The sequence below is a fragment of the Lontra canadensis genome, unplaced genomic scaffold (assembly GCF_010015895.1).
Source record: "Lontra canadensis isolate GAN:19392208 unplaced genomic scaffold, GSC_riverotter_1.0 scaffold66, whole genome shotgun sequence".
In the NCBI taxonomy this organism is placed as follows: Eukaryota; Metazoa; Chordata; class Mammalia; order Carnivora; family Mustelidae; genus Lontra; species Lontra canadensis.
In genome coordinates, this window is record NW_022631060.1 from 2,311,596 (window position 1) to 2,372,543 (window position 60,948).

A 60,948-nucleotide genomic window follows, 5' to 3' on the forward strand; every position below is an offset into this window, starting at 1 on the left:
GAACAGCTTCAAGGACAATTCTGAATGCATTTTGTCATTTAATTGTTTTAATTGAGGTACACCATACAGACAGTAAAACACACATATCTTAAGCATACGATCTGAAGATTATTACACATGCACACACACACACACACACACACACACCCCTATGCAAGTACCACCCAGATGAGGAACATTTCTAATACCCTGGAATTTCCCTAGGTCCCTTAGTGGGCCGTCCCCTAGCCCCAGGTAATCAGTCTTCTGACTTGTATCCCTGTCCTCATGCTGGCTGTTCTTGGATTCCATCTAAGCGGACTCTCACAGCATGTAGTATTTTATGCCTACCTGCTTTCGATCATCGTTGTGTCGGTGAAATTCCTCCAAGTGGCTATTCCTCTCACTGTTGAATAGTATCCCATTGGGGGACTATATCACAATCTGTTTATGCTTTCTACAATTGACCGATGTCTGTTGTATTTCCCATTTGGGGCTATTACGAGTACAGCTACCCTGCCTGTACTTGTATGTGTTTGTTTTTTCAGATTCTATTTGTGTGTGTGTGTGTGTGTGTGTGTGTGTGTGCACTTACGCATGAGGACGAGAGAGAGCCAGAGAGAGAGAGGCATGCAAGCAAGTGGAGGGGGAGGCGCAGAGGGAGAAGCAGATGCCCCACTGAGTAGGGAGCCCGATGCAGGTCTCGATCCCAGGACCTTGAGGCAAAGGCAGACACTTAACAGACAGAGCCACCCACGCGCCCCTTGTAGGTATTTTTGGATGGGCCACGTGTTCGTTTCTCTGGTGGATCTCCCTACAAATTCCACCAATTCCATTGCTCCCCCGTGGCAGTTCCTTAAGGAAATGTTCAGAAGGATTTGCGGGGATCTGCGCTGGCCGTGGATGCTGAGGCCTCCGAAGGAGCTGTGGAAGGGTGAGATCTGTGCTCAACACAGTCATCCCCCTCTCGAAGGGGCAGCAGCCAGAGGCTGACCTGAAGAGCTCCAGGACGGCACAGAGGTTATCTTGCCCCGACCCTGCCTCCAGGAGCGAGAGTGAGTGGCCCATTCCAAGGCCAGTGGTTCTCTGACTTCCCTGGCTGTTTATCTGTTATGCCCCGTGACTCGACCCCACGGCTCAGTGAGTGATTTCAGGAATGAGCCCTGATCAGCAGGAAGCCTGGGGACAAATCAGCAGCCCCAGCCCCAGCGGACCAGAACTCCTGAGGCGTTCACCCCGTGGTACCACCACGGCCGGCGAATCAGAGTCTGCAAACAAGGGAGGCAGTAATCTCCCCAGAAAGCAGATGGAGATAGCCTTCCACACCCCGCACCTCCCAGCCTGCCAGGCTCAGTCTGGTACACCTGAGGCCTCTAGCTGTAGCCCTCGTGAGCAATGTGCATAAGCAGACACATCATGATGTCATTGAAGTTGGCCTGGAAACAGATTTCAGGGACCATTCTGCTTACTGTCCTCGGATTGAGAGCAACTCGTGCAGCCCCTGGGCCCACAGCACAGCCCCCTGGGGTTCATACAAAGGAGGCAGGAGGACGGGGGAGACAGGAGTCACCATCGGCCAGACCCTGGAGCCTATGCCCCGGCCTGACCAGCGACTGCCCTCGGGAACCACAGTTCATTCAGGGCTAAGATGGGCTGACAGTTCCCATTCCTGTGTATGCCCAGAGTTATTTTGAGACTTACCTAATCATTGCTGTTTACTGGAAAGAGTAGATACAGCTCTATAATATATAAAATATGATATCAGCGATTGTTTACGGTCAGAGTGAGGGAATGATCATTGACCTGGAGTCCACCCGGGGCCTCAACGTCACCACCTCCCCACCCCTGACCTCCCCAACCCACACCATGGCCCTTGCCTTCCCAGGCTGAGAGCCTGTGGCTGTGGCATCTGCTTTAGCCCTTTGGAGGAGGGAACAGTCCTGAGAGCAGGTGTGCTCAGAGTTGTGGCGAGCCAGACAGGAAAGCATGTCCCCTTCAGGGCCTTGAGTCAGAAGGTTACTAAATCCACAATTATTATTATCTTTGTTTGTAGATGAAGAAACCGATGGTTAGAGGTCAAGCAATGAAATCAGGATTGCATGGTCTTGAGCAGAATGGAAGCCAGGGTCCTGCTCCCAAGTTCCGCCTCTTTCCACAGTCTCTCCTGAGCAGCATCGATCCCGATCCCAATCCTGATCCCGATCCTGATGCGGGCTGACCTGGGCAGGGGGTCACATGATGCCCTGAGAGCAGGTCTGAGATTCCTGAGCTGATGTGCACTGGAAGAGCTTCTCAGCCGGGTTCCCTGGTCTGGCTTGTGCCACCTCCCCAGCCTTCTGCTGACCTGTACCAGTCTCCCAAGCCAGCCAGCCTTCTCCACCTTCTAGGCCCTTTCCAAAGGCTGACGCCTCCAAGAAGCCTTCTCTGATTGCCCCGGCAATTTGAATCACCCCTTTTCTGATCTCTTGGAGTTTTTGTCTTGTGTTGTGTTTAAAGAAAGAACAAAGGTCAGAGGTTATTGAACTCATTCACGAGGGAACCAGCAAGACACTCAAGATGACTCCCAGGAGAATTTAAAGAACAAATTTCTATAGGCATTGTTAGAATAAGTTTGGTGGGGGTGTTGGTATTGCCTTCCAGGGCAAAAATCCTTAATCTTTGGAATGATCTTTTCTACCTGAAATCATATGCACTCTGTCCGACAAGAGGCAACACATTAACATGGCACTTCATAGACCTAGAGCCATCTAGCCGTCCTCAACAGAAAGTCAGATACTGGTGTGGACTCCTAGATCAGGAGTCAGCAACCAAGAGCCTGTGGCCCAAACCTGCCCCTCCACTTGTTTTTATAAGTCAGGCTGTAACGGAACCCAGCCACATTCCTCTGTGTGTGTGTTACCCATCGGGACCTCTGCACCAAATTGGCAGAAGTTAGCGCTTTCATGGTTGTGACAGAGATCACATGACCTGCAAAGCAGAGACCATTTACCACCTGGCCCTTTACAGGAAGAGTTCACTGACCCCTAATCTCTCAGTGGATTTCTTTTATTCCTTTTCAGATTTTTTTCATGGTGGTAAAACACATTACATTTAATGTCGTGACCTTTTTTTTTTTTTTTTTTTTGAAGAGACAGACTGAGAGAGAGCATGAGAGGGAAGGTCAGAGGGGGATGTGGGACTTGATCCCAACCCTCTGGGATCATGACCTGAGCTGAAGACAGTTGCTTAACCAACTGAGCCACCCAGGTGTCCCAATGTCGTGACCATTTTTAATTGTACAGTTCCATGGTATTAAATACGTATTGTTGTGTGCGACCATCGCACCGTTCGTCACCAGAACATTTTCATCTTTCCAAACTGAAGCTCTGTTTCCATGAAACAGGGCCACGGCCCCCCAGGCCCCTCCTCCCCAGCCCCTGGCAGCCAACTTCCTACTCTCTGTCTCTATGAACCCGACTAGTCTACTAGCCTCACGAAAGTGGAACTGCATAATATTTACCTTCTTGTGACTAGCGCTTTTTTAAAAAAAAGATGAGAGAGGGGGCACCTGGGTGGCTCAATGGGTTAAGCCTCTGCCTTCGGCTCGGGTCATGATCTCAGGGTTCTGGGATCGAGCCTCACATATGGCTCTCTGCTCAGTGGGGAGCCTGCTTCCTCCTCTCTCTCTCTGCCTGCCTCTCTGCCTACTTGTGATCTCTGTCTGTCAAATAAATAAATAAAATCTTTAAAAAAAAATGAGAGAGAATGGGTGGGGGCGGGGCAGAGGGAGAAGCAGACTCCCCGCTGAGCAGAGAGCCCGATGCGGGATTCAATCCAGGACCCTGAGATCATGACCTGAGCTGAAGGCAGACACTTAACCGATTGAGCCACCCAGGCGCCCCTATGACAAGCTTGTTTCACTTAGCATAATGTCTTCAAGGTTCATCTACAATGCAGTGTGGGTTAGGCTTTCCTCCCTTGGTCAGGCTGAATAATATTCCACCGTGTGAACAGACTACGTCTTGCTTATCTGTTCCTCTGTCAGTGCACGCGTGGGTTCCTTCCATGTCTTAGCCACTGTGAATAAGGCTGCTGTGAACAGGCTATACAGTGTATCTCTGAGACCCCGCTTTCGGATACTAAGCCAAAAGTAGACCTGCTGGATTCTATAGGGTATTCTATCTTTAGCTTTTTGAGAAACTGCTGTATTATCTTCCACAGTAATGATACCTTTTCCTGTTCCCACAAAAAAAGTGTTTTGATTTCTCCACATCCTTGACAACACTTGTGATTTTCTGTTTTTGTTTTTGTTTTTTTGTTTTTGGATAACAGCAGTCCTCTGAGTCTCTTCGGTGTCTGTGCCTACCCCTGGCTTCTCCGACCCCTGATACCCTGTCCTGTGAGTCACTCATGTCCTCAGGGCGAGATGGTCACATCCTCTGGGCAGAGACAATCATTCTGTAATCCCTACAGTGACCAGCACACTTTTCGTCTGGAATGATCCCTGGTGGCAGGGAGCTTTCACTCTACGGGAGGAAATAAATTCCTCCTCAGAAAACCGACCCCAAGGGTGTCTCCTCTGACTCCCGTCTCACCCTCCCCTGCGAGCCGGCCTCCCACTGTGCCCCTGCGGCTCGGGGGCACTCTCTCGCTGGGCCAGCATCAACAGCATTTTATCTTCTCCACCAGAGTGTGGGTCCTGAGGAGCACAGTTACCTCTTCCTCATTGTTGCTGACACCCCAGTGCACCTGCCAGCAGATAGGAGGAGAGGAAATGGGGGGGCAGAGAATGAACACAAAGGAAATATTGTGTCCAAGGACCGTTCCAGATGTTCTGCTTCCCCTCTGGCTGCATAATGTCTCAGGATATAGCCTCACAGAGCCCAGCCCTAGTGCCCATAGCAATGGGATGACTTTGACTCCTCTCTCCTTGTGTCCCCTCTCCTTGTTCTCTTGGATGACGCTGTGGCCCTCCAGATGCTCCTCTGCACCCCTAGAGGTTCTGGACAAGTGTTGTGGTTACCTCAGTTGCTCCTGCTGTCACTCAGCCCTTGGAAAGGGGCCATTCAGCAGATCTGGGAGGTGAGGAGAAGAGACCTGCCAGTGGAACTCTGAGGAGTGAGCTCATCCCGGGATGAGTCCCCCCACTCAAGAGGCTTTTCCACCCAGCATGGCCTCCTCCTTCCCCTTGGGGGCAGGAGAGGTCAGGACCCACAGTGTGAATGACCGTGCTGTGCCACCGGACATAGAGGAAAACAGACAAAATGAAGCAGTCTGCCCCAGAAGGGTCCCAGGCTTCAGGAACAGGGGCGCAGAGGGGACTGGGGCCATGGGTCTCCAATAAAGACAGGTTGGAGGAACCGAGTAAATGGCAGTCATGGCTGAACCATGAGAGGGAAGCTGAGGGAGAACGGCCGACTTCAGCAGATTCCCAAAATTGCCTGGGCATCGGAACCATCTGGAAGCCATGTTTCTTCCCCTACCATGGTGGTTCTGCCCTGGAAAAGGCAGAAGCAAGAATGCCCAGGCGTGGGCACACCATTCCTTCTGGGTGTGGGTTGCTGACATGCTTCCCAGGTCTATGAGCCTGGCAGAGGCCCCAGTTCTGACTTTTCCTGAAACACTGAGCTGTGGGATTCTCAAGGTAAGGAGGATCTTAGGGACCTCATTGCTTAGCTAGCATCTGGAGTTCTCAGAAGGAAAGGCTTTCTTAAGGTCGCATAGCAAATTAATGTCAGAGCTTGGTTGCAGGAAACCACCCCCACACCGAACCGAAGTCTGGCTGAGGATCAGCACAAGTTAGGGCTTGAGGAGACGGGAAAATTCTTCCCTGGAGGGCCCACAGCAGGGGGTAGATGGGCCCAATATACCAAGGGTCTGTACCCTTTCACCCAATGAAACCATGGCCTCTCATCTCTGATCCCTTTCACACCATAAGGTAGATTTAGGGAACATTTAGATAGGCAAACAGTGGAGGCAGGTGGCACTCTTCCCAGACTGGCATTCTCTGGGCCATAAGGGCAGGGAGGAAGGCCCAGCTGTAGGTTTTGCTCGGAGGGATCCGGGCTAAGCCTGGGATATTTCAGGTCAAAGACTGTGTTTGCTTTATGGGCACCAATTTGCTGCCCTCTGTACTGCCTTCTGGAACCCCAGGGACCTTGGGAAAACCTCTTTCTTGCAGTCTTGCCATAGGAGCTGCATGGAATGGTTCAGGTCTCTGCAACAGCCCCTGGGGTCTTTCAGCAGAATCAAGCCCACTGGCCTTGTCAAGACCCTTGGTGGACATGTTGGTGGCAGAAGCATGTCAGCTGGGGGCTGGAGGCAGGCCCAGCCACTGCCTGGCTGATGACTCCGAAAGAGTAGTTCTGGAAGCATCTGTGCACCAGGGACTTTGACATCATCTTTCCAAAGATAGCCTTGGTCATCTAGGCAACTCCCAGAACTGAAGACGGTCACTCCTGCCTGTCCACCCCCAACTTAGCATTAATGGAAAACACTCTTTGAAAGAGAAGGGGTCTTCCCTTTAGGGGGTCACCAGGTGGCATTGGAGAACAGGCAATAGGAGAAAGATCTTGGAACCAGGGAGTCTGGAGACCTGGGACCCAAGCCAGATCACCTTGAAACAAGTCAGTCTTGGGCTCATGTTGTAGAATGAGGAGGAAGCCCACTGGCCTGGCTAACCATGGATGCTTGTGAAGTCCGTGGAAATGCGTTACAAGGAGAAGCACCCTCCACATGACAGGGAACACCTCTGCCCTCATCTCTGGCTTGTTTCCAGTCACGGTCTACCCACCCCTGCCCTGGCACCACTGCCAGGCTTCCTGTTGACCTTTGATGTGCAACATCAGACAACACTGTGAAAATAAGAAAAGGGAACAGGGCTCTCAAATCTAATACATCAAGTCTGAGCTCATGCTTTCCTCCCGTTTCTGCTGCTTCTTGAGTCTTCTCCACCCAAGGAACAGAATCTCCCATCAAGGAAGCCACAGGAACCAGCAACCTGAACATCCATTCTAGTAGATTCCAAGACCATGGCTCACTTTTCCCTCCACAGGGCCTGCTGGAAGTGAGCCAAGCAAAGAGGCATGATTTTCAGAGCATCACCCCCCCACCACCACCACCAGGGAAAGGAACCCCAGTAACTGGGACGTCAGTGCTCTTTAGGGAAGGATGGAGCTCAGAAAGGAAGTGGGTAGAATCACCCAATGGGGGGGGTGTCTGGGGGTGGGGGACAGAGGCTTGTTTGGGGAAAGGAGAGGAAGAAGGGGAGGGGGTGGAGGTCCCAGGTGACAAACTCTGAGTTCTAAGCAATAAGGAACAAAAGAGCAAGGAGAGCAGATGGGAGGGTTAGCCCCCTTACCCGACGTGAACCCTACAGCCCCTTTATCCGATGTGAACCTTAACAGTGAAGGCCTGCTTAAACCTTCAGGATTTGGTTTGGGGAGGACAAGAGGGCCAATATCTGCAACTGGTAGAGAAATGGCCAACACACCCTTCCCAGGGTACTGATCACCCCAGGGGCAAGAGCCCCACTGTTCCACAGACTTTGTTTCCCAGCAGGATACACCTTGCCTGGTCCTCACCTGCCTTGCCAGTGCTGTCTGGAGTGGGCTGTGCCCCCCATGTGGGCTGGCTCGTCCAGCTGGTGCTTTTCTCCAGATCACCCTGCTCCCTGCTGCTCCCATGGAGGCCCTTGCATCAGGTCTCATTCACAGGAACGCTACTAACTACTGGAAAGTGTAGGAATTCGGGTTATTCAGTCCTTTTACAAGGTTGTGCCATCGTCCCCTCTCTCCATTTCCAAAATATTTTCGTCTTCCCAAAAGGAAACCCTGTACCCAAATAAGCAGTCACCATCCTCATCCCTGCCCCCTTTTAGCCCCTGGCAACCAGGAGTTTGCTTTCTGCCTCTATGAATTTTCCTTTCTGGCTGAATAATATCCCATTGTGGGGACCTACTGTGTTCTGTCATCCGTTCCTGGACATTTGGGCTGCTTCAACCTCTCACTGCTGTGAGCATTCCCGTGTGAGTATTTGCTTGAATGCCTATTTTCCGTCCATTTGGGTGGCTATCTAGGAGTGAATGGCTGGGTCATGTGGTCATCCTATGGCTAATTTTCTGAGGAATCATTAGTTTGTGTTTGATGTCTTCCTTACCCTTAGATGTCCATACCTGACTGTCCAACATGGTAGCTGCTGTACCTGTGCGGTTGTTTCCATTTAAATCAGTTAAAATTAAATAAAGTTCAAGATTTAGATCTTTGGGCAAATGAGATTGTGTTTGCTGGGAGCGCCGGCGCCATTGCTGGGTTCCAGGTTCAGGTCTCTAATGTGTATGTGATAACTGGAATTATAGCAGCACAGCACCAAGAGCAAGAGGTCAAGGGAATCACAGGGATTATGGCCTTAGGACTGATGAGCTGCTGAACTCACACTAGTAATAACTATAGCTGGACTTCTCGGTCAGGGTAGAGATGGCAGAGGAGTAGCAGACTGAGGTGACATCAGGTCCCAGGAGTTCAGCTAGATAGTTATCAAACCATTCCGAACACCTACAAACCCAACAGGAGACTGAAGAGAAGAAGAGCAGCAATTATAGAAACAGAAAATTGACCACTTTCTGAAAGGTAGGACGTGTGGAGAAGTGAATCTGAAGCAATAGGAAGATGGACCTCGGTGGGAGGGGCTGGATCCCAGCAAGCAGTGGAGTGGCAGAGCACAAAATCCAAACTTTTAGAAGTCTGCTCCATGGGGAGACATCGCTCCAGAGGCTAAGCAGGGATGGAGCCCTCGCAGGGACAGTGTGGTCCCAGGTCCCACGGGGTCACAGAAGGATTGGGGGTGTCTGAGTGTAGCAGAGCTCCCGGGGTATCAGAGTGGGGAAGCCAGCTACAGAGACAGAGCCGAGGAGTGAGCTCTCAGCTTGGGGTTACCTTAAACTGTGATCTATAGCACAGTCGGACCACTGCTTTATAAGCAGGGACCCCACAAGTGGCACATCTGGGGAGACTCACCTTCCTTCTCTGGAGGCAGGAATCTGCTGGGTTTGGAGACTCCAAACCGGGCTGTGTGCCAGAAACAGAGACACTCGGTCACAAGCCAGGTGAACTCGGAGTGCATCCGGAGACCAGGGAGAAGGGAGTGATTGAGAGCTTTTCTCCAAGGGTACACTGAGGAGTGGGGCCCTGAGCTCTCGGCTCCTCTGGGCCTGAGATTGGGAGGCTGCCATTTTCATTCCCGTCCTCCAGAGCTCCATGAACAGCATTCAGGGAACAAAAACTTCCCAGAGCGAACTCGAGCAGATTACTCAGCCTGGCCCCTGGCAAGGGTGGTTCAATTCTGCCTCAGGCAAGGACATTTGAGAATCAGGGCTACAGGCCCCTCCCCCAGAAGATCAGCAAGAAATCCAGCCCAAATCAAGTTCACTGATCAAAGAGAACTGTGGAATTCCAGAGGAGGGGAAAGCAAAGCATGGAATTCATGGCTTTCTGCCATGATTCTTTAGTCTTACAAAGTTAATTAAATTTTTTAATTTTATTTTTTTCTTATTCTAATTTTTTAAACATTTCCTCTTTCCTCTTTTAACATTTTTTAACTAGTTTATCTTAACAATACCTTTCTAAAAAAAATCTTTTTAAACCTTCATTATTATAGTCATATTTTATCCTTCATTGTATTTAACCTTATTTTTTGCATACATATAAGGTTTTTTTTTTCTTTCTTTCTTAAAAATCTGGGAATACAATTTCTTTCAATAGATCAAAATATACCCTAAATCTAGCACAGGGCTTTGTTCTAGTCTCCAGCCTGAGCACATTCTCTCCCCCTTTGTTTTTTCTTATTTTTTTTCCCAACCAATTTATCTTGTCAATTTGTTTTTTAGAATTATTTTTAATTTTAATCTTTACAGGCATATTTCATCCCTTCATCATGTTTACCCTTATTTTTGCATACACATAAGTTTTTCATTCTTTAAAACTTTGGGAGGTAGTTTCTTCTAAGAGACCAAAATACACCCAAAATCAAGTGGGTGCCTCTAATCTATTCACCAGTCTCATATATATATATATATATATATATATATATATTTTTTTTTTTTTTTTTTTTTTTTAATTAAAAAATTTTTTTCTCTTCTGATTTGGTTAGCCTACATTTTTCTGGGCTCTTTGCTACCCTTTTAGTATTTTATTTTCTTGTTCATATATTCTCATCTGGATAAAATGACAAGGTGGAAAAACTCACCACAAAGAACAGGAGGCAGTACCAAAGGCCAGGGACCTAATCAATACAGACATTGGTAATACGTGAGATCTAGAGTTCAGAATGATGATTCTTAAGGTGCTAGCTGGGCTCGAAAAAGGCATGGAAGTTATTTGAGAAACCCTCCCTAGAGAAATAAAAGTCCCTTCTGGAGAAATAAAAGAACTAAAATCTAACCAAGCTGAAATTTTAAAAAGCTATTAATGAGGTGCAATAAAAAATGGAGGCTCTTACTGCTAGGATAAATGAGACAAAAGAGAGAATTAGTGATATAGAAGATCAAATGATGGAAAATAAAGAAGCTGAACAAAAGAGAGACAAACAACTACTGGGCCATGAGGGGAGAATTTGAAAGATAAGTGATACCATAAGATGAAACAATATTAGAATAATTGGGATTCCAGAAGAAGAAGAAAGAGAGAGGGAGGCAGAAGGTATATTGGAGCAAATTATAGTAGAGAATTTCTCTAATATGGCAAAGGGAACAAGCATCGAAATCCAGAAGGCACAGAGAACCCCCCCTCAAAATCAATAAAAATAGGTCCACACCCCATCATCTAATAATAAAACTTCCAAATTTTAGTGACAAAGAGAAAATCCTGAAAGCTGCTCAGGACAAGAAGTCTGTAACATACGATGGTAAAAACACTAGATTGGCAACAGAGTTATCTGCAGAGACCTAGCAGGCCAAAAAGAACTGGCATGATATATTCAGAGCACTAAACAAGAAAAATATGCAGCCAAGGATACTACATCCAGCTAGGCTATCATTGAAAACAGAAGGAGAAATAAAAAGCTTCCAGGACAAACAAAAACTAAAAAAATTTGTAAACAGCAAACCAGCCAGCCCTACAGAAAATATTGAAAGGGGTCCTCTAAGCAAAGAGAGAGACTAAAAGTAGGAGACCAGAAAGGAACAGAGACAATATACAGTAACAGTCACCTTACTGGCAATACAATGGCACCAAATTCATATCTCTCAATATTTACCCTGAATGTAAAGGGGCTAAATGCCCCAATTAAAAGACACAGGGTATCAGAATGGATAAAAAACCAAAACCTACCAATATGCTGTCTACAAGCATTTTAGACCCAAAGACACCTCCAGATTTAAAGTGAGGGGGTGGAAAACAATTTACCATGATAATGGACATCAAAAGAAAGCTGGGGTGGCAATCCTATATCAGATAAATTAGATTTTAAGCCAAAGAGTATAATAAAAGGTGAGAAGGACACTATATCATACTCAAAGGGTCTGTCCAAGAAGTAGATCTAGCAATTTTAAATATCTATGCCCCAACATGGGAGCAGTCAACTACATAAACCAATTAATAACAAAATCAAAGAAACACATCAACAATAATACAATAATAGTAGGGGACTTTAACACCCCCCTCACTGAAAAGGACGGATCATCCAAGCAAAAGATCAACAAGGAAATATAGGCCTTAAATGACACACTGGACCAGATGGACATCACAGATATATACAGAACATTCCATCCCAAAGCAACAAAATACACATCCTTCTCTAGTGCACATGGAACATTCTTCAGAATAGATCACATCCTGGGTCATAAATCAGGTCTCAACTGGTATCAAAAGATTGGGATCATTCCCTGCATATTTTCAGACCTCAATGCTCTGAAGCTAGAACTCAATCACGAGGAAAGTTGGAAAGAACCCACATACATGGAGACTAAAGAGCATCCTACTAAAGAATGAATGAGTCAACAGGAAATTAAAGAAAAATTGAAAAAATTCATGGAAACAAATGATAATGAAAACACAATTGTTCAAAATCTGTGGGACACAGCAAAGACAGTCCTGAGAGGGAAGTATATAGTGATACAAGCCTTTCTCAAGAAACAAGAAAGGTCTCAAATACACAACCTAACTCTACACCTAAAAGAGTTGGAGAAAGAACAGCAAAGAAAGCCTAAACCCAGCAGGAGAAGAGAAATAATAAAGATCAGAGCAAAAATAAATGAAATAGAAACCAAAAAAAATAGTAGAACAAATCAACAAAACTAGGAGCTGGTTCTCTGAAAGACTTAATAAGATTGATAAACTCCTGGCCAGACTTATCAAAGAGAAAAGAGAAAGGACCCAAATAAAGAAAATCATGAATGAAAGAGGAGAGATCACAACCAACACCAAAGAAATACAAACAATCATAAGAACATATTATGAGCAAAAATACACCAGTAATTTGACAATCTGGAAGAAATGGATGTATTCTTAGAGATCTATAAACTACCACAACTGAATCAGGAAGAAATAGAAAGCCTGAATAGACCCATAACCAGTAGGGAGATTGAAGCAGTCATCAAAAATCTCCCAGCAAACAAGGTCCCAGGGCCAGACGGCTTCCCAGGGGAATTCTACCAATCATGTAAAGAAGAGTTAATACCTGGTCTCCTGAAACTGTTCCAAAAAATAGAAATGGAAGGAAAACTTCCAAACTCATTTTATGAGGCCAGCATTACCTTGATTGGAACACCAAAGGCCCCATCAAAAAAGAGAATTACAGACAAATATCCTTGATGAACACAGATGTGAAAATTCTCACCAAAATACTAACCAATAGGATCCAACAGTACACTAAAAGCATTATTCACCATGACCAAGTGGGATTTATTCCTGGGCTGCAAGGCTGGTTCAACATCCACAAATCAATGTTATACAATACATTAATAAAAGAAAGAACAAGAACAATCTGATACTCTCAATAGGTGCTTAAAAAGCATTTGACAAAGTACAGCATCCTTTCCTGACCAAAACTCTTTAATATAGGGTACATACCTCACTATCATCAAAGCCATCAATGAAAAATCCACTGCAAATATCATTCTCAATGGAGAAAAACTGAGAGCTTTTCCACTAAGGTCAGGAACACGGCAAGGATGTCCATTATCACCACTGCTATTCAACATAGTACTAGAAGTCCTAGCCTCAGCAATCAGACAACAAAAAGAAATTAAAGGCATCCAAATCAGCCAAGAAGAAGTCAAGCTATCACTCTTTGCAGATGATATGATACTATATGTGGAAAATCCAAAAGACTCCACTCCAAATCTGCTAGAAGTTGTACAGGAATTCAGTAAAGTGTCAGGATATAAAATCAATGCACAGAAATCACTTGCATTTCTTTACACCAACAACAAGACAGAAGAAAGAGAAATTAAGGAGTCAATCCCTTTACAGTTGCACCCAAAACCATGATACCTAGGAATAAGCCTAACCAAAGAGGCAAAGAATCTATACTCAGAAAACTATAAAGTACTCATGAAAGAAATTGAGGAAGACACAAAGAAATGGAAAAATGTTCCATGCTCATGGATTGGAAGAACAAATATTGTGAAAATGTGTATGCTACCTAAAGCAATATACATGTTTAATGCAATCCCTATCAAAGTATCATCCATTTTTTCAAAGAAATGGAACAAATAATCCTAAAATTTATATGGAACCAGAAAAGACCTCGAATAGCCAGAGGAATGTTGAAAAAGAAAGCCAAAGTTGGAGACATCAGAATTCCAGACTTCCAGCTCTATTACAAAGCTGTCATCATCAAGACAGTATGGTACTGGCACAAAAACAGACACATAGATCAATGGAAAAGAATAGTGAAACCCAGAAATAGACCCTCAACTCTATGGTCAACTAATCTTCGACAAAGCAGCAAAGAATGTCCAATGGAATAAAGACAGTCTCTTCAACAGATGTTGTTAGGAAAATTGGACAGCCACGTGCTGAAAAATGAAACTGGACCATTTCCTTACACCACACACGAAAATAGACTCAAAATGGATGAAGGAGCTCAATGTAAGAAAGGAATCCATTAAAATCGTTGAGGAGAACTCAGGCAGTAACCTCTTCGACCTCAGCTGCAGCAACTTCTCCCTGGAAACATTGCCAAAGGCAAGGGAAGCAACGGTAAAAATGAACTACTGGGACTTCATCAAGATCAAAAGTTTTTGCACAGCAAAGGAAATAGTCAACAAAACCAAAAGACAACTGACAGAATGGGAGAAGATATTTGCAAATGACATATCAGATAAAGGGCTAGTATCCAAAATCTATAAAGAGATTATCAAACTCAACACCCAAAGAACAAATAATCTAATCAAGAAATGGGCAGAGGACATGAACAGACATTTCAGCAAAAAAGACATCCAGATGGACAACAGACACATGAAAAAGTGCTCCACATCACTTGGCTTCAGGGAAATACAAATCAAAACCACAATGAGATATCACCTCACACCAGTCAGAATGGCTAAAATTAACAAGTCAGGAAACAACAGATGTTGGCGAGGATGTGGAGAAAGGGGAACCCTTCTACACTGTTGGTGGGAATACAAGCTGGTGCAGCCACTCTAGAAAACAGCATGGAGGTTCCTCAAAAAGTTGAAAATAGAGCTTCCCTATGACCCAGCAATCACAGTACTGGGTATTTACCCTAAAGATACAAATGTAGTGACCCAAAGGGCCACGTGCACCCAATTGTTTATAGCAGCAAATGTCCACAATAGCCAAACTATGGAAAGAACCTAGATGTCCATCAACAGATGAATGGATAAAGAAGAGGTGGTATATATATACAATGGAATACTATGCAGCCATCAAAAGAAATGAAATCTCGCCATTTGCAATGACGTGGATGGAACTAGAGGGTATTATGCTGAGTGAAATAAGTCAATCAGAGAAAGAGAATTATAATATGATCTCCCTGATATGAGGAATATGAGAGGCAAAGTGGGGGGTTTGGGTGGTAAGGAAGGAAAAAATGAAACAAGATGGGATTGGGAAGGAGACAAACCATAAGAGACTTAATCTTACAAAATCTTACAAAACTTAATCTTACAAAACAGAAGGTTGCCCTGGGTGTGGAGAGGGTGGTGGGGTTATGGACATTGGGGAGGGTATGTGCTGTGGTGAGTGCTCTGAAATGTGTAGGCCTGACGACTCACAGATCTGTACCCCTGGGGCAAATGATACATAATATGTTAAAAAAAGTTTTGTTTTTTTTTTTTAAAGAATTTAGATCTTTGCTCACCCTGGGCTGGTTTCAAGAGCTCAGTAGCCTCCATGTGATCAGCAGCGACTAAAGTTCCGTTATTCCAAAAAGTGCCATGGGACATTGCTGCTGTACACGTAAGATCCCCCTGCGGGAAGGAACAAATCCATCTGGTTTACCGCAACGTACCCAAGGCCTAGGGAAGTGCCCAGCTGGTAGGTTCGTTATCTGAGGGACAGAAGGAGGGAAGGAGGGAGAGAGGTTTGTTGTCAGAGTCTTTTTTTTTTAACCAAAGAGGAACATGTTTATTTTTATTTAAATAAAATATATCATAAACATATCATAAACATAAACATATCATAAAATAAACATAAAACATATTTATTTTATGTTTAAGAATTAAATTCTTAAAAATACTTTTTTGACAAGAGTCATTTCTTTATTTCGTCTTGTCAGGAAAGCCATAAGGGAGGCAGGAAAAGAAGGACTTTTCTGTTTGTGCAGCTGAACAGGCTTGGGGAGTGAAACGACATGTCGAGTGTCATGAAACTGGGACAGATCACAGCCCTGCCTCCTCCCCTCCCTCCACTTGTCAGACCTTTAGTGATTCCGAGGCATCTGGACAGATGTGGGCAGTGGTGGGCAGCCCCGGGGGCTGGAAAACCCCAAAAGGCCACTGGCTCTAGAGGAATGAGGGCATTTTTGATCTGAAAAGGACTTCGAGCAGGACCTTATCCAACCTTTGTGTTTTATAGATGAAGAGAGAGGCCAGAAGAAGTTATGTGTCTGCGGGATTAAGAGGCAAAAAGGCTAGGTTGGGACCAACCCTTAGAGGGCTTGGAGGGCAGGGTCATGGCTTTGAGAGAGTCACTGAACGGCTGAGACCAGAGCTGCGGCGTTCTGAGACCCATCTGATCTGGTGCCATCTGCAGGCTGGACCAGACAGACGGAGGCTGAGGGAGAGACCAGTAGGAAATCCACTGTAGCCGGCGACAGAATGGGGGTGGCAGGGATGGGACTCAGGGAAATCTTAATGGATGAGTAAAAGAATATTGGAGCAGGGCTGGGGGGGTAAAGGGTACAATGGGACCTTGAGTCAGGAAGTAGGGGAACACAGGTCAGAAAAGAATCCAGGAAAGGAGCTGGCGTGTCCAGGAAGGTTAAGCTGAGTCTTAGACACAATGGTTGATCTGCTTGTAGGATATCCGAGCTGGAGTGGGTTTGGTAATAGAGTTCTCACCCTCTTTGTTTCATGGAGGCCCAGAAAGGGGACAGGGGGCAGGCTTAGAGGCACACGGTGTGTGGAAAACGAGGCTGGAGCTGCCATTTGGTCCAGTGAGGTTTTCATTCCATGCGCCTGAAGCCACACTCAGCAAGGAATTCCTGAAGCCCCCTTGGGCCCGAGTCTCTGCTGGGAGTTGAGCGTACAGCAGCAGGCAAATGGCCCCGGGCCCTGCCCTCAGGAAGTTTCCAGTCCAGTGGGAAGGAAGACGCTAAACCAGTCAACACAGTGTGACAAGGGCTCCGAAGGAAGGAAAACTGAGTGCTGGAGAATAGGGCGGGAGGGAGTGGTCACGGCAAACTTCTCTGAGCTATGACCTTTGACTCCGATGAAGGCAGGGGGAGAGGAGAAACATTTTTTTCCCCTAAATATTTAATTTATTTATTTGACAGAGAGATCACAAGCAGGCAGAGACGCAGGCAAGGAGGCGGGGAAGCAGGCTCCTGGCTGAGCAGAGAGCCCCATGTGGGATTCAACCCCAGGACCCTGGGATCATGACCTGAGCCTAAGGCAGAGGCTTAACCCACTGAGCCACCCAGATGCCCCAGGAGGAACATTTTTAGGCAAAGCCAGAAGTTTGGGCCAAGGCCATGACATGGGAAAGAACTTGACTTTTCAAAACCAGAAAGCTATCATGGAGCGAGACATTTGGGCCATTCTAAGTCCCAAGGAAAATGTTTTAAACAGGCGAGTGCTAGGACCCGAAGAATATTTTAGGATTGCTCTGGCTGACTGTGTCGGGACAGTCAGGAGGTTCTGTGCCACGAGGGAGAGGAAGTCTGGAAATAGCGCTGTGCAGAGGAGCTCCTTGTGTGGTGGGACACGGGGTGAGGAGGGAAGAGATCCCCCATTTAGTTGATGGCGTGCGTGCCTTTCCAGAAACTGGTACGGGAGCAGGCACTTGGCTCGTGAGAGCTAACCAGTCTGTACCACGCCTCTGAAGCTGGCAGCTTCTCAAGACGGCCGAGGGGTGACATGTGGACAGATCAGGGCTTTGGAGGAGAGCAGCCTGATGCTGAAGAATGGTGGGCATTAGAAGGACCCCAGGCGCCCGTGAGGTCCCCGTCTGCAGGGTGCTCAGGAGTTTGGGGTTTGTACCTGGGTATAAGCGGATTTCACTGTCCCATTGAATTTTTCTATAGAACCGCAGGATGTTGGGCCCAAACCCTTTCTTCGTTATTGTACCCTCAGGAGCTCGTTTAGATACCGCCCTTCCCCCAGTCCTAATCCCACTTAAAAGCTGAATGCTGCAGATAGCTGATTACCTACTGTCTCTGTATTTGTGTTTATATATAGAAAGAGTAAGATTCTGGGGGCGTCTGGGTGGCTCAGTCAGTTAAGCCTCTGCCGTGGGCTCAGGTCATGATCTCAGGGTCCTGGGGTCGAGTCCCTCATCGGGTTCCCTGCTCAGCAGGGAGCCTGCTTCCCCCCTCTCTCTGCCTGCCTCTCTGCCTACTTGTGATCTCTCTCTCTCTCTCTCTGCCAAATAAAAAAATAAATAAATAAAATCTTTTAAAAAATTTAAAAAAAAAAGATTCTCTTTCCCTCTGTCCCTCCCCCACCATTAAAAAAAAAAAAAGAGCAAGATTCTTTTTGTCCCTCCCCCAAGAAGCAATTTTTGCCCCCTTGGCTGTGCTCCTGCCCCACTGAGTATGTATGCTGGAAATCAGAGTCTCCCCAGTCCTTACAGGGCCCACAGAGGGTATCTCCTGTGACTTAACCAACATGTCCACTTTTTTCTTTTTTAAGATTTTATTTACTTATTTGAGAGAGAGAGAGTGAGCGAGCGAGCGAGAGAGAGAGCGCACGAGCAAGGGCAAAGGGAGAGGAAGAAGCGGACTCCTTTGCGGAGCAGGGAGCCTGACTCGGTGCTCGAACCCAGGACCCTGGGACTATGGCCTGGGCTGAAGGCAGATGCTTTACGGACCGAGTCACCCAGGCGCCCCATCCACACGTCCACTTTTGCTTCCTGGAAGAACGAGCTTTGCTGAGATCACCTCAGCTCAGCCAGTGCTTCGGGAAACCCTGTGCTTCCCAAGGTCACAACCTTCCCAGACTCTCAGAGTAGCAGAAGCCTTGAGAGCTAAACCCACAGGGTTCCATAAACCTCACCATCGTCGGAAACCCCGGTGGTGTCTCAGGAAGGCGGTTCAAGCCCTTCTCCTCTCTGTATCTTGCTGGGTTTCTGGGCCCCGAGGCCCACATGCCCTTAGTTTCAGACAGAGCTCCTAAAAACCATCCTTTAACCGCGCTAAGCAAGATGCCACTCTCTCCAGCCCTCTGTCTGCCCCAGGACTCCCAAAGAGTGTTCCTTCAAGAGCCCTTTGCCCAGCTACCAACACCGCTGAATCCAGCTCAGGCTCTGCAGGTCTCCCCACATGGGCGGAGAGTTTACAAGATGCCCCCCCGCAAACAAGGGTCACCTTATGTCCCTGACAGCACCCCATTTTACAGATAAGAAACCGGGAGCCAGAGAGGGTTGGGCTAGAAGGAAGTTCACAGAGCGAGGCTCTGAGGCCTGTTTTCTTCTTCCTGCACCAGAAGGGGCCTCAGCCGCTGTGCGGACGCATTGAGGCACAGGGCCTGTGCCCCTGGTTCCTCGGGCACCACGGATCCCCTCTAAGGGCCGTCCCCACGTCAGCACCTGTCCTCAAATCATTACCTGGTGGAGCTGAAGTCAATACGGGAAGTGAAAGCAAGCTTTTGGAAATGTTTATAGGAACTCCGTGGAGAAGTTTTATGCCTACTAAGTCTGATAATAAAAAAGTCCGGCCTTAGAGAGTGGTTTTTTTGTTTGTTTGTTTTTTTAAGTGCTTTTTTTCTAATGATTCACTTTTACCATATTTTACTGAAGTGTCCGTCTGCGATGGATGGGAATTTTTTTTTTTTTTTTTTTTAAAGCTGGTCCTTGGGCACCTGGGTGGTTCAGTTGGTTAAGCAATTATCTTCAGCTCTGGTCATGCTCCTGGAGTCCCGGGATTGAGTCCCTCATCGGGCTCCCGACTCCACGGGGAGTCTGCTTCTCCCTCGGACCTTCTCCACTCTCATGCTCTCTCTTACTCTCTCTCTCTCTCAAATAAAAAAAAAAGATATATATATATATATATATATATATATATATATATATATGGTCCTTCACCACCAATCACTTGAGAAGCGCAGGGTAGAGGCTAAGTGCCTCCCACCTCCCACACAAGGCATGGAAGGTCTTCGACCTCAGGATTAAAGAAAGAAGACTAATATGGGGCTGTTTGTCTGGACTCACTGGTGGACGGAGCCCAAAGGTCTCTCTTTTTAGCCCTGAGCAGACGTACCTCAAAGTCAGTGAAACCTAGCTTCCGGGAGCTCCTGGTCACCCCGAACAGCCCCCCCCCCGGGGAGTGCCCCCTTACAGCGACAGTGGGCGCTTCCATGTGCCTTTCACTGGGGGCTCATCCACTCCGATATTTGATAGAGCAGATGGCAGTCTTATTTCATTGACTCATCCCTCCTCCCCCATCCAGCAGACGGGGAATCCAAGAGCCAGAAGGAGGAGAATTTGTTTATTTTCCTGTCTCCAGTGCCTGGGAGGTGGCGCCTGTCACAGAGTAAGCCGCAGGGCTTGATCAGAGAGCTCCTGAGTGGCGAGCCTGCCCTCCCTGCCTTCAAAGTATAACAAACCCGCTCCCCCAAATCTTTCACCCTGTTTCTCCTGTGGCCAGCGCCCACATGACCAAGACCCTGGAGGGAAGGGAGGTCTGAGGAACGTAGTGCAGCTTGGCTCAGGGGACACACGATGAAGTCATCACCACCACTCTAAATACTGAATAAATGAATGAAGTGACTTGCCCACGGGCACACGGCAAGCACCGGAGAGGCGAAGCTGGGATGGGAGGGGTGGTCTTCTGGCCCAAAGGCATGGCCCTATGCTTCCTTGAGGAGGGGACCTGGCCACTGAGCTCCGTGATGGGGCCACCAGGCATGACACCGCATTGCTCTGACATCCTTCCCTGAAGCTCCCCCTGGAGCCGGCCCAAAGGTGTCGTGAGCACGTGCAATGTGTGCCCCACGCCTGGGCTTCCGCTCAGAGCCAGAGTCTGCCCCCCCTCCCCACCCCTGGAGTCAACAGGTCTCAGATGTATGACGGACGATGCTGGTTGTGGGAGCACAGAGCAGGGATCTTCCCACTTGGCCACAGTGACAGCGACTCAAAAGCCGGATCCTGAGGTCCAGCAGGAGCTGCAGGCAGGCCAGGTCGGGGAGGGTGAGCCCACGAGAGGGAGGCGGGAGCTGGATCTCAGAGGGCCCAACGTGCCATCTGTGGAACTCTGGCAGAGAGACCCAGCTGGCTAGCTTCAGATGATACCTGCTGGAGGGCAGAGGAAACACTCTGCAGATACACTCGGAGGTGTCGCTCAGCTGCAGATACACTCGGAGGTGGCACTCAGGTGGCAGTGTGGGATCTCTTAGAGGAGGAGAGGGTGTAGGCTTGAATTTGAGTTGCCTGAAGCAATGCTGGTTTGGAGAGTTTGTCTTTGGAATTAGACCTGAAAGTCAAATCCCAATTATGCCAGTTTCTTAGCTTCACTGGGCTTTGATTTCCTCAACCATATAATGGGGATGGTATGATCACACCCATTTGTCTGTGCGTTTCCTGCTTTAAATCATCCGATGTTAGTGCACCAACCAGGTGTGTGCAGTGAGCCAGAGGCTGGGGCTGGGGACCGGGGAGTCAGCTAAGGCCCCCCCCAAGTCCTCACGCCAAGTGGGGTGATGCCTCCAACCCTGGGTCGTGGCAAGGTGAGGGGACAGAGCCCAGATGCAGCAAAGGGTGAGGGCAGGAGGAACACTTCAGAGCTCCAGGACTCCGTAAGCATCACGTTCAAATGCATGTGTACGATCTGTGGTGGTGAATCGGGTCCCGCCATGTTTTTTGTCTTGGTTGTTGCTGTTAATGAGATCATACATGAAAGGCACTGATGGCTGAGTCAGAAAACCTGAATTTCTAGTCCTCCATTGGCTACTAATCTGCTCCGTGCCCTTGGTCACGCCCCTCGTCCTTTCTGGGCCTTGGCCATTTTTTTTTTTTTTTTTGCTTTTTATTTATTTATTTAGTTTTTATAATTTTATTTTTTTTTCCAGCATAACAGTATTCCTTGTTTTTGCAACACACCCAGTGTTCCATGCAATCTGTGCCCTCTCCAATACCCACCACCTGGTTCCCCCAACCTTCCATGCACGGGACTGGAAGAGATTATGCTGAGTGAAATAAGTCAAGCAGAGAGAGTCAATTATCATATGGTTTCACTTCTTTGTGGAGCCTAACAAATAGCATGGAGGACAAGGGGAGTTAGAGAAGAGAAGGGAGTTGAGGGAAATTGGAAGGGGAAGTGAACCATGAGAGACTATGGACTCTGAAAAACAATCTGAGGGGTTTGAAGCAGCGGGGCCTTTCCCATTTTGTTGGTATAATGAGGTCCTTCCAGCTCTAAAGACCATGATATGATGGAACGAGCAAATGTACTTGAACTTACGAACTTGAAAGCAGAACCTAAGGTCTCAAACGCTGTTCTTCCACCTGGCAGGGGACCACTCAGCCCTCAGACACTGCTGGCTGGCTCCTCTGAGCCTGGCAGGAGTGGGCTCTCAATGAGTAGCTGTTGCATAGATGAATCAATGGTTTTAGGTTTCATTGTTTTGGATGATTGTTTTGGATGCTCCTCTCATCAAGGCAGTGTAATTTGGTGCAAAGAGCAAGAGCCATGGAATCAGACAAATCCCCTCTCTGCTTAGAAGCTGTGGGATCTTGGGCAAGTTCCTTAAGCCCTCTGAGCCTTTGTGTCTTTGGGGTTCTTGCAGGATTGTTATGAGGATTAAAACAGGTAATGGGTTCAAGAGATTTAACACAGGGCTTAGCGCATAGTAAATGCTCAAGAAACATCAATTATCAGCACTGGTAGCCAGAGAAACAGGTATTGACTGCCGCTTCTGATTGAATAACAACAGCAATAAGAAAATCCCTGGGGCACCTGGTGGCTCAGTTAAGCATCTGCCTGCGGTTCAAGTTGTGATCCCGGGGTCCCGGGATCGAGTCCTGCATCAGGATCCCTGCTCCACGGGAAATGTGTTTCTCCCTCTCCCTTTGTGTGCTCTCTGTCAAATAAATAATATAATCTTTTTTTTTTTAAGGATAAGTCCCTTATGTTGGGTATATTACTTCATAAACTATCAAGTGTTTTTAGTTTTTATTGTATTTATATGATTTTTATTTTTATAATCTTGTGAGGTAGGTATTACCTCTATTTGACAGATGGGGAGACTGAGGCTCAGAGAAAGAGTGACTTGGTCAAGGAAGGTCACACAGCCAGTAAGGGCCAGAGCTTGGACTAGAATCCAGGCTTCCCTTTTTTAAAAATATATATACATATTTATTTATTTATTTATTTATTTATTTTTATGAAGTCATCTCTATCCCCAGTGTGGGGCTTAAACTCATGATCTCGAGATCAAAAGTCGCATGCTCCACTGACTGAGCCAGCCAGGTACCCTGAATCCAGACCTTCTAATACCTGTATTCTCTGGGGTCTGGCTTGTGGTCCATCAGGCCACTGATGAGAGACACATTGTAAAAGTGCACACGATGATCTTGTCTCCTGTGAGAATCAGAGATTAGACACACCCTACCCAGCCCAGGTTCCCCAAATATGTATTCCACAGCGGGCATCGCCTGTTCATTCTCCCCCTGCTTTCCCGCTCCGTAAAGTAAGCCTTCTTTTTATACGTATCGTTGGGTTCGTTCTTCTGCGGTCTCAAGGAGGTATCTCTTATTTTGATATTCCAGGACTTACTGAACAAGTCTGACTCCTCCCAATTTATCCTTCCTTATTCCTTCTTTCAATCTGCAGACCAGTGAGGAGTGTCCTTTTGCACGAACAACATCCATCTTCCTCGTCATCAGCTGGTTTCGAGATCAGAAATACATGGGACATTCAATCTACAATGACTTTGCACAAAAATAAGGCAATATCCCCCTAGCGTCCTCGCCTCTGCTTTTTTAGCCATTTGGGTTGCAGCTGCAGACAAGACCAATGCCTTGGGGGAAGATTATTAATACTTACCTGTGTTCCTTCCTCACCCCACCCCTGCTTAAGTCACACACAACAAGAACCCGTGGGCGGGAGTCTCACTCGGCAAAAGGACATTGCCATGGCGTGAGCGGTGGCCGAGCGTCTCCACCCGGACAGCGGCAGTGGCAACAGAATAAAAGGGACAGATGGGAAGCACTGTCAGAGGTAGAATCTGTTGAACACAATGACTTTTCTTTGCAAAGGTGGGAAGCAAGAGAAGAGAAGTAAAAGACATTCTGAGATTCTGAGCCCAAGTGACAGGAAGCAAAGTGGTGTCATTAATAGAAATGATTGATTAATGGAAATTAAAATTAATTGATAGAAATTAAGAGAAATTAATAAGAATTAATAGAACTTAAAATTTCTATGAATATAAAATTCTGCTTATATAAATTTCTATTAATAGAAGAGGAATTAATAGAAATTAAAAGGAAGGGCTGACGTTCGGAAGGGAAGATGACAATTCACGTTTGCATCAAAAACAGTGAAGGTGAGACCTGACTAGGTCCAAAGGACATATCTGCTGAGACATTAATTCTTGGGCAGTTTATGTTGAGTCTGTGGTGCCAGTGGGACATTCAGATTTGCCTGTGTAGGAAGTCAGTGGATGTAGATTTGAGAACAGGAGTCATCCCCGATGTGGTCACATCCCAAATGGGGCCCCCGAAGGAGAAAATATTCGGTGAGCCAAGGGCCAAGAACATTTAGAGGGGAGGAGGAGAAGGAAGATGAGAAAATGGAGACAAAAAAGGGTGTGGTCCAATGGTAGAATTGGGTGTGCGTTGCCAAAGAACCCAGAGTGGCTGGCATGGCAAGAGGAAAGGATGTCAGCTTGCCAGAAGTCTCTGTGAGGTCTGAGAAAATGTGATTGGACTTGCTGGAGACCTTTCAGAGAGGGTTCTAGAAGGTTTGATGGGAGAAGGATCTAGACTCAGTCTGCTATCTGCTGGTTGAGGGGGCCAGTGTCCGTGTTCACATCTGCAAAGATGGAATAAAAATACCCACTTTCGACCTTGCTGTGAGGAATGAGATCCAGAAGAAGAAAGCTCAGAACTCCTTTGAATGGCTCCTTTGTTCTGGGGATCGTGCCAAGTGCCGTTGTCCACCGTATGAGAGTCCTTCGGACACCCTAACGTGACAGGCCGACAGGAGAGATCGTTACCACCACTCTGAAAACTGAAGATTATAATGATCACAGGAATGAATGGGAGGCAGGAAGGAGACACAGAGAGGGTTGAGTATTCATTCACAAAACCTGAAAACGTGTGGACTATGAAAAATAAGAACCACGGCTTGGGCGCCTGGGTGGCCCAGTAGGTTAAGTGTTTGCCTTTGGCTCAGGTCGTGATCCCAGGGTTCTGGGATTGAGTCTCACCATTGTCCTACTTGCTCAGCAGGGAGTCTGCTTCTCCCTCTCCCTCTGCCTGCCACTCTGCTTACTTGTTCTCTCTCTCTCTCTCTCTCTCTCAAATAAATAAATAAATAAATAAAATCTTTTAAAAATATATTAAAAAAAAAAAAGATGAGTGGTGCCTTGGCCGTCTTTCTCAACCAGGGAAAGGAAGAGCTGGAAGGGGTCAGAAGGAGCGTATGCTTTGGCCACTGGCCCTCTGCCTCTGGGGGGCTCTGTGTCAGAACCCTGTTCCCTCTCCTCACCACCCCCCACCCCAACGTGTCTGCCCCTCCACACTGCAGTCATTTTCAATATTTACTCTCCCTCTGATTAACCAGTCTCTTCACTCCCGTGACCCCGCCCTACCACCAGCAGAGAGCCCTGGTGAGCACAGACCAAAAGCAGCCCCCACCGCCTCCCAGTCGTTCTGTGGGGACTGGCGGCAACTGGCTGCATGGGCTTTGCCCTCAGGCCCTTTCTTCTAAGGCACCACCCCCTCACTCTGCCCAGCCTTTCACCCACTTGGCTGGCAGGGAGGACCTGGGCACCCAGCCACCCTGGCTCTTCTCTTTTGTTCCTGATAAATAACAACGATCACAGTGAGGTCCTGGCAGAATCCCTAGGAAGCTGCTGTCCTGGGGAGGAGGGACTCTTTGGGGCAGGGGAAAACCATGGGAACCTCAACCCTCTCTGAGATCATCCCTTTTCCTAAGTGGCTCCGGGATCAGCCAGGTACCGGGAGGTTTTCTCTAGGGGAACAGTCTCATTGGCTCCTCCAGGTAGTGACAGCAATAAATAATAGAGCAAGAGAAGGGCAGATGAGGGCGAGGCGGCGTCCGCTTGCCATGGGCTCCCTCTGGTTTCAGGTGCTCCTCCAGTCTCTTCTGGACTGCCACAGGGTTCCCCCACCCTGGCCTCCCACACCCTATCCCAGCCTGAGCTTGCCTCCCGAGGTCTCTTCTGGATCTGGGCATAGCCAACATTTCTGCTTAGTGAATCTCCCCGCCTCCCCCACGATAAAGTTCTCCGTCCTTGGCAAAGCATGCAAGCCTTTTCCCAATTTGAACCCAGCTTGTGGCAGGTCTTCTGAGAATTGTGGCTGACCCCATTCCCCTCTGTTCTTCCTCCATCCATCCATCCATCCACTCAATCATTCACACACTCATTCATGTCTTCGGCAAATGCCTTTCTGCCCCTACTCTGGGAGGTGTTATGATAGGATCTGCTGGGTACGCCACACTCTGGCTGGTCCCCAGTTTGTGTCCAGCCTCAGCTGGACTCACTGCCTTTTAGAGCTTGGCACCTTCTCATGGCCTGCTCCTAGCCCGCAAGTCTCTTCCATGAGAGAGTCCCCATTTCTCCCGTTTGGATTATCACCCCCGAGTTCCCTGACCTTTTACATTTTTTCCACTAACGTTATCTATATATTTGTGACAATCCCACTTTTGGGGAAAAAAAAAAATCAGTCTTGCTTACTGTTTCAGTATACCTTTAACAGACATAAAAGTCAGTGCTCACCCCCGGGGGGCCTTGTTTCATCCTCTCTTACCCCGTGAGCCCAGCTTTCTGGCTCGGATGTCTACTGCTTCTCTTTAAAGCCAGAGCGGCCTCGTTCTCTTCCTGTTGGAGTTCATGACATGGACGAAGTACACTTAGGACTGCTACCAGCCTGACACAGAGGAGGCTGACTACCGTGACAATGGCACGAAAGGGACCCCGTGTGGCCTCCACTGTCCCACCCCCTGCCCCCGTCCCCACCAGATGGCTAGAGTGATCTTCCTACCAGCCCTGCTTCAGGTTGCTGCCCAGCAAAGTTTCCTACAATGGCTCCTTTCCACTGACCTCATTAGGAGAGAGGCAGGGTGATGTCTGGAAGGTTCCCGGCTGTGCGAGTGGCTAGCCACAAGCACCTGCCTCATTCGTCTTTCTTCAACCTCAGTCTCTCCAGGTTATAGTTCAATAGAACAACGTGGGTCCTGTTTGTCCTCGAACACAGGCCTGCTCTGCTCGCCCCACAAGAAGCCAGTGAGAGACAAGATGTTAGGGCAGCAAAGGCAACTGTATCCGAGAAAGCCAGCTAACCGAGAAGAGGGTAGACTGATGTCCTGAAAAACCATCTTCCCATCTTGGTGCCATGAGGGGTCTTTAGAGGGGGAGGGAAACAGGAAAAAGAAAGTGGCTAAGGTGCCACCAAGGTTTGAACAATCAATCAGGTGTCTTCAATAAACCTGGGCCAGGTTCTTTAAGTTCCCGAAGGAACTCTAAGCAGAATTGATTACCCTAAACTTATCATGGGCTTAGGGAGTAACATGTGAGAACATGCTGATTAATGTACTTCATGCAATGCGTTCTGTCTTAATTCGGTGTTCCCGTTAAAACCTAAAGGTCAGCTCCTTCCTGCAACAGGGCTTACAGCCCTCAAACAGGTGGACTGTGGAGTAACAAGGGAGGGAGAAGTGTTCAGGGCAAAATCAATTCAAGATGGAGTTAGCCCTGCTACACGTTCACCTCACAGGGTTGGGCTGAGAAGCTAATGAGGGGGGTGTACCGGCACTCGGGGACCTAGAAATCATCCCACTGAAATAGGAGGACCGCTTATGAACTCCTGATTCCCAAGGCTGTCCTCACCCCCCACCTCCCTCTGTTCATCCTTAAATTCCACTTAGCCTCAGTCCACCTTCAGGATCAGGGATCGGGGCACCGACCCTCCAGCCAGCTCCGTCCAGCTGGAGTCTGGGGGCCTGCCTCTCCAACCTAGCCATTCGATGCCTCCATCTTTATTTCCTGGAGTCTATCGGGTACTACTGTCCACTGAGTCGTGTGGGGTCGGTCCTGTATGGCTTCCCTGTCCGGTCGCCCAACTAGCCTGTGTTCAGGGCAAGGACTGTGTCCCGCCCGTCGCCGCGCCCCCTCCCCTCTCCCCCCACCACCATGGCGCCTAGCACAAAGAAGCCGAGCCGAGGTCCTGCAATTCTTTCTTCGGAGAGCGCCTGATTACAGGGTTCAGAGCCCTGGACGAGTCCGAGGCCGTCTCGTTTGTCCAGGGAGGCTGCAGGACGGCGCCAATGGGCAGAGCCCGGACAATGCGGAGAGTCCCGCGTCCCGATTCCGGCGGGCCGGGGAAGGGCGTCACCCGGGCGGCCCGGGAACGTGCCCCTGTCAGGTGCATGCCCCGGAGTGCGCGGCGCCCAGCATCCGCCCCCGCTTCTCTGGGATCCCCTACTGCGCGCCGGGGCTCGAGCTGAGCCTGGTGGAGGCGCGGGGGGGGGGGGGGCGGGGGGGGGGGGGGGGGGGGGTGGGGAAGAGGTCGGACACGTAGCTGCCTCGCGGCTGGGCTAGACTCTAAGCGGGCGCGCGGGCGGGGGAGCCGGGGACCGCCGCTCCAGCCCGCTGGCCTTCGAAAGATCCTCCTGGGCCAATGGCAGGCGGGGCGACGCGCCCGGATTGGTGCAGGCGCTCTGCTGATCACTGTGGAAACCCGGGCGGCGGGGAACGCGGGAGGATGCGGAGCCGTGGGCGGGCGGAGCCGGAGGGGCCGGCAGAGGAGGCGTCCAGGTCCTGAGCGACCCTGGAGTTTTTTCAGGAGGGAAAAGTCCACGGCGGGCTGGTGGGAGGAGGAAGGGGGGAGGGAGGGGCAGAGGAAAGGGACCGCTTGGGGGCACTGGGAAGCCGGGGAGAGTCGGAGGGAAGGCAGGGGAGACTGCCTAGCTCGGGCGAGGAGGCTGGGGGAGGGGGCGCCGCGGGAGGGGGAGTAGGAGAAGACAAAAGCCGAAAGCAAGGAGGGCCCGGGCCGCACACTCGAGCTGCGGGCGTGGAGGCCACAGTGCACGCGGCATCCCGGTCAGCAGGCAGCATGGGGAAAGGGGGGAACCAGGGCGAGGGGGCCACAGAGCGCGAGGCGCCCATGCCCACCTTCAGCTGGGAGGAGATTCAGAAGCATAACCTGCGCACGGACAAGTGGCTCGTCATCGACCGCAAGGTCTACAACATCACCAAATGGTCCAGCCGGCACCCAGGGGGCCAGCGGGTCATCGGGCACTACGCGGGGGAAGATGCTACGGTAAGGGTGTGGGGGCTCTGCTGCCACCTTTCTGTGCCGCAGGCCGGAGTCAGAAGCCACGGATCCCGGGGCTCCAAACCAGACCTCCAACGCCGAATGGAGCGTGGGGCGTCCAGGAGGCAAGGAAAGCGTGTCTCCTGCGCTCGTCCCCCGCCCCAAATCCCCATCCTTTAGGACAGCGGGGGCCACCTGGCTAGCGGGATCGGATTTTGGAGCCCCGGAGGCAGGAGCGCGGCGGAGATCCAAGCAGTGGCGAGCAGGGTCTGCCGCGCGCGCTGAGGAAACACACCTCCCATCCTTCCTCCGGGTTCACACAGAGCCGGGTACTCCCCAAAGGGGGCGCTTTGGGCCCCAGGAGTCTGGCAGCCCCAGCGTGGAAGATGGCCGCTCCTGGGCGCCGGGGACCGGAGCGGGAGACGGGCCAGGTGTGGGACTCCGCGCGCGTCCCTCACTCTCCAGCCAGAGTAGGGGGCGGGGAAGGTAGAGGCTGTCGCTGCGGCCCTGAGAAGGTCTGCAATGGCTGCCGCGCACAGACCGCCCGGGAGCTTCTGTTCTCATGCTCAAAGGGACTACCAGCACCCACCCCAAGGGTTGGTTCTTGGGCTCCGGGGTGGGGAATTGGAAGGAGGGTTTGCAAAGCCCGCGAGGGCGGGGGGCAGCGGCGTGCTTTTAGCAGCACTAGGCTGGCTTGGCAACAGGTCCCGCCTGGCCGGGGTTACTCTCGGACCTTGCAACTACTCAATGGTCCTCTGTTTCTAAATCCTGCCAGGAATGCCCTTCCCTCATCTGCACTCCTGAAGGTACTGGGTGCAGAGCGGCCCATGGTACCCACACCAGAAGGCCCCTTCGGCCCCTCCTGATCCCCAAGTCCGCAATCCTGGCATCTCTTGAAGATGCTTCTGGAGCACAGAGGATGGGAACTGGAGAGAGGGAACCCAAGGGAGTCCAGGAGGGAAGAAAGGGGCCTCTTGGAGGCAGCAAGTTGGAGGCCCCTGGGGAGGGGTGAGTAGGGGAAAGGCCATGGGAGAGACAGGCACAGGACGCCTAGTGTGCTGACCAGGAGGGGGCTTTCGCTGTCCTAGCTGTATGGGCCCCTCTCCTACCGTGGAACTTTGGATCTCCCTACCTCTTGAAGTCTTCTTGGGACAGGCCTACCCACGCAGGCCAGACCAGGCAGTTACAGTCTTGGCTGGGAATGGCTTACAGCTTTGGTGAGCGGGGTCCAGCCATGTGCAAGCTTGAGAAAGTGGTCATCATGAGATGGTGCCTACAGCTTCTGGGCTCATCTGGTTTTACCTGCTTGCTTGGGAACACTGTCTCAGCCTTGGGGGCTTGACCGTCCACCACAACTTATCAGGCATACGGTTTTCAGACCATCTGTGTTATGTCACGTGGCCCTTCCCGCGGCAGTTTGTGGAAGCTGGGTAAGGGCTATTCTCAAATAAGAGACCTGCCTCCTGGTCGAGGTCTTCCCACTGTGAAATACATTCTCTGATGTGGAGAACATATGTACTGTGTGGCAGAGTGCTTCCTAAGCCGCGAGTAAGCACTAGAAACATTGCTTCTTGTCCCTCGTCCGACTGGCAAGTGAGGGAAGAAGGTGAGGATTATGTAAAGTGAGCAGCAAGGAATTGGGTGGAAAAAAGTCGAGATTTATGCCGATTTTATGTGTTCTGGCGACGCATTGCACAGCCCTTATCCCCAAAGCTCACCACTTTCTAAGATGAGGCTTTTAGGGCCTCGCATGGGCTAACTGGGGATACGGTGCTCTAACATGGAGTGGGCAACTAGAGTCTCCTCTCTTTGCTGTCTGGGACCAGGGCAGGGAAAGGCCATGGGCAGCACAAGGTTGTATGGGAAGAGGGCTCCAAGAGGCAGGGATAGGCGAGGAATCAGGAGACCCTTGTCACAGGCCGTGGGGCACGTGGCTTTTCCCCTCTGAGCACGGACTAAAGCTTGGGGACAGAGTATTCAGGCCATGCAAGTCGGGGAGGGATGGGTCAGCAGATAAGAGTTCGGATCCCCGGGAGCCCACAGTGCACTGTTTTCAGCCGATCGCAGTGCAGTAACAGCCTCCTAAGAGGCCGGAAGTCAAGGAAGCCATTCTCAGGACAATTCAGGACCCCAGTAAGGGGTTTTCTTGATTCTGAGATAAAGGCCTCGAAAGTCAAGACCACCTCTTCCCAAAAGGGTGACCTAGCCAAGGGCAGTTGTCATTTGGTGCTTCTGCAGAAGTAAGAACTTGGCCTTCCCTGTAAGAATACAGGTGCTTAATTTTTGCAATTCACAAAACACATTCATGCCCGTTAGTGCAGTCCGCCCTCGATCAGACCTGCAGGTATCTCTCCTTGCTCTTAGGTTTAAAAACCTTGCTCAAGTTTGAAAAACTTGCTCCAGTGGCTGTGCTCAGCCCTAAGCTCGGGATTTACCATTACCAAGCCCTCCAGGCTCACCTTCCCTTTCCCCTGTCTCCCTCTCAACCTACCTCCCTCCCTCCCTCCCTCCCTCCCTCCCTCCCTTCCATTTCCACCTCTCCTGCCCTCTGGCACTCCTCTGCTCTCCCCATTGGCAGAGGGAATCCTCTGAGTCCCAAGGATGTCTGCTTCTCGAGGCAGATGCAGAACTTTCCCCACTTGGGGCTTTTAATCTTCAGCTACGATTCATGACACATTTGTTTAGTGTCTCCACGTCTCTGAGCCTGGCCCTGGGCGTTAAATTGAACAATTCAGACCATGACTGCATCTGGTGGGTTTGCTTCCCTCCTTCCTTTCACGCTGGGGCTTGACGCTGGACCCTCTCCGTCTAGGTCTATTCTCCAGCTTTTCCTGCCCCGTCTGCGTCAGTAGCCTCTTGGAACCCAGGGAAGGCGAGAAGAGGTCAGGGTTCTGTCCGCCTGCGGACCTGCTCCCATGTTGATCTTAGGAAAAGGCGACCGATTGAAAACAGAACGAATCTCTGACCTCCTTTAGACAGGGTCGGGGGAGGGGGTTGTGGTGTTTGGAGGCAGAGGACTTGGGTTTTTATCCCAGCTTTACGAATTCATAGGCAAGGTATTGCCTGTGAACTTCGCTTTCACAGGTCTGTGAAATGGGACGTTACCACCAGGCTCCAGGGGGCTGTCTCCAACTTTAGGACACGGGTGTGAGGGATCTTAACGGGGGGTGCCTTAGCCTCCTGTGCGTGTACGTGCATGTTCCTGGCACACAGGCTCGGGAGTTCAGGAAACCAGAGACAAGAGTGTGAAGACAAGTTGAGTGACCCCATTTTCGCCAAAGGAAAAGGCATGGACTGTGCCTCTGTTTGTGCCTGGAGGACAGCTGTACCTTCTGAGCAGGATTAGGGCAGGCAGTCCCATTCTCCTGGGCTACAGCCTCAGGAGAGCACCTGCTCACCCCCCTCCCACTACATATCACCTTGTGAGGGTCCCTTCAGTCTCTGTGGGACCCACGCAGGTGCTTCCGTTCTGTGCAGTCAGGCCCTTCCCGTCCCCGGGGCCTCGCAGGTGCCAGACATCAGCTGCGACGCTCTGCCCGCAGCCTCTGTTGCTTCTTTCCCCGGGAGGGAGCACAGTCCAGCAGCTCAGCTGTGGAGAGGACATCGGGGACTCTGTCTCTAGCTGAGAACTCAGGGAACTTCTTCAGCTTCTCCCTCTGCAGAGTCCCGGTTCCCAGAACCGTTCCCTGCAGCCCGGAGAGCCCTCGGGGTGCTCCTCCCATGTTCCCGGGGTCCCGCGGTCTCAGCTGGTCTCTGCTCTACGCCAGTGGGGCTGGGTCTGTGGAAGGGGGTCCTTCAGGCAGAAGTAGGCTGGCGTTGGCGCTGGGGGGGTGTGGAAGCAGGAAGTGCGGCACACGGTATCTTCCATTCTGGAATCTTCGGCCGTTCCTCCCGCAGCTTGCCCTCTGCACCTGCAGCACATGCACCTGCCCGCCTGAGGACAGTTCCAGTCTGCTCTCTCTCAAGCCGGTGCTGCTCCTTTCTCTTCACCCTTGGCCCAGGGCTTCCAGAAAGCCTTTGGCCTCTCTTCCTCTCAAGTGAGGACAGATGCTGGTGCAATTCTTGCTCCAAAGTCAACATTTGGATTGGCCCCATCTTACTTTGCATGGTGACCTCCTGATCCATCCAGACACTTCTCCAACCCAGCAGTTCCTGGGAACCTTCTGTAGTAGTGGGAGGTTCTTTCGTGACATTTTGAATGGGGAGATGCCAAAAGTGTTCAACTCTCAGCAGAGAGGAAGCTTGTTTTGATTGAGACGTGTGTATCGGCATTGGAAAACTCTAGAAGTAGACACACCTGCAGTGAGATGGTGGACTGGTAGCTTCGCCTCCCTCCGTCTCTTTCTGTCTCTAGAATAGGACCTGCCTTGGAGTTCGGTAAGGATTAGTGGCTTATGCACCCAAAGCCCGTGGCTCGGTGGCAAGCCCTACGTGTCTCGGGATGTGGCAACTCTGCCACCACCACAGTGGGGGCTGGAGAGGTTGAAGAGTTCTGTGGTCTCAGGAGCGTAAGCCAGGTTGCACAAAAGAGCGCAACGAGGGTATGAACATGATTGCAGAGTGGGTGTTTCCTGGGGCTAGAGGGAGCAAACCGGACCCTCACGTTCACCTGCGAGCACTCCTTAGGCTTCCTTGTAGGCCCGGAACTTGCAGTGAGTGAGACAGCCATGGCCCTTTCCTTGTGGAGCTCATCAAAGTCTAGAGTGGGGAGAATGACATATACGGAAGTAAGTCATACAGCTTGTGAATTGGTAACTGTTAGGAAAAAGGCAAAACCGGGCAATGTCCAAGAGAGAGCGTGGGGCTGGAGGGTGGTTGGAAAAAGCCAGCCACGGGCACTATGGGAGCAGGGCTCCCAGGAGGGAGGAAGTGCCGTGCAAAGGCCCTGGCATGAGCACGAGCTTGGTGGGTGCACAGGTGGTCTTCACCTGGCCTGCTCAGAACGCCATGAGACCTACCAAGGACAGGCAGACGCACTCTCAGTGCTTGGCTTCCTCAGCTGGAGGAGGCGTGTGGTGCCACAGCCCTGGAGTCAGGTGAACTTTGGATTTGATCCCGGCTCTGCACTTGGAGCAGAGAACGTTCCCTGCTTGCCCTCCGGGGTCTTCATCCACACCGCTGGTCCTGGGCCTTCTGGAACGTAAACGAGGCTCCTGACTCGATCCCTGTCACGTGGGGAGGTGAGAGGCCACCTGAGAGCCTTCCAGAAATGGCCAAGGAATGGTGTGGGCTGGGACGGGAGTCTGTCTGTCCATCTGTCCGTCGGCTCCACCTAGCTCCCCAGTCCAGGCGGGGGCTTGAGGGCATGACCTGGACCTGGGGGTGGGGTGGCGGGGGCTGGGGTGGGCAGTGGGTGCTGGCTGAGAAATGAGTCGCTTGCAGACTTGAATTTTACCTCCCAGTGAGGAGTAGAGAGTGGTGGTTTAGTTATCAGACACAGCAGTTGGCTCTCAGGAAACTGCCTTACCAAAGGCTTCCCGTCGTTTCTGGAAAGCGGTGGTCTGATCGGGGGAGGACCAATGAAGGAGCTTCTGTAGGCTCTGCCTCTGGAAGGCAGTCCGGCTCACCTGTGCACCGCTGACACCAGGCCCTGCCTTGGATACTGCTGGAGGGCCTTTCCCCGGGGCCTCTGGGCTCAGTGGGGCTGGGAAGGGCCTCACTTCGCAGAGGTCGCTGAGGCCGGAGTGGGGACAGCTGGCCCAGAGGGCAGAGCTGGTTTGCGCCAGCCATTGCCTGCCCGGGGCCCTGGAAGGGCCTCACGTCTCTTCTCTGAAAATATACTTGATCTGATCCTTTGCCTCCCTCCCTTTCTGTTCAGGTAGGGGGGCACGGACATGTTTTTAAAACTGTACAAATTGTTTTGTTGGTCTGTTTTAGACACAAGTAGAATAAAGACAGGTAAAAAGACTCGATGCCGGGCATGCAGTAAGGAATTGGGAGAGGCCTGGCGATCACGGTCAGGAGATACTTTAGTGGGGAGTTTAAACATGCTTACGAGTTGTGGGTACTTCCCTGGTTCATCCCTCATTTTAAAAAAATTTGAAGATTTCCAAACATGCAGAACTGTTGAAAGAGTAAGGAAACACCTGCATTTCTTCATCCAAGATGCACTAATCTCAACATCTTGCCATATTTGCATCCCCCTTCTTTGTATATATATATTTTTTGTATGTGATTTTCTTTTGCCGAATCCCGTGAAAATAAGTTGTCTCAGTTATGCCATCTCGTCCCTAAGTTCTTCACTACCTGTTCCTAAGAGTGGGGACATTCTCTTAACATCATCACAATACCTTTGTTGTGATGAAGAAAATGAACAGTAAGTCCTTCCTATGACCAGATACCTGGTCCGTATTCAAATTTTCTGATTCAACTCCCAAAATGTCTTGTGGAACAGCTGGGTCTTTATTTTTTTCCCCTCCAAATAGGAGCCTTTCAAATCAAGCATTACATTTCTTTTTTTTTTTTTTTAAGATTTTATTTATTTATTTGACAGACAGAGATCACAAGTAGGCAGAGAGGCAGGCAGAGAGAGAGGGGGAAGCAGGCTCTCCACTGAGCAGGGAGCCCAATGCGGAACTCGATTCCAGGACCCTGAGATCATGACCTGAGCCAAAGGCAGAGGCTTAACCCACTGAGCGACCCAGGCGTCCCAAGCATTGCATTTCTTATAATCTTTTTGTTTTATCTTTTTCAGTTTTTTAAAAGCTAAATACCTCCTCCCAATACACAGACACACGCACACACACACACGCACACAAACACAAACACACTTCTTCCCCCACGATGTTGATGTTTCTCTTGGTTTCTCATGGTATCATTTGACTTTGTTCTCTATCTCTCAGTGTGTCAACATTTGGCTCACTGCAGGGTAAGTGTTTGCCACTAGGACATCATACGGTAACCCATGATGCCAGCTCATCCCCAATGAAAATGCCATGTTTGTTAAGGAGATGACTTATGTAATAATATAGATTTAATATAGAATATAATATAACGATTTTAGTAACGCAAATAGAAAAAAACCCAGAAGGAAACCAGCTAAAATATTAGCCAGCGTTACTTGCTCTCTGAGTGGTATCTGTTTTCCTCTTTGTTCTTGTGTACATTCTCTAAAGTTGCCCAAATCATGCATGTTATATCTTTATCATTGGAGTTATAATAATAATACTATTATACCACATTTAAAAGATGTTTTAAAGATTTTATTTATTTGAGAGAGAGAGCAAGAGAATGAGATTGAGCATGAGCGGGGGTGGGGCAGAGGGAGAAGCAGACTCCCTGCTGCGTGGGGAGCCCTGACGCGGGGCTTGATCTCAGGACCCCAGGATAATGACCTGAGCCAAAGGCAGACTTTTAACAGACTGAGCCACCCAGGCACCCCTATTTTTTTTTTTTAAATTTTTAAAGCAACAGTTGGGGCCCAGCCCGTGCATCTCCCTGCAGGGGGGCGTTTTTCTGACTCCCTTGGAGGTGTCCTGAAAGTCTGCACACACCCCTTCGGTGTGCTCAAGGTGGAGACAAGGCACTGAGGGATCTGCCGAAATGAGGCAAGAGAGAGCATCTGGGGCTAGGTCCTGGAAGGCCTTGATCAGGGTCCAAGTGGGGACACGGAGAACTGCTGCTGGTTAGCCCTGCCCTCCCCGGGTCTGAGGTCTCCCACTCACCGCCTGCTCTCCGCCTCCCCAGGACGCCTTCCTTGCCTTCCACCGTGACCTTGACTTTGTGCGCAAGTTCATGAAGCCTCTGCTGATTGGAGAGCTGGCCCCGGAGGAGCCCAGCCAGGACCATGGCAAGAACGTGAGTGTGCCCAGACCAAGCAAGGAGGAGAGGGCTTGCGGGGAGAGGGGGTGCCTGCCTAAAGACAGAGAGTGCCAGGTGTGGGCCACGGGAGCCCCCACCCAATACCTGGGGTCAGGCAGGACTCGGAGACTCCTTGGTGAGCCCCTTCCCTTGCCGCCAGCCAGCCTGGGCTGGCCCCTCGCTTGGGGTAATTTGTTCCCAGCCTCCTCACCTCCCGGGTCTCAGTAGTTAGTCTGGGCCCAGGGTCTTCAGTTCTGGTCCAGTCCTCCAGCTGTTTTCTCTCTCCTTCCCTGGAAAATAGAGCCCATTCTGTGTGCCAGAGGCCAGCCTCCCCTCCCCCAGCTCTCCCTGCCCCTGGCCCTCCCCTTTCTCCCCACGGCTGCGGAGGGAGGTTGTCTTCACCCCTCCCTGGAGCTGACCTGGGGTTCCATCCTGCTCCTTCCACCCTTGGCTCCGTCCTCCATCCTCCCCAGCTCCCCTGCAGGCAGGCAGCTTCTCTCCTCTCTTCTGGGTCCTGTGGGCTCCCTCCTTCCCGACCTTGCTTCTCTGGCCCTACCTGCTTTCCCCACTTTCCCTACTTAAATGGGTGTCAGCCACTCTTCTGATCCTTTGCCACTTACTACCCAGCCTCCCAAACCTGGCTCCCTCCACCCATACGGCACCCCACCCCTTTCAAAGCACCTCTTCCCCCCACCTGCCCGACCCCTGCCTCCCAGCCGCTTCTTTTCTCCCAGCCATGCTCGTGTCTCTGGAGTCGCCCCTGACTCCCCCCATCCCCAGGACCCACCGAGCTGTCCTGCCTCCCTGAGCTCTGTAGGGGCAGGGATGTTGTCCTATGGTGGGTCCCCCCACCACGACCCCTGAGACTCCACAGAGTGCCAGAGCAAGTAGGGGCAGAGTCGGGTGGTGCAAAAGTGCGAGCTTGTGTGTATGTGTGTGTGTTAATACATACATACCCAGAGCACAAATTTTACCATTTTAGCCCGTTTTAGACTCACAGTTCAGTGGCTTGGGGACACAGCACATTGTTCTGCAAACTTTTACCACCATCCACTTCCAGGACTTACTCATCACCCCAAATTATAACTGTCCTCGTGAAATATTAACTCCCCGTTAGACATCTGCCCCGTGCCCTGCAGCCCCGGAAACCGTTGCTCCACTTTCTGTCTGGCACTTGCCTGCTCCCAGTGGCTCCGCGGTGGGGAATCATACAGTATTTGTCCCGTTATGTCCGGCTTCATATCACGGAGCTCGAGGTCTGTGAGGTCCATCCCTGCGGCAGTGGCCATCGGGCTCTCCTGCCTCTCAGAGGCCGAATCGGACTCGGTCGTGCGGAGAGACCACGTCCAGACTGGCCAGGTGTCCTCTGATGCGTATGTGGTTTGCTCGTGCCGTGTGCCGTAGGAGTAATGCCGCTGTGAACATGGTGTGCAAAATACTAGCTTTCGAGTCGGAGCCTTTCTCTGCCACCGACCTGGCTGAGACCAAACACGTGATGTGCGGGGCTGGGGAGGCCCAGGCGGACGGCTCGGGCGTGGTGTACCATGGCCAGGCTTCCTCGGGTCACAGGCCTGTGGGTGGGGTGGGGGGGCCCTCTTGGCCACCATTTCCCCCCAGCAAGAAGACGTTGGTCCCCTCCAGCGCAGCCGGGTGGCTGACACCTCCCCTGTGCTCCTGTTCCCCAGTCCCAGATCACCGAGGACTTCCGGGCCCTGAGGAAGGCGGCCGAGGACATGAACCTGTTCAAGAGCAATCACCTGTTCTTCCTCGTCCTGCTGGCCCACATCATCGTCATGGAGAGCATTGCCTGGTTCATCATCTTTTACTTTGGCAATGGCTGGATTCCAACCGTCATCACGGCCTTTGTCCTCGCTACCTCTCAGGTGAGGTGTGGCGTCCGGTGAGGGACCGGTGAGGTCCCCCCACAGCCCCCACCCGCTCGCAGAGGCCGGGGACGTGGGAAAGCTGCTATCCTGAAAGCACCTCTCTCTGCAGGCCCAAGCTGGATGGCTGCAACACGATTACGGCCACCTGTCTGTTTACAAGAAGTCCTCCTGGAACCACGTCGTCCACAAGTTCATCATCGGCCACTTAAAGGTAAATGCCAGCACCCCTGGGCGTCTGCCCATCAGTTAGCGGCTGGCACGGCCTCAGCTCACTCTGCCCGTGACCAGGTGTCCTCTCGGGTCAGCGTCTGTGGCCGCAGAGTACCGCGGCATGACCAGGAGCCAGGCCTTTGTGCCGGGCTGCGCTGGGCTCTGGGACTCTGCGAGCCCTCCCCACCCCCGCCCTTCCCGGCCCGGCTCCGATCCTATTAGGCGGAGAAGCAGGGTACTGGTTATGAGGACTGGCCTGTGCCGCTCTTGTGGGTTGACTCCGTTGATTATGTTATTTATAGTGTTTGCTCTTTATCTAAAAACTTATCTAAAAAATCCCTATTAGCCTGAAAGGGAGATGCTGTCAGGGAAGTCTCTAGATAAGAGACAACGATCCGCTGAGCCACAGGACCAGAGTTGTTTAAGCTCATGGGGAAGTAGTTCCTCTCACACCCCCTCCCCAGCCCCTGCCAATGAGGAGGTCACCCCACAACGCCTTACAGTGAGGCAAGTCCGTAAGAAGACAGGTTGGCCTTGCCAGTGACCTTGTGCTCACCCGATTGGCCCATCTCCTTGATTTTGGAAATAAGTCCTTGCCAGCTCATTCTGAAACATCTCGTTCCCCAACTCGGCCCTCTCCCAGCAGCACCCAGCTGCTGTCCTAAGAAAGGCTGTGTCCTAAAGAATCCCATCCCGCCTTACCCCGGCTTGGAAAGAGCTACCTGTCTGGGTTAAGCGGGTCCCCCCCCAACCTGCCCCATGACCCAGATCACGGGGAGCCCGTGACCGGCCGGCTGTGGATCTGGAGGGGGGCAAACTCCAGCTGAGCTAATAACCAGTCGCCTGCAGCTTGCCTGGCCCTGAGCCTGCGGCGTCCTGAGAACCTGGTTTCTTTCCAGAAATACAGGGGTGAAGGCAGAGGGCGTGCACAGTGGAAGGCTTTGTTTCATTTCATCCTCTTCTCCGCTGGATGAAACCCTCCTCAGTGTTGGAAAGTAACATTTCACTCCCGACCCAACCCACGGTATCCCCACCCGCTTAACAAAGATGGGCTGTGTCTAGTTTCCAGATTCTGGATGGCAGCTGAGAGGGCCTTTCCCGCCTGACGTCCCTCAGTTTTTGCAGGGCCCAGCTCTCATGTTGGATGGAGGATGAGGCCAGGACAGAGGACTGGCCTCCCTGGAGAATGTGGGCTCATGATGTCAGAGCTCTGGAGTTGGGGGAGGACAGGGTACTTGGGCTCAGAGGTTCTGCACTCACGGCTGGCTGGTCCTCCACTTGGCTATGTTGTCCTTGCTGTGTGTAAGCCGGGGGCCCAGCCATGTAGCTCAGCCCGGGGTGCCCCAGAGCCAGGAGGCTCACAGCCGGTGGAAACCACTCCGGCACCCCACAGTCACACGGCTGTGAACAAGTCTTATAGATCCGTCTGCTCTCCTGGTTCCCTTTGTTGGGAAGAAAGGGGGCCGGCTTCAGGGAGATCCCGAGGCCCTGCTCCCTTGAGTAGTTTAGCACAAGCTGGTAGGGAGCAGAGAACGGTGTGCCGGGCGCCTTGAGGGGCGGGGACCTGCTTCCTACCCGCAGCCTGAGCCACTGCGGGATTCCAGCATGGGCTCTCCCCATCCCGACTTCTGGTCTCTTCCGGCGGACATTTCTTCCAGAGGATGACCCTGTTAAAGAGTTCTGAGCCATCACACCTCTTTCATTGTTTGGCATTGCACGCCAGATAAAATGCATAACACAAGGCCAGCACTGTCCAGACTCCACTCTGGATTCAGAAACCAGGAGACCGCCAGCCTTTCCATGCATCAGCTCGGGCCACCAAGGGCCGGGACTAGGGTGGGGCAAGTGAGGCACTTGCCCAGGCACAAAATTTAGGGGGAGACCAAAAAGACTTGGTAATCAAGATGAAGACCATTCTAATGTGTTATTTATTTATTTATTTATTTATTTATTTATTTATTTTAAAGATTTTATTTATTTATTTGACAGACAGAGATCACAAGTAGGCAGAGAGGCAGGCAGAGAGAGAGAGAGAGAGGAGGAAGCAGGCTCCCCGCTGAGCAGAGAGCCCAACTCGGGGCTCGATCCCAGGACCCTGAGATCATGACCTGAGCCGAAAGCAGAGGCTTAACCCACTGAGCCAACAAGGCGCCCCTCTAATGTGTTAAAAAAAAAAAAAAAAAAAAGTTAATGCCAAAGAAAATCTACAGAGAACAAAATAGCAACATTTTGAATAAAGATCAGGGCTGGGCTGGGCCATATTGGAACCTGAGGCAGAAGGGAGAATCTGTGGCCCCATATTTGCATTTGTGTGTATTCTTTTTTTAACGGTGAGTTAGTCTTTTTCCTCAGAACATGAAAGTAGTTGAGAAGTATTTAAGAGTTGGGAAGCCAGATGGATAAAAAGTCCCAACATTAAAATATATTATTTGTACTGAGACAAAGTTTATTATTATTTTACTTTGGTTTAAGTTAGTTAAAAATTATTTAAGGGGCGCCCAGGTGGCTGAGTCAGGCATCCGACTCTTGGTTTCAGCTCAGATCATGATCTCAGGGTCGGGAGATCGAGCCCCATGCCGGGCTCTGCGCTGGGCATGGAGCCTGCTTAAGATTCTCCTCCCTCTCCCTCTGCCCTTCCCCCACTAAATTTTTTTTCTTTTTTTTTTTAGTTTTTAAATTAAGATTAACAGTTGGTGGGGAGAAGTCATCCAACTTGGCAAGTCTCTCATTTGAAAATGAGACAAACTGTAAAGTCTAGTTGGAAAGCGTTGCTGATGTCTTTGGGACCATTTGAGCCAGGAGTACCCATGTTTCTGCTTTCCCTTGAGCTCTGACAGGGTGCAGCCCAGGAGTTTTGGGCTTGATCCTGGGTCTCCGGCTCCACCAAGGGGACTTTGGCTTCTGGAACAGTCCACACAACCCCTGCCTTGGCCCCCAAGCCCTCGCCCAGCCTCTTCCCTCTGTCAAGAGAACACCCCTCACTCTTAACTCTGTCTGGCCCCATCCTCCGGGTTCTCTAGTCTTTCCCGGCCCCATCTCAGTGTGCCCGGGGCCCCTACTCTGCCTCGACAGGCAAGGGCTTGCCTCAGGACCCCTGCTTCATTCCCAGGGCTGCTCCTTATCCCAGGCCCAGCAGGACTTCTGGGTGGGAAGACTAAGTAGGGCTCTGCCTAGTGAAGGAAGGGAGAAAAAGCCAGCAGAGGACTAGATCTGTCCGGAAAGAGCCAGACAGCCTCCCCTCGCTGACTCACCCGCCGGGACGTTCACAGTTTACCTCTCTTTCCTTCTTTCATTTGTTCCATGAACATCCCTGGGTCGGTGTATTTTAAACATCGCCATACTCCTAACACGCTTTGCCCCTCAATTTTTTTGTGCTGGAGACTTTCCATGTGACCTTTCCCAGGAGTCGGGCTCCTTCTGGCTGGAAATGTGTCATCTGTTCCTCAGTCCTCTGAGTCCTTGCTCACTGACATTTTTGCTTTGTTGCTGTTTTTCCGCTCTGATGGGTTGTAAGGCACACGTGCTTATAGGTGGAGGCCACAGCGGTGCCCGTCCATGCGTCTCTGAGTCCAAAGACCGTGTTTGGGCCAAAAGTATCTTCCAAGTAAGATGTTTGTTTTAGCAGTTAGTTCTCCCTGTGGATGGCCAGACCCTTGGCCTAAGCGTTGATTGATAAGATGTAGTTCACCAGTAGAGTGAAGTCGGAAGGGTCCCATTTCCTTCTATGGCCACAGGGCAACTTGGGGGACAGGCATGCCTCCCACGTGTGCCAAGAGCTTGCGTTGGTGAGACAGAACTTTATGACCTTGAAATAAATACCCAGGCAGGCTTCTTGTCTCCTAGGATCATGGTTTTATATTTTCATGTTAGAACTTCGGAGCTCTTCCCTGTTCCTGCCAGCGATGGCGTATTAAGCCTTCCTGTGGCATTCCGGGGGGGACCTCCCTGAGTCCTCACCGCTCAGGGCAGCAAGACCCATCTGGATGTTGGGGTGTCTCCTGCCAACTGCTTATAGAATATTCACAGATTTATGCAACCGTTGTCCTAATCGATGTGGGAACACCTTTGTCACCCCCAAAAGAAGCTTCACCCCTCTTAGCTGCTGCCTCCCCAACCCTCATCCCTCCCACGTGTCCCCAACCCCAGGCCTAGGCAACCACTGACCTCGCTATCTCTAGATTCTCTAGTCTGGACATTTCCTCTAAATGGAGTCACGTCCGTGTTCTTTGTGTCCGGCTTCCGTTCCCTCAGCATGAAGTTTTCAAGGCTCATCTACAGTGTGGCGGGTGCCTCCTACCTTTCTCCTACCTCCTACCTTGCTGCGGCACGGCCCAACCGTTTCCACCTGTTGGTCACTTTGAACAATGGGAACGTGTGTGTACAATTTTGTGTGGCCACGTTTTCATTTCTCTTGGGTACACACTTAGGAGCACAATCCTGGGCCATGTAGCAGAGACCCCTTCTTACCGTTACTGAAACAGAAGTGTTTCTGTTCATAGAACACGGCCCTCAGGGGTTGTGTGGAGGCAGAGGGGTTGGGGGCGGGGCTCACACCAGCCGAGGCACTCGCCACGCGCTGTGGCTCCAGCTGGCCTCACCCGCCGTTGCTGTGGGGGGGAAACAGGCCCGGAGGGATGGCCTGGCTTGGCTCCCTTCACGGGCCCCAGCCTCAGGGCGGGCAGGGCGGCATTCGGAGGCTGGGTGGGGGGCAGGGATGGGGGGCGGAGGCCCTGTGTATGACGGTGGAGTCGGTTCTGAGTCTTGGCGGTGCTGGGAACGGGTTCCCCAGGGAACTGTGCCACTCATCCTGTGTCCCCCCCCACCCCCACCCCAGGGTGCCTCCGCCAACTGGTGGAACCATCGTCACTTCCAGCACCACGCCAAGCCCAACATCTTCCACAAGGACCCCGATGTGAATATGCTGCACGTGTTCGTCCTGGGCGAGTCGCAGCCCATTGAGGTAGGCCAAAGGGTCAGTGTTGATGTGGAGATGGGGAAAGTGTGCCCCCTGGGCAGGAACCCGGGAAGGAATCCTGTGGGCTGCAGAGTCATCCGAACACGTCTGCCCCTGGTGTTTACCTGGAAACCCTTCCCGGGTGCCCTGGATGATTCAAGCTGGAATTTCTGGATGATTCAAGCTGGAATTTCAATGGAATGGCCTTATGCATAAATAATGAGCCTTAGGTGCCTTTCTCCCTCCCGTGGGCTGGGGAAGAACACTTCCTGGCTGGTTTCTTCCTGGGGGCCAGGGAGCTCTCGTCCCTGTTCAGCAGGAAGGCATAGGTCCAAGCCTTGAACATGGTCCCCAAAACCAGCTCAAGGAAACCTTGCTGAAAAAGTCACAGTCCTCGATGGCAAGAGGGACCTAGCTTGGACTGGTCCAACCTGCTTCCCCAGACGTGACAAAGGGAGTCTCTGCAGAATGGGGGGATGTTTCAGGATCCTATAGTTTAGTGGCCAGCCTAGGGCGAGGCCCTGATCTGACAGTGAGGTCGTTTAATTCCCCTGTAGGACACGGTCTTATTTTTATGTTAGCTCAATTTTTTTTTCATAAATTTTTTAAAGATTTTTTTATTTATTTGACAGAGAGAGAGAGAGAGAGATCACAAGTAGGCAGGGAGATGGGGGGAAACAGGCTCCCCGCTGAGCAGAGAGCCTGATGCGGGGCTTGATCCCAGGACCCCGAGATCATGACCTGAGCCGAAGGCAGAGGCTTTAACCCACTGAGCCACCCAGGCGTCCCCAATTTTTATTATAAATAGAGAACTTACCTGTGACACACATTTAAATATCAGAGAAGTATACAAAATTACAAAGTGAATCTGGTATTACCTCCATCCTCCCCCTTTGCCCCAAATACCATTCCTCTGAGGATAGCCCACAGGACATAAATCCTTCCAGATTGCTTTTATATACACATTCATTTTGTTTTTATTTATTTTTTAAAGATTTTATTTATTTGAGAGGGAGAGTGCGTGTGCGTATGCAATTAAGGGGAGGGTCAGAGGGAGAGGGAGAGACAGACTCCCTGCCAAGCAGGAAGCCAGACACAGAGCTCGATCCTAGGACCCTGGGATCACGACCTGAGCCGAAGACAGACGCTTAACCACGTGAGCCACCCAGGCACCCCAGCACATATGCATTTTAAAAAACAAAATTAAAGGCACCTGGGTGGCTCAGTGGGTTAAAGCCTCTGCCTTTGGCTCAGGTCATGATCTCAGGGTCCTGGGATCGAGCCCTGTGTCAGGCCCTCTGCTCAGCAAGGACCCTGTCTCTCTGCCTGCCTCTCTGTCTACTTGTGATCTCTTGCTCTCTGTCAAATAAATAAATAAAATCTTTAAAAAAAAATTAAAACTTAGACATTCTGTTCTGTAACTTGCCACCTTACCAGACACGGACCTCTTTCGGGAGTCCAAGTGCGTTGGTCTTGGCCTGGGTCTGTCTGGTGCTCCGGTGTATTTCTAAACCATGATCTAACCCATGTTATTTTGTAAGATAGGAAACCTGTTGCTAATTCTGTTTCTTTTTCATCAAAGCACCCTCCAATGCATTTAAAGGATGCCCTCATTTAAACACATTTCTTTTTTTCTTTTTCTTTTTTTTTTTTTGAAAGTAGAGCCCCTATGGGACAGCCCTTATGTTAGGGTTTAATTTACCAAAAAATCTACCTGTGCTTTGCTTTTTGGAAGTCTGGTGATGAAGTAAGCCCAAGTTTAGAAGATCCTGCTGCTTTTGTGCAGCTCTTAATCATCCTAGTGCCGGGCACAGAGGAGGGGCTCAGAAGGGGCTCAGGAAGCCCCTCTCAAGCGGGGCCCATTGAGGCAGGAGCAGGGCCTCAGGTTCCCACCTGTGCTGTATTCCTGACACTGTTGGCATCCGAGGCTGGGAACGAGGCGAGGGGAGGGCCTGTTGTCCCAGTTCCGGCTTGCACCTTGCCTTTCCCATCTCAGTTCCATCCAAGAGAATATCTGAGTCAAAACGCGGGTTTTCTGCGACATTGTCAGTCATGGAGGAAATTAGCCAACACGCCGTGCTTGGGAAGCCGGCAGCCTCGCTGACCAGGCAGGGATTATACTCTCTTCCAAAGTACGTGCTGCTTGCCTCCTTCTAGCAAGCGGCTCGCTAGCCTGAGTTAGTGGTGTCCAGATAATGCAGCTAATTAGACTGGGGGCCTTCTGATGAGCGAAGACAAGGCTTCCCTTTCTGTGTGAGGCTCCAAGTTGGAGAGCTGGTGGCTGTCCTCTGCCAGATGTTGTCTGCGTCCCTAGCAACAGAAACCTAGTCTCACGAGCTTTGCTGGCAGGAAGGCTCTCCGCTCTGCTGGCAGGAAGGCTCTCCGCTCTGCGCTACGGGCCGCGAAGCCTTCTTGCAACACCTCCCCGCCAAACACCTCTTGAATGTCAGCTTTGAGGCCGGTGCTGGGTGCGAGATTTCGGAAATCTGGTTATCCTGTTGCTAGTAGCATTTGAAAGACCACAGCTGGGACCACAGTACCCCATGGACATCCTCTCCTCTTACACACATGTGGGGGAAAAGGCCAGATTATTTGCTGGGTTCCTGGTCAAGCAGTGTCCCCAAGGGCATGCTCCCGCCCAGGCAGCAGTGGGTCCAATGGCCTTGTCCTTTGCCAGGCCCACTTGCCACACACCACAGCAGGGCCACCCACCCGGCCCCACATCACCAGATTTGGGGCCTGTTGAGCAAGCCTCTGGCCTCCAGAGCAAGGAGGTTGGGCCTCTTATCTCCAAGCCCAGGTAAACAAACCAGCTCCAAAGGGCTAGGGAGAAATTAAGTAGAGCCATCTCAGCACTGAAGCCCCTTTCCTTGTGAGTTCTCTGCCTTTTGGTCTCATTTATGGCTTCTGGGAGGATTTTGTTTGTTTTATGTAACAAGAGGTATTCACTTTTTTTTTTTTTTGCCACCTGCCGATTCCTCTAATTTCTTTCAAGCTTAGAAAGTTCTTTTTTTTTTTTTTTTTAGACTTTATTTTTAAGTAGTTTCTCCACCCACTGTGGGGCTCGAACTCACAACCTCGAGATCAAGAGTTCCACGCTCTACCAACGGAGCCAGACAGGGGCCCCAAGAAAGTTGTTCCTATGTATTATTTTCAGTGTTTTGCAGCTTCACTTTTGAACTAATTTTGGCCAGAAGGGCAGTGGGTAGGTTGGTGTCCGCCTTTCACGTTTCTGGAGTCAGCCAAGTTCCCCAGCACCCCTGTCAGGGTGCACAGCCCCACCTGTGCTGGGGGCACCCCCTGAGCCCCGCGCCTAGGCTGGGCGGTCAGCCTCACACAGGGGCGCCGTCTGCGAGCCTCGGGCAGCCCTCCATCCACCCTCCTAGCAAGAGTCGCCGTCCTCACGCTCGGTCAGTAAGGCCTATTCCTCAAGCCTCTTTTTCCTTCTCTTAGAAGAGTTTTATACTTTACTTTATGCATCTCGTGGGTGTTTCTTTTCCAGTTCAGTCCTGAGTCCATCCTGCTTTGGTTATGGGGATCGGTGTTTCTCCAGTGTCTCGGGAAGCTGTTGATTCCGGATGGTTCATTTCTGCCCAGCTGGTGTCCACTCAGGCCTCTCTGGGACTCTAGTTGTCTTTCAGCTGATTCTTTGGAGTTTCCTGGGTAGACAGTTACATCCTTGAAAGTAACGAAAAGGTGCTCTTTCTCATAGCTCCATCCTCTTATTTCTGGAGCTTCCAGAACAGTCTTAAACAGAGGTGAAGTCAGCGGCAGGCTTCGCCCCTCCTTTTATCTACCTGTCACAGCCCAGAGGGGAATGGGGATGCCATTATCCTCGTGGCACTGAGGCCGGCTTTCGGAACCTAAGTGTCTGTGCCTTCCCACCCCAGATCCTGCCTTTCCACCCATGTGGGACGCTCTCTCTGCCCCACCGCCTGTCTGCAGCCGACTGTCCCAGCTGCCTGCTTCAGGCAGACCTTTGTGAGCTGGCCAAGGGGACCAGTCCTCCCTTGGAACAACCAGGGTCCTCCTCTCAGGGCCCATGGGCCGGGGGCCTTGTCATTCTGTGCATGCCCAACCTGGCCACGTAGCTCATTTCTCCCTGTGAGTTTGCAGGTTCCCAGAGGCAGGGACTGGGCTTGGCGACAGCTCCCCTCCCCCAACCCTGAAGGGACAAGGAAGGCCCTTGTCACTCCTCAGACATTTTGTTCCAAAGCTGGAAAGTCCCCTGCGCATGCCCTTGGCGTGCACTCTAGCTGCGATCCCAGCCCGGCCTGGGGTCTGTGGAGAGGCAGGGCCCAGGAGGGCCAGCCCAGCCTGGGCAGACGGGTGGGGACCTCTGGGAAACCAGGCCACCAGGGCTGGCAGGGTGCCCCCTCCCTTGGCCCCAGTTTGTATCCTCTGTGAGCCTCTGCTTGAGAATGCGTCAAAGGGAGCCATCAGTCTCGACCGCGAAAAGCCACCTTGTCCAAGTGAAAGCACGCTCTGTCTTCCCTGAGTCTCGCCTAGGACAGCCCTGCCACCCGAGCTTTCTCGGGAGACAGAGGAGGTGCGGGGAGGAGGGCAGACTCTGACTGAGTCCGCACACCCAGCACTGTGCCAGGCCTGGCACTTGGGACGTCATGTCACCTTTGATTAACCATGGACGAGGGGCTACCAACACGCCCATTTCAGAGATGGAAGGCCTAAGGCCGAGAGATGTGAGCTAACTTGCTGGAGGTTCCAGTGGGAAAAGGCAGCAGCACCACCCAAACCCAGGCTATCTTGCTCCAAGCCGGGGCTTCTGGGTCCGGCAGGAACCTGCCCAGGGCCACCACCTGCTGGACCCTAGGGAAAGGGCTTGTTGGGTCACTCCAGCTTTCCAATGACTTGAGATGCCGGGAGCCCTACCCCCAGCTCAGTACGTTCTACACCCCTCTTTCACCCCTCCCCACGCCCATGACTTATGTGGCTAGATGTTGGCAGAGAGCCGAGCCAGCAAGTTAACCACAAACTGGTGCTGTGGGCCAGCCAGACCCCGACAGGTGGCCTTGTAGTCTGCTGCCACACCTGAAGTCACTGAGAAGGAAACAGACATGCAGTGACGGTCCAGTGTGTCACCACACACAGCCATGTGTGTCTCTGTGACCGCAGCTCACTGTTCTGTCCCTGAAGGACCGTGACGCCCACCTCATTGGCCCGTCCCCCAGTGGCCCTGGGAAGTGCCCATCAGACCCCTGAGGACCCACAGCTCATGGCGGGGCAGAGCAAGGGGGCGTGTATGTGAAGCCTTTTGCCCAAGTACTGAACTGTGTCTGAGGCCCGAGGCCCTGCCTCCAGGAGCCTGGGAACCGACAGGGTCCAACAGAGAGGCCCGGGGACCCGGCAGCTCCTGCAGGACCGTCTGCAACACGGAGGGGGCCACACAGGTGTGCCCACAGGCCAGGGGCAGCCAGGCGAGCATCAGCGTATGTGATCTGTCGCTCTCTAGGGGTCACCATAAATCAGTGGGAACGGCGTGCCTACTACGGAAACACAACTTCAGATTAATTCCCTGGTACCCCCTGCCCAACCCCTGCACCCTAGGCACCTCCAAGTCCTTCTACGGGGACTCTCTGGTCTGCCCACCTGCCTGGGCCGCCCTTAGTGTTCTCTTCCCAAGAGTCTAACCAACCCGAGAGGGTCCTTGGGGCCTCGGGCCACCTCCTGGGGTGACCCGTGGGCAGAGCTGGGGCAGGAAGGGCTCCTGTTTGGGGCCGAGAAGCCTGCAGACAGAGGCTAGGCCTGCGGGTCTGTTTCCTGGCTTCTGAGAGGAGGTTAGGGCAGGATCCAGGGGCCTGGTCTGTAGACCACGTGCTCCCTGGAACCCCAGACCACAGTGTTCCCCACCTGATGGGCCGCTGGGGGTGGAAGGGTGACCCTCCACTCCCTCCTCTGAGAAATCTTCCAAGGCCAGCCTCAGGCCCGGCCTTAGTGACCATCCTTGTGCCAATGGTCACACTTTCTGGGGATGAGTGAGACCCCTACCAAGGCACAGGAGGCCTCATGGGACAAAAGGGGTCAGTTCTAGTGGCGCTTCAGCCTGACGGGCTGTCACCATGGCCGCAGGTGCCAAGAGGTCCATCCCAGCCAGGGCTCCTCCTTTCAGGTGTCGTGGGTTCCCCCTGCGATTTTAACAGTCGTTTCCCTCTTTGCTCTCACCTGCAGATAAGGGCATCGTCTTAGCCAACAGCCGGGGTCTCTCCATCCATGCTTCCATCTCCCTGAGTACAATATGTAGGAATGAGCCCCCGCAAAGGGCTGGATCTGGGGAAGGTCGAGGGAGGGGCCGTGTCCCAGGGGCCAGCCCCCGGCGCTTATGCCTGTGTTCTCATCGGCTCCTCTAAACCACCAGTGATTTGGGTGCCAAATGGGGTGGGGGTGCGGGGGCTCCGTGATCTTGCAGGTGATCTTGGCAGAACTTGGCACCGAAAGCAAGAACAGGGGCCACTCTTTGAGCGACATCTTACGGTCTCAGTCCCCAAGTAGCGAGGTAGGCTGGTCTGCAGAGGACTGGACCCTAGCACTCAAGGGCTCCAGGGACCCCATGGGGCAGGGGATCCCCTACAAGCCTGTGCTCAGCATGGCCTGAGCGGCTTTGGGCAGTGAGGACCCCCAGGCTCCAGCGCGGCCCTCCTCGCTCTGACCTTCTGGGCATCAGGGTACCCAGGGTGGGTCCCCAGCCTGTCAGCATCCTCGACTGAGAGTTACCTACCTGAGAGAAGTGATTAGCTTTGGAAAATTGCCGGAGGCCCTGCGGGGAAAGATGCTCGCAGCCCGGTGACTGATAGCAATTCCCCGGGCCCCTATCTGCGTTCTCCCGGCTGCTGCCGACCCTGGGGGGCTCCCCAGCGTGCCCCGGGGGCTTCTCTCACTCTCAAGGGGCTGGAGACTGGAGCCAAGGAGCTCCCTCGGTGGGACCTGGTGGGGTCCCGTGTGAGCTGTTCATTTGCACCTTCGCCACATAAACATTTGTTTATTAGCGCCTGTCATGGGGGCTCTGAGGCAGCTTTCCTGGGCTCAGATCCCAGCTGGGCGCATTTCTCGTGTGGCTTTGAGCCGTGATTTGACCCTGAGCCCCCAGCCTTGTGGGCTGGCGGAGGAGGCCGGGAGCTGGGGCCGAGGAAATGGTGGCCAGTGCAGGCCAGGGCAGCTGGGAGCCAGAGAGCCGGACGGCCCAGCCTGGGGGCCCAGGGTGCAGACTGACAGGACAGGAGCGGAGACTGCAAAGCATGTTGGGGCTGGCAGGGGGGCCGGCGGCTGGGGCCTGAGGGGACCTGGTGCTCACCTTCTCTTCTCTTTCCTCAGTACGGCAAGAAGAAACTCAAATACCTGCCTTACAATCACCAGCACGAGTACTTCTTCCTGAGTGAGTGTTGGGGGCCCCCTCGAACCACACCCCAGAATGGCCATCTGTCTCCCCACCAACCACCTGCCGCCCCTTCAGACCCAGGAATCGCCCCTAAGCCTGTTCGAGCACAAAGCGCTGCCCCTGCCCGCGAACTGCTCCTGGCCTGTGGTGTAGATGGGACCCAGAGGCACAGGGTCCCACACTCAAGGGCCCCTCCTGCGGAGAGGGGTGGGGGGAGGGGCGCTAGTTGGGGGAGGGAGGCGGGTGCTCCCAGCCCCTGCTCAGGCCCAGTTCGCTGCCTCTGCCTGCGAGATGCAGAGCTGGGCCCCCATTCAGTGCTCACCGGCCTCCCCCCGACTGACTGGTCTGGCGTGGCGGGGCAGGACAGATCAGGGCGTCTGTAAGCGCCTCTGCTCTCCCCACAGTCGGGCCGCCGCTGCTCATCCCCGTGTACTTCCAGTACCAGATCATCATGACCATGATCTCACGCCACGACTGGGTGGTGAGTCAGGGGGTACGGCTGGCCTGGGCTGTGGGGGGGCAGGGGCAGGTGGGCCTGGGGATTGGCATGGTGCCCCCGGGCCCTGCGTCACTCTCAGTAAGGGTACATGCTCTGGGGCAGCCAGGAGCTAGGGAGGCCACAGCCCTCCACGTTCCCCCGCTACCCACACACCATGGGGCCAGTGAGGGGCCGTGGCCTTTGCTGAGCTCCCTCAGAAAGCTGGGCCTGCCTGTCCGCCACTCCAGCCCTTGCCTCCCACATACCCGCGTCCCGTGCAGCCCCGAGAGCCCATGGGCCGGGACCACCGCGCTCCGTGTGCTCAAGGGAGAGCAGCTGGGCAGTGGCTGGGCTGACAGGTGGTTTGTTTGCTCAAGCTGCCCACCAAGGCCGTCCTGTCCCACCACAGCGCTCACAACTCTGGAGGCCGGAAGTCCCAGACGACGTGCTGTCGGCACGGGTCCTTCTGAGGGGGGTTAGGGAGGACCAGGGCCAGGCTAGGGTCCTCGGCTGCTGGGCGGTTGGGTCTTCGGCCTGTGTCTTGGCGTCACCGTCCCCGTGAGCCTCTGTGTCTGCGTCCCGCGTCCCTTTTTTTTTTTTTTAAAGATTTTATTTATTTATTTGACAGAGAGAGATCACAAGTAGATGGAGAGGCAGGCAGAGAGAGAGAGAGAGAGAGAGAAGCAGGCTCCCTGCTGAGCAGAGAGCCCGATGCGGGACTCGATCCCAGGACCCTGAGATGATGACCTGAGCCGAAGGCAGCGGCTTAACCCACTGAGCCACCCAGGTGGCCCCCGCGTCCCTTTTCTTAAGAACGCCGCTCACAGTGGACTAGGGCTACAGCTTAGTGAATTACATCGGCCATGACCCTGTCTCCAAATTAGGTCACTCGAGGCCTTGGGATTAGGGCTTCAACATGTGCATTTTAGGAGACACAATCCAGCCTGTAACACCAGGCTTGGAGTCACCAGATTCTGTGTCCAGAGAGCGAATGCCAGGGGCACATCCCTGCCCTCGGCATTATGTGTGCACGGGCGGGATTCGGCCTAAAAGGTGGACGGAATGACCTGGATGGAGCAGTCAGCCATGGGCGGAGCCTGCTTGTGGGAGACTGGATTTTGTGGGGACAGGGACAGGGCCTCCCTGTCCTGGACACCCAGGGGAGGGGGCCCACCAGGTATTGCGGGTCTTTTTTTTTTTTTTTTAAATCCAGTTTCATCAATGAAAATATTGAGACTCTGAGAGCTTGGGACTTACCCAGGGTGACACCAGGGTCGGGCGCTAGAACCTAGAGAAAGAGTGTCCCCCACTTCAGCCACCAACCTCTCTCGAATAACACCAACCTCCCTCGTATTTCTGGAGCGTCTAGCAGGGCTTCCAAGTACTTTGCTTTGTCCTTTCTCGTTGGAACTGTGGGCAAAGGGGCCATACCTGGTGATTCTGCTGGTGTTCTGGAAGTCTCCACCAGCCCTGTATTGGTAGAACCTGTACCACCCACTTCTAGGACACGATATTTTTCCAGAAGTGAGCATTTCTTCTGTACTTCCTGTGTCCCAGCATGGCCACCCACGTTATGACATTTGACCCTGGCTTAAGAGCACAATGACACGGGCCGCAGGGACGGAGTTTCTGTGTCAGCTGTGCCATGGGAATTTGAAGCCAGATCTCTCACCTAAGGTAACTGCTGTTCCCATGGGGCTCCCCGGGCCCTGGAAGGAGCCACACAGCTGAAGAGGAGCTCGAGCCCGGCCGGGTGGGGTTTCGTGGTGCTGCTGGGCGGATTTCCATCAGCTTTTGTGGCAGGTGACTCCTGCCTGAATATATACTATTTTTTTTTTTTTTCTAAAGCTGTGCTTATTCCCCAAGGGACAAAGCACTCAATAAGGACAGCGCAGGGAAGGAGAGAAGACTGTGTGCCTGCCTGGGATCGGATGGCAGACCCAGGGAAATTTGATAGGGCCCCAACTCGGTGGTGGGGAGACAGGGCAGCCCTGCCTTTGCCCCTGCTAGGGAGCAGGTCTCCAGCTGTGTGGGAGGGACGAGCCTCCAGCCTTGGGCTCCTTCTCCAGAACAGCAGACTGCAGTCAGTGTGTGGGGCTGGGGATTCAGGGCAGATAAGGTCCGGTGCCACCACCCCAGGAGTCCGTGACTGCGTGGGGCACAGGTGGGTCCGGGGCTGGGCTTTTCGTTCGTTTTTGTTTGTTTGTTTGTTTTAAGATTTTATTTACTTATTTGACAGAGAGAGAGAGACAGCAAGACAGGGATCATAAGCAGGGAGAGTGGGAGAGGGAGAAGCAGGCTCCCTGCTGAGCAGGGAGCCCTATGTGGGGCTCGATCCCAAGACCCTGGGATCCTGACCTGAGCTGAAGGCTTAATGACTGAGCCACCCAGGCGCCCCCGGGCTTTTCTGATTTTCGGTAACAGAGAACTTAGGTGCCAAGTGCAGCCCTGGCTTGGGGCCATAGTCCTCAATGGGAGCAACTCTCCTGGGCCAGCCGGCAACACCTGTTTGATGGTCACAACACAGGGGAGATCGAGCACTCCTGGCAATCGGGCATCTGGGGGACACCTAGCCGGGGGTCCTGCTGAGTATGGTGTCAAGCATGGCACAGCCCCCAAAGGTGAGGGCTGTTCCAGGCCCAGATGCCAGGTATGGGGAGGACGGAGGGTTGATGCACTCTGAGAGCCTCAAGGACGGAGGTGTTTACCGTCCTGGCAGTGGTGGCCACATCCTAGAGATACTTCCCAGCCTTCCTCCCTGGAGGGTCTCTGCGTCTGACACCACGGACCTCTCTCTCCTGAAACCCTCCCTGTCAGCTTCCAGATCCCACCTCTGCTGGTTCTCCTCCACCTCTCTGTTCCCCCATATCTGCTTCACACCTAACCCTGCAGCCCGTGGTCCCGTGGTCATGGGTCGCTCTGCACGAGAAGAAATAAGCATCTTCCCCTGTGGTTATACAGTTCCTTCTGCCGCACTAGGTGCATACACAAATGAAACGAAGGGGAATGTGATGGACAGTAGGAGCAAACCTGCCACACTTGCTTCTCCCACCCCCTTAGAGAGCCCTCCCTGGATCCCAGGCCATGCCCCGGGGCCTACTGCCAACCCTCCAGACTCTCCCTTCCCCTGGACCACCTTCTCAGCTGATAGCACCCATGAGGGGACCAGCATGGATTCCTCACGACTAAGCTGTCCCCAAATGCAACTGCCCCGGCCTCCTAGATCGTTCTGGAATCTCTATCACCTCCTCGGGGCTGTGGGCCCTGCTCTCGGTCTCCATCATTTCGGGGCTGGGCTACCGAAATAACCGAATCCCTCCATCTCCAGTTGGCAGAGCTCTATTTTAAGATTTGAACGTGACTGCATTCTTCCGGCGTGTAAATCTCGCGGCGGTTTTCCGTTGGCCGAGAGGTAGAGGTCAGCATCCTGAGGCAGACACGGTCTGGCCAAATCCCGCACCCCCGGCGAGCACATGGGACACGGGATCTGCACGTATACCCAGTCCCTGCCCGTTTGCCTCCACTCATCGCACCGCAGTCTTGCCTATCTGGGCTTTTTTCCATACCGTCATTCTGCAAATGCATCGCACGGTTCTTGACCTCTGACGTAGCCCAGCCCATACCGTCATTCTGCAAATGCATCGCACGGTTCTTGACCTCTGACGTAGCCCAGCCCAGCTCAGGCACCACCTCCTAACAAGGGCCTTTCCTAAATCCGAACATCACATCAGGACCACTCACGTGCTCCCCTTGCTGCTGTCCCCTTCCGTATGATATCGAAGGGATCTCTGTATAAGCCTGTCCTTCCAGACACCAGGCTCCCGAAGGAGCTGCTTTGACTCCTAGCACCCAGCTCTGCCCGCGGATAGAGAGGAGGCATTCACGGGATTCGTGGAGCTTGACTGCACATAGACTTGAGGATGAGTTTGTCAAGCAGAAGGGGGGCGGGGGGAGACAGGAGGCCCAGGTGGAAGTGAAGCCGGGTGCACGTGGGTCCAGAGGCTGTCCACGTAGGGGTGCATGGGCTGGCATGTGGGGGTGGGATTTCATCCAGTATCCTCTAGTGGGGAAGGAGGTGGGTGGGGGCTTTGAGGATGGCAGTGTCACGGTCCACGTTAGGCACAGAGGCCCAGCTGAGTACTCACATGGGCAGCCCGACCCAGGGCCTGTGCTCGGATCACTACCCTGCTGGGACTCTAGGGAGGAAAAGTGATGGGGGAGAGGAAACCATGCAAAGGCCCTGAGGCAGAAATAAGCTGGGTCAGGGTGGCTCAAGAGAGGGCGGGTTCTGCTTGGGGCTAAGAAGGAGGCTCTGGTTGCCATGGTAGCCGAGAGCGAGCGGGAGACCCATGGGAGACTCTGGCTATGGCCCAGTGGAGGCACTCAGACTTGGGACGCAGAGAGGAGATAGGGACCCCCTCCTCAGAGCGCCTGTCTGTGGGGTTGCTGTGGAGGGGCGGGTGGCAGGGCTGCTGAGGGAAGCATTCACCCAGGTGAGGGAAGACCTGTAAGTTCAGGATCCCCATGGCCACCCCAGAGAGGGGCAGGAAGAGAGAGGGGACAGGAGGAGAACTGGGCATGGGAGGGGGACCAGCATGTCAGAGATGGCTGGGGGGCCCTTATGGAGAGGCTGGGCGGTGGCGCTGGCCTTTGCCCTGCTAAGGAGATTCCCAGGTGTTGATGGGTTAGAAGACAGCAAAGGGCAGTTTTGGTGGGGGCGGGGCGGTCTATGTACCTTCAGAATCCCTGGGACCATGAAAGGGCTGTTCCCTGCCCTGTTTCCCTGAAGCAAAGCCCCAGCGCCCTCCTGCTGCTCAGACACTCAGCATTTCCCCAGAAGCAAAGACGGTCGCCGACCCTGTGCAAGCAAGCATCACATGCTCCGTGGACCTGGTGCCCAGCTTCCTCGAGGCCCGCTGGGGGTTCTTGGACACGTTTGCCTTGAGGGGCATGTGAGGGGCTGTGTGCACATCGGTGGTCAGGACGCAGAGCCAGAGTGGGTAGCGGCCCCAGATCAAATCCCGTTCTCTCTGCAGGACTTGGCCTGGGCCATGAGCTACTACGCTCGGTTCTTTATCACCTACATCCCTTTCTACGGCATCCTGGGGGCTGTCATTTTCCTCAACTTCATCAGGTACCTGCTACTTGGCCTTGACAGGGCTTTGACAGGGGGGCCCCTGTGGGAGGGCTCCAAGCTCCCCGATTCCTGCCCTGGGCCTCCCGACCTGGCCTCTTGGTGCACCTGCCGGGCTGCTGGGGTTTGGGGAGAAGGTCTGTTCCCACCTGGCCGGACTCCGTGGCCACTCCCGTGGCTCCCTCTCTGAGCTGTGCTGTCTTCCAGGTTCCTGGAAAGCCACTGGTTTGTGTGGGTCACACAGATGAACCACATCGTCATGGAGATTGACCACGAGCCCTACCGTGACTGGTTCAGCAACCAGGTAAGGGCAGCCGGAGCTGGACACTGGGGCCCCGTGGAGCCTGTGGGTCTGTCTCCCTGCCTCCAGCCCTTGGCTGCTCAGTGGGCCCAGGGCCACGCTGGGCTTTCCTGCCTATAACCTTCCACGGGGAGGGACCAGCGGGGAATCTGGGTGGGCCAAGGTCTCCAGGCCACGCAGGATGACAGGGAGGGGTCGGGCCTCCCGGGAAAGAGATGGAGCCCTCATTCTCCCATCTGCTCCTGGGGTCTCACCCCTCCCCTCCGCAGCTGGCAGCCACCTGCAACGTGGAGCAGTCCTTTTTCAATGACTGGTTCAGCGGGCACCTCAACTTCCAGATCGAGCACCAGTGAGCACGGGCGGGCGGGCAGGCTGGGAAGGTGGGTGGCCCTGAAGAGGGAGGAGGTCACCAGCCCTGTCTGGGCGTGGGCAGCACATGGGGGCTACCTCCCCCCCCACCGTGGCCAGGCCTCCCAAGCGTCAGGCCTGGAGCCTGGTTCTGCAGCCCACCCACTGAGGTCAGGGGAGGGGCTCACCGGCCCGAGGGACAGCCACCCCTTCCATGCGGCCCCAGCTTTGTAACCATAGAGAGCTCACACCACTGGTCTCTTGAACCTTCGAGCCTAGCAGGGCAGGAGGACCGATCCCTTCATTGACAAGGAAACTGAGGCACGGCTCTTCCCCACCCCCTGTGCGCCAGCCTCGGGGGGGGGACACACACAAGGAGAGCCGCAGACGTGGTCTCCCCGACCCTGACGGCTGCTGTCTGTGCGGGCTGTGAGTGGGAGGCGGGGGCATCCTCACCCTGTCCCCGCTGTCCCCAGCCTCTTCCCCACCATGCCCCGGCACAACTTCCACAAGGTCGCACCGCTGGTGAAGTCTCTGTGCGCCAAGCATGGCATCAAGTACCAGGAGAAGCCGCTGCTGAGGGCCCTGCAGGACATCATCAGGTAAGGGGGGGGGGAGCGTCTGCGGCTGCTGGAGCCCCTGGAAGTCCCTGGGGCTCAGGGCAGAGACGGAGAGGTGTGCAGCTGGGACTGGCCACGGTGAGACTGATGGCCACCAGAGGGCGCAAGCCCCTGGGGCCCAAGTGTCCCCACCAGGGCCTCTCCCTTACTAGGAAGGACCCGGCTTCAGCTCTGGGCTGGATGGGACCCTCCCTTGGCCCTCCCTCAGGCTGTCCCCCAGGGAGCCCTGAGCAGACAACCCTGTAGTCCCTCTGAGAGCCAAGAAGCGCCGCCCACTCCCCAGTGTGTCCTCCCCAGCGCCCCCCTCCTGGGCCCTGATGGTCCCCTCCTCTTCCCAGGTCCCTGAAGAAGTCCGGGGAGCTGTGGCTGGACGCCTACCTCCACAAATGAAGCAGCAGCGCTGGGGCTGCCCACGGGGAAGGGGGAGCAGGTGGGAGCGCTGGCCACAGGGAGGGGGGCTTTTGTTCTGAGGGGTTCCACAAGGCTGGGGTACATGCTGGTTCGGGAATCCCGTTTTTGGTCTATCTCCTGTTTTGTTCCGCTTTCCCTGAGCTTCTGTCTCCGACACCCTCCCTCATGGGGCTGTCCTGTATCAGATGGCCCTTCACCTGCTCCCTCCCACCCCCAGGAGCCAAGAGAGGTGGTCTGTCCCGGCCCCCAACTTCTGTCCCCAAACTTCTGCCAGGCCAGAGGTCCACAGATACGGCCTGTAACACCCCTGTCTTGCTGCCTGGCCTCTAGGCCTTACACCTCCTTGTCTCCCTCAGATACTTCTGAGGTCCGTGGCGGGTGGGGGTCCTAGTTGGGCACCACGGCTCCCTGGCCTGTAGGCCTGGCCCCACTGTCAGCGTCCCCATCACTGGTGTTAGGGGGTGTGTGCGCCTGGTGCCCCCGGCTCCCTCGTGGCCCGCACTGGGACCCGGGCCTCCCTGCTGCCACCCCTTCTCTTCAGAAGCCCAGGGTCCTAACCCTGATCCCGGCTCCCTTTGCCTGCAGCACAGCCAGCTCAGACCTTGGGGCCCAGGCAAGTGTCCTCGTCCCGCAGGAACCCTTTGACCCGGGGCTTGTGCTGTTCCATCCCACCACCTGCCACGTCTCCCCAGCTCCACAGCCTGGGCCCCGGGGGCCAAGGGGGCCACCCTAAAGGTGGGCTTGGCCAGATCAGAGGATCAGCCGGCCTGTTGGCTCAGCCCTACCCCCTCAGCCCCCAACATCCCCTTCAGCTGTTTGTCCGGGCTGGGCGATTGGACCTTTCTCCGAGGTGCTCTGTTACCTGCCAGGCAGTGCCCACCAGTCTCTAGCTGCTTGGCCAAGTGGCCTTGAGCCCTTCAAGCTGCCGGAGGGTGCCTCACACAGCCCAGCTCCACGCGGGGGCTGCTAGTGGGGACGTGCTCACACTGTCCTCTGCTCTCGTCTGTCCTCTGGCTTTTTAACCTTTTGTTACAGAGACATTCTGACAGGGCTGGGGAGAGCTGCGACAACAGGGCTGGGCCTTGTCACAACCTTCTACCAGCTGCCTCTTTAGGTCCCTGTGGTGGGCTGAGCCCGGCTCACTCACGGAGGCCACAGGGACCCCAACTGTGGGGGCTGCTGGGTCCGCTGCTGTCGAGAAGGCAGTAGGGGCCCGGGGGGGGTGCAATCCCGGTGGACGTGACTCTAAGGATCTGGGGCTTTGGGAGGGAGACCTGATGAAGGTCAAGTGAAAACTGCAACCAGGAGTTTGGGGCCGGAAGCCAGGCAGCCGAGGGGATGGGGAGTGAGCGGGAGGGAGGGACTCAGGGCTGCTGCATTCGGAAATCTAACCCACTAACCAATATTTAGCTTCAGGGGAGGGGAGCAGAACAAGCTCAGAGGGGGGGCGCCTATGGGAGAGAGCTGTAGTCCCCCAGCTCCCCCGCCAGGGGGAGATGCATCTTGTGTGACGGACCTGCAGGTTGCCATGGCAACATGGGCACCCGAGGCCCTCCAGGGGAGAACACAGGCCCCAAGAGCTGTCCTTCCCGGACACAGAATGGATCCATAGGGAACCGATGTTAATTTTTACCATGTCGCTCCCCCACCCCTACATTTTTTGGAAATAAAAGTAATTTTATTCTCACTAACTGAACGTTAATGCTAGGCGGGCTGTCAGGATGGAGGAAGGGGCTTTGTAGCCAGGGGACCAGGGAGAAGACTCATGCTGGTAGAGACAGGCTTTTCGCTGTCCCTTCCCCAACCGCGGGGGCCCTACCCCCATCCCCTGCTGCCTCCCCTCAGGATAGAATTTTCTCCCCTTCCACTGAAGTGCGTACACACCAACCCAACTCCAGATGTGGCCACTGGAGCCAAAGGAGGTTTCCTGGAAGGTCTCTGGAGGGCAGCAAGGAGGAGCTGGCCCAGGCCACCTTCCTGACCTCCCCATTCCGCATCTCTGTCCCCAGTTCCTCCTGAGAGCAGCTGTCTGCTCACAACCTCACCAGCTGACTGGCCTGTTGCCAGACTCCAGTTCCCCCATTTTCTGGTCAGTGGACAGAGTGCTGGGGAGCAAAGAGAATCTCATAAGGGAGTTTGGAAAGCCCTGGAGACCTACGCTTCCCTCTTGTGGTCCCCACACCCTGGGGAGACACCCATGCCATCTCAGCCCAGCCCACCAGCTCACAGGCAGCGGCAGACAGAGTCCTGGGTCTGTCCTACCATCAAGCCTGGGAAGTCCGGAGGGCTGTGCCAGGAGCCTCCTGCTGTACCAGTAGCCTGAATCCTGCTCTGCTCCTCT

General features: G+C 52.9%; 1 protein-coding gene across 1 annotated transcript; it reads left to right on the forward strand.

Moving 5' to 3' along the window:
* Positions 1–28,874: 28,874 nt before the first annotated feature.
* FADS2 (fatty acid desaturase 2) lies at positions 28,875–60,148 on the forward strand. The gene is made up of 13 exons (XM_032879200.1): positions 28,875–29,081; positions 36,762–36,872; positions 38,561–38,758; positions 38,871–38,972; positions 43,806–43,931; positions 51,252–51,312; positions 51,720–51,796; positions 56,830–56,927; positions 57,135–57,231; positions 57,498–57,577; positions 58,053–58,178; positions 58,535–58,626; positions 60,130–60,148. Exons 1-12 carry the CDS (start codon positions 28,875–28,877, stop codon positions 58,584–58,586), a joined length of 1,335 nt encoding a protein of 444 aa, XP_032735091.1. The 3' UTR covers positions 58,587–58,626; positions 60,130–60,148.
* Positions 60,149–60,948: the final 800 nt, after the last annotated feature.

Excerpts from the sequence above, each read along its gene's own strand:
- FADS2 (XM_032879200.1), top strand. The coding sequence starts at position 28,875 with ATGGGGAAAGGGGGGAACCAGGGCGAGGGGGCCACAGAGCGCGAGGCG. Across the intron at positions 29,082-36,761 it reads ACGCGGGGGAAGATGCTACG|GACGCCTTCCTTGCCTTCCA; the intron begins GTAAGGGTGTGG and ends CCGCCTCCCCAG. Across the intron at positions 38,973-43,805 it reads TCATCATCGGCCACTTAAAG|GGTGCCTCCGCCAACTGGTG; the intron begins GTAAATGCCAGC and ends CCCCCACCCCAG.